General features: G+C 50.8%; 5 protein-coding genes, 1 long non-coding RNA gene, 1 other non-coding gene and 1 pseudogene across 10 annotated transcripts; 5 read left to right on the forward strand and 3 right to left on the reverse strand.

Annotated features, from left to right (window-relative positions):
• Positions 1 to 271: 271 nt before the first annotated feature.
• On the forward strand, positions 272 to 13599 carry Clip3 (CAP-Gly domain containing linker protein 3). Its single transcript, XM_038339386.1, has 13 exons — positions 272 to 437; positions 4665 to 4804; positions 4894 to 4987; positions 5176 to 5337; positions 5691 to 5809; positions 6579 to 6815; positions 8397 to 8532; positions 8680 to 8808; positions 9698 to 9841; positions 9943 to 10066; positions 10244 to 10308; positions 11435 to 11507; positions 12057 to 13599. Exons 1-13 carry the CDS (start codon positions 272 to 274, stop codon positions 12109 to 12111), a joined length of 1644 nt encoding a protein of 547 aa, XP_038195314.1. The 3' UTR covers positions 12112 to 13599.
• A 354-nt stretch (positions 13600 to 13953) lies between these two features.
• On the forward strand, positions 13954 to 19578 carry Alkbh6 (alkB homolog 6). 3 transcript variants are annotated; one of them, XM_038339399.1, is made up of 8 exons: positions 14019 to 14081; positions 14723 to 14801; positions 15249 to 15317; positions 15799 to 15856; positions 17143 to 17203; positions 17500 to 17651; positions 17873 to 17989; positions 19185 to 19578. In XM_038339399.1, exons 3-8 carry the CDS (start codon positions 15268 to 15270, stop codon positions 19446 to 19448), a joined length of 702 nt encoding a protein of 233 aa, XP_038195327.1. In that variant the 5' UTR covers positions 14019 to 14081; positions 14723 to 14801; positions 15249 to 15267; the 3' UTR covers positions 19449 to 19578. The 3 variants fall into 3 exon arrangements, with proteins under 3 accessions (XP_038195325.1, XP_038195327.1, XP_038195326.1); XM_038339397.1 differs by lacking the exon at positions 15799 to 15856 and having other exon boundaries at positions 13954 to 14081; XM_038339398.1 differs by lacking the exons at positions 14019 to 14081; positions 14723 to 14801; positions 15249 to 15317 and having other exon boundaries at positions 15660 to 15856.
• LOC119820788 lies at positions 15656 to 20387 on the reverse strand. The gene is made up of 3 exons (XR_005286534.1): positions 20048 to 20387; positions 19269 to 19484; positions 15656 to 15951 (listed from the first exon to the last, which is right to left on the reverse strand). It is a non-coding gene; the product is annotated as an uncharacterized LOC119820788 (long non-coding RNA).
• Syne4 (spectrin repeat containing nuclear envelope family member 4) lies at positions 19712 to 24179 on the forward strand. Of its 2 annotated transcripts, none has more exons than XM_038339395.1 (9): positions 19712 to 19849; positions 20053 to 20351; positions 20517 to 20655; positions 21492 to 21635; positions 21825 to 22019; positions 22094 to 22342; positions 23143 to 23217; positions 23823 to 23881; positions 23960 to 24179. In XM_038339395.1, exons 2-9 carry the CDS (start codon positions 20230 to 20232, stop codon positions 24135 to 24137), a joined length of 1161 nt encoding a protein of 386 aa, XP_038195323.1. In that variant the 5' UTR covers positions 19712 to 19849; positions 20053 to 20229; the 3' UTR covers positions 24138 to 24179. The 2 variants fall into 2 exon arrangements, with proteins under 2 accessions (XP_038195323.1, XP_038195324.1); XM_038339396.1 differs by having other exon boundaries at positions 21834 to 22019.
• Positions 24180 to 26885: 2706 nt separating this feature from the next.
• Positions 26886 to 27885, reverse strand: Sdhaf1 (succinate dehydrogenase complex assembly factor 1). Its single transcript, XM_038340069.2, has one exon. It carries the CDS (start codon positions 27823 to 27825, stop codon positions 27469 to 27471), a length of 357 nt encoding a protein of 118 aa, XP_038195997.1. The 5' UTR covers positions 27826 to 27885; the 3' UTR covers positions 26886 to 27468.
• Positions 27886 to 33193: 5308 nt separating this feature from the next.
• LOC119821104 (succinate dehydrogenase assembly factor 1, mitochondrial-like) lies at positions 33194 to 34202 on the forward strand. The gene has a single exon (XM_038339961.1). The coding sequence runs from the start codon at positions 33254 to 33256 to the stop codon at positions 33608 to 33610; it is 357 nt and encodes a 118-aa protein (XP_038195889.1). The 5' UTR covers positions 33194 to 33253; the 3' UTR covers positions 33611 to 34202.
• A 19126-nt stretch (positions 34203 to 53328) lies between these two features.
• LOC119821879 lies at positions 53329 to 54025 on the forward strand (annotated as a pseudogene).
• Positions 54026 to 67016: 12991 nt separating this feature from the next.
• On the reverse strand, positions 67017 to 67179 carry LOC119822094. The gene has a single exon (XR_005286698.1). It is a non-coding gene; the product is annotated as a U1 spliceosomal RNA (small nuclear RNA).
• Positions 67180 to 68469: the final 1290 nt, after the last annotated feature.

Here is a 68469-nt window from a genome sequence, read left to right on the forward strand (position 1 = left end):
ACCCAGGGGCCTGGCACCCGAAGAGAAGAATGGGAGGCTGGGCCTGAGGGAGGTGGCAGGCGTTGGGGCGCATATCCCCGGCCTTCTAATGAGTAACGGGGATCTCTGTGGCTGTCAAAACCAGAGCTGCGGACGAGGATGCCACCCGGGGTTCTGTGGGCTTGAACCCCCCGAGCTGTGGGGCGCCATCTCTAGCTGACCTCTATTTTCAGAATTCGCCTCCACGCCACCCCTCCAACTTTGTTCAAGCCCCCCAGAGCTACCGAGGACCATGACTAAGACAGATCCTGCCCCAATGGCCCCTCCACCCCGAGGGGAGGAAGAAGAGGAGGAGGAAGAGGATGAACCTGTCCCAGAAGCCCCCAGCCCCACCCAAGAACGCCGGCAGAAGCCTGTTGTGCACCCCTCAGCACCTGCCCCACTCCCCAAGGACTACGGTAACCACTGTCCCCACCCTGGAATCTTTGGAGCTTTAGGTGTCTTGGCTGAGGCGTATTGATGGTGATGGTGGGGCATGCTAAAGGTGATCCAGGGTAGTCTTAGTTGCAGAGCCTTTTAGACCGCTCCCCTTCCTTAATTACATTTATCTATTGGAGAATGGGGCTGGAAAAATTCTAGTCTCCCATTCATGACATACCAGTTCAATCGTTTAGTCATTCAGCAAACATTGCACGGATGCCGCTGTGAACCTAACTTTATGCTAGACACTGGGGCTACAGCACAGAGCAAGGCTCTCCTAAGGCTTTGCTGAGAGAGCTCCCAGGCCCCATGCACAGCCACACGAATGAGCCTAAATATGAATACATGAGACAATGAGGCTGATTTTATCCAGAACAGTGCTGCGAGAGCCTTTAAAGACAGGGTTCCTATTCGGAGGTCCCATCTGGACCCCCAGTTTGGAGTGGGGGGAGGCGGCTGCGGGAGAATCAAACACAGGAATAAAGGATCTAGGGCACAAGGATGTGAGGTGGGAGCTGAGAGCATCTTGAGAAACAAAGCGTCTTACCGTGCACGGAGGGCTAAGTATCGTGGGCTTCGTGATGAGGATCCAGGCTTGAGCCTTGTTTTCAGAGAGACCCACCATATTACCTCCTGAGTGTGCAGTGGAGTTCCTGCTGTCACAGTATCCAAAGGCAGAGCCTTCCTTCCAGCCTGAGACTCTGGGGAGCTGGGCTGGGTCGCTCTGATGATGCGTGTTGCAGGTTGAGGTCCACAGCGCGAGAAGGAACCAATCGTACTCAATCTGGAGAGATAGCTCCAGCTGGAAAAGAGAGTTTGGAGTGGGAAGACGACAAAGCCACATTTAGGGGGGTGATCAGAGTGGAGGTGAACTATTACCAAGGAACAGATCTGGAAGGGACTTAAAACCACACCAAGGACTGATACTGTATTTTGAGTGTGAACGGAGAGACCAGTATGTGTAATTTAAAAGTGGCAGGTTCAATGGACAGTCTTGTTATTACATTTTAATCGACGTGGTGAGTGTTTGCACGTGTATGCCGCAGCGTGTGTGTGGCGGTCAGGGGACACATTTCGGCAGTCGGTGCTCTCCTTCCGCCGTGTGAGTCTCAGAGACCAAACTCAGGTCATCAGCCTTGGTACCAAGCTTGTGCCTTTACCAGCAGAGTCAACTCACTGGCTCTTGATTGACAGCCTTAAAAGGTCCCTCTGGCTTCTGATTAGAGAGATGGGACTCAGCCGGGGCTGGATCCAGGACTTCTCCAGAGAAAGCATTGACTAGGAATTCCCAGCATCTGTGAGATTCAGACACTAGTACCAGGTTTACAGAGGCGGCAGTGCTGGAATGAGGCCGGAGGGAACGCCTGTGAACATGTCACCTACCAGAGGTAGACCAGAGGGACAAACCTCAGACTAATTAGAAAAACAAAAAGAATATTAGCTGGTGAGTTGGCTCAGTTGATGTAGTCTTTGCCATGCAACCATGAGCAGCTGGGTCCCCAATGTACATAAAAAGCTGGGCACGGCCGCTGGCCTCTGTAATCTCAGTGCTAAGGAGACAGAGGCAGGGGGATACCTCGGGCTGACTGCCCTGTCTAGACGATCGGTGAGCTCCAGGTTCCATAAGAGACCCTGTCTATCCAAAAACTAAGGTGACTAGTTGAGGAAATCACCCAGTAGCAACCTCTGTTTTCCACAGTGCACGCTGTCCATATGTGTGTGCACAGAGCCACGCACACAATATTACCTGGGGGTTTGGGGTGTAGTGGGAGTGCCCACCCCAGGAAACTGGGAAATCTTTAAAAATTCAGCTGGATCTGTCTGGAAGGCCCAGTGCCTAGACTGGGCTGTTGGAGTAACCCTGCTTAGAACAAGGGATCTGTTCTAATGTGGCTTATTCCAGAGAGAAAGCTATCGGGGGCATTTGTCCAGTTCATACGTTACTTCCGAAGAGACCCATTAGGCCTTTCCTGCGTGCTAGGTGCTGTGTGCAGTGGGCAGAAGGATGGCACCCCTAGCTGTGGGGACAGAGGCATAAGGAAGGCAGGACAGAAACCCCGTGTTGACGTCCCAGGGAAGGTGACAAGTTAAAGTGGGAGAGAAAGAGGACAGCAGCGAAGGGCCTGGGGGTGTGGTTTGGTGGCAGAGTGCTTGCTTAGAGCAAAACCTTGGATTCTGTCCTCAGCAGAGAGAGGAAGGGAGAGAAAGGTAGTGGAGGAAACACTGAGGTGGGAGCCTACAAACCTTGTTTGGGGAGTGCGCTGTGCCACAGGGTAGCAGTGTGGACCCCGCGATGTGAGGAGGTCTCTCTGTGGAGGTGACGTCTGCAGAGATGAAGGGCTGAGGGAGGGGCTGCCCACATGGGACAACAGCAAGTGCAGAGAAGCAAGAATTTGCTTGGCATGTTGGAGGGACAGAAGGTCAGTTGGCTGAAGGGGACCTAGGGAGAGGGAAAGTGTGGAAAATGGAGGGGCCAGATTGTGCACAGCCTTGTGCGCCGCGGGGAGGACTGTGGACGTCCTGTAAAAGGGATGGGAGCCAGGAAAAGGTTCTGAGCCAAGAAAGGCTGTGACGTTGGTGAGTAGGGCGGGACTCCTGACTCACTGTCCATGGGTCACGTCTCTGGGCTGTGTGGGATCCAGTCAGCTCATGCTGAGGCCCTGCTGAGGGCCACTGAGAGCAACACTTGCCAGCATCTCACGTGGGAAGATAGACGTGCCATTAGCACTGACTTGACTGGCCTCAGACCAGAGCTCCATTTTGGTCATTCAGGGCTCCATTTTGTATATACTACACAAAGCTTACATTTTAAATATTTATTATTATTATTATTATTATTATTATTATTATTTAGTTTTTTTGAGACAGGGTTTCTCTGTGTAACAACTCTGGCTGTCCTAGAACTCACTTTGTAGACTAGGCTGGCCTCAAACTCACAAAGATCCACCTGCCTCTGCCTCCTGAGTGCTGGAACGAAAGGCATGCACCACCATCGCCCGGCCTTATTACTTTTTAAATTATGCATATGTATGCATGTCTATGTGTGGGTAGACACACATGAGTTCAAGTGCCAGAGAAGCCCAGAGGTGTCAGACCCTGGACCTAGAGTTAGACAGAAGTGAGCCATGTGATGTGGGTGCGAGGAGCTGACCTCAAGTCCTCTGCAAGAGCAGCAGTCATTCTTAACCTCTGAGTCATCTACCTGGCCTCAAAACTGGAAATTTTGAGTTTCAAAAAAAACCCCCAAGACTTCTGGCTTAGTTATTTGAGACAGGGCCCCACTGTGTATCCCTGGCTGGCCCAGAACTTGTGCTTTCACACTAGGCTGGCCTACAACTCCTAAAGCTATATCTGTGGCCTCTCTAGTGCTCCACATAAGTGCTCCATGTCCTGCCTGGGTGTTTTGTTTGTTTCTCTGTGTAGCCCTGGCTGTCCTGGAACTCACTCTGTAGACCAGGCTGGCCTCTAACTCACAGAGATTCATCTGCCTCTGCCTCCCAAGTGCTGGGATTAAAGATGTGCACCACCACCACCCCGCTCTGGCCCGGCTTTTTAAAGAAAAATTACCTCTTCTGGAAATTTTACTAGGCTCTGTGTGTGTGTGTGTGTGTGTGTGTGTGTGTGTGTGTGTGTGTGGTGCTGAGGATTGAATTCAGGACTTTGTGCATGGTAAGCAAGCAGTCAACCGCTGAGCTGTTCTCCAGCAGCTAGATTTTGGAGACAGGCTCTTGCTGTGTAGATCAGGCTGGCCTAGAATTCACCCGCCCGTCTAGTCAGTCCATGTCAGCTTCAGACTCCCACTCTTCCTGACTTTACCTGCTGAGTGCTGAAGTGCCCAGCATGTGCTGCCTCTCCCAGCTCCCTCTGCCCATAGTTTGACTGAGTCACTAGGGTCCAGAGCCTTAGGGACCCTTGAACATGCAGATCTGAAGGTGCAGAACCTGCAACTACTGTTTCAAAGGACAGAATTACCTGATTGCCCAATTTCTCAAGATATCGGGCATTTATATGTTATCCAATTTCATTTAGTGCCCTTTTTATGTTGGAACTTGCTGTTCTTCCAGAAAACACCTGTGGGTTGGCTGTGTAGCCTGTTGCCACCAACGTTGTATTCAAGACTCTAAGGGCAATGATCTGGGGTCTCCTTCCCCAAGATGTCGATGGGAGTCAGCTTGCCTGGGGTGACTCTGCGCTTCTTTCTCCAGCTTTCACCTTCTTCGATCCCAATGACCCTGCGTGCCAGGAGATTCTGTTTGACCCGAAGACCACCATCCCAGAGCTGTTCGCCATTGTTCGCCAGTGGGTGCCCCAAGTGCAGCACAAAATAGACGTCATCGGCAATGAGGTAGGAGCACTGGGAGACTGGGGACGGAGGAGCCGCGGTGCCCCCGGGTTTGGGTAATCCTATGTTGTCTTCTGATGATCCGCTCCTAGATTCTGCGTCGTGGCTGCCACGTGAATGATCGCGATGGACTCACCGACATGACACTGCTCCATTATGCGTGCAAGGCTGGGGCCCATGGAGTCGGTGAGAGCCCAGACCCCAAAACCTAGGCTCCCAATCCAGATACCCTCAAAACCACCAAGGTCTCTGGCCCTAAGACCGCATCTGGACCCCAAATCCAAGCCCCCAAATGCAGACCACCGGACACCCTCCCTACACGTTGGCTCATGTGTTTGAGAAAGGCTTCCAAGCTGACCCTGGCTCTTTTGCAGGAGACCCTGCAGCGGCCGTGCGTCTCTCACAGCAGCTGCTGGCGCTGGGCGCAGATGTGACCCTGCGCAGCCGCTGGACCAACATGAACGCGCTTCACTACGCGGCTTACTTTGATGTGCCAGACCTAGTGCGTGTGCTGCTGAAGGGGGCAAGGCCCAGGGGTGAGGAGGCGGAGCCTAATTGGGAGGAGGAGGGACCTGGAGTGTCCTGAGTTTTGAGAGTGTAGGGGCCAGGATCTGAGTAAGGGGAGAAGACCCAAGATGAAAAGATAAGGACTGAGACCTGATCTTAAAGGGAGAAGGGATTCAAACAGGAAACCGGGGCTGGAGGGGCGCGAGGCGGGGGCTGGAGTTCGGGGCGTGGGGTGGACGACATTGGGATGGAAGGGAAGGGTGGGCCAGCGGGCGAGATGAGCGCCTCCTAGAGCCAGGGAGCCCTGAGCTGGGGGTGGGGCTCCATGCGGACCAAGAAGTCGCTCACCCATCACACTCCTCTCTCACCTGCCCACTCCCAGTGGTGAACTCCACGTGCAGTGACTTCAACCATGGCTCAGCTCTGCACATCGCTGCCTCGAATCTGTGCCTGGGCGCCGCCAAATGTTTACTGGAGCATGGTGCCAACCCAGCGCTGAGGGTACTGCCGCCACCCCTTTATCTCCTCTCTCCTGCCATCCTCTTCCCTTCAGCTAGCCTCTGCAGAGGATCAAGACCCCTCCTAAAATATTAGGAAAGCGAGACAGGATTTCTTTGTGTTGCAGCCCTGGCTGTCCTGGAACTAGCTCTTGAAGACCAGGCTGGCCTTGAAGTCCCAGAGACCTACCTGCCCCTGCCTCCCAAGTGCTGGGATTAAAGGCCTGCACCACCACTGCTGGCTATAAGCCATTTTACAATGGGGAATGGGGGGGTGCGGGGGGGGGCGGATCAAAAGACTTGCCCGGGATGAGCTAAGGGGGAATGGAGGACAATACTCTTTTCTTTCAGTCCTGGTTGACCAGAATCAGTGATGTAACATGTCCCAGAGTCTTGGAGGTTGAGTCTGTATATTTTTGTTGTTGTTTGACTTTGTTTGTTTTTGAGATAGGGTGTGAAACTCTCTGTAGCCCAGGCTGGCCTCAAACCCTCAGAGATCTGCCTGCCTCTGCCTCCCAAGTGCTAGGACTAAAGGTGCAGTCCCCCGCCCCAAGCGTTTCTTCTCTTTTGATGTAGACCTGGCAGGAGTGCACCACTATACCCAGGCCACATCTATGTCTTTACGCCCCGTTTCTTCTTATTCCCAAGTTGGCCTGAGCTGTAACCTAGCATAACTCCTTCTTTACCCAGTCTGGGGGTCTGAGGTGTGGTCCCCAGGAGGGTATGGCTTGTCCCACTCAGTCCCTATTCCTTCTGTTCTCTTTGGCTCACAGAATCGAAAGGGACAGGTACCAGCGGAAGTGGTCCCGGACCCTATGGACATGTCCCTTGACAAGGCAGAGGCGGCACTGGTGGCCAAGGAACTACGGACCCTGCTGGAAGAGGCTGTGCCACTGTCTTGCACCCTTCCCAAAGTCACACTACCCAACTATGACAACGTCCCAGGCAATCTCATGCTCAGTGCCCTGGGCCTGCGCCTAGGAGACCGAGTGCTGTTGGATGGCCAGAAGGTCAGGGGCTAGGTGGGGGTGGGGGTGGGGCTCAGCTCCCTCGTCCCCCAGAGCTGGGTGCATGGGCCGTAGACAGGCTGACCCTTTGCTCACCACCCCAGCAGTCACCACGTACTTCATTTTAGAAGGTGATGCCCACACACTCCCTTTGTGCTCTGCTCTGTGCTGAGCTCTGGCTCTGGCGAGGAAACACACCTGTCCCCTGACAGTGAGAGCCTAATACAGAAGTGCTTAGCATAGCTCTACACACCTGTGGCTTCACCCTCAGGTACAAAGTCAAGGCTTTGGCTGGGATGATGGGCTGGAGAGCACCACAGTGAGGCCCACCTGGAAGACATGTGGCCTAGGAGAAGAGAAGCAGAAAGTGCCCCGAGTTCAAACAAATGGGGGCGGGGGTGAGGAGAGGCCGAGAAAACCTGCCTCCATCCAGGCTCCTCAGCTTTCACCATTCTCCTGGTGTTCCTCATGCTGAGCCCACTTGTTTAGGACAGAGGGTTGGGTCAATCCCAGCTCTGGTCTGGTGGAGTTCTGCCGCTCATGGAATAGGCCGTGAAGCACTGCTACGGTTAAGGTCATGTCCAGTGGCAGCAGGGACTGTGAAAAACATTCGGTGCCGCATTTAGGCAGCTGTCTCTGGCTGGAGGCAACAGGGGTTTTATCACGAGTTGTTCTGAGAAGGCTTCCTGGAGGAGGTGATGTCCAAGCTGAGAGAGTAGCTCGCAGCAGGTATGACCCAGGAGATAGGAGGGAACAGTAAGAAAGCAGAGGAATTGTGGGTAAGAGGGGCTCTAGAGAGGTCAGAAGGATCACATCAGACCTGCAGGGCTCTAGAAGGAATTGGGAGTTTGGTTTTTGCCCAGTGAGAAACTGTGATGTCACATTTTGTTTCTTGACCAAAAGCTCATGGGGCTGTGATATGGCAGTGGTAAAGGTGCTGGTCACACAGGCCCCGCAACCTAAGTGCAAACCCCGGAGTCCATGTAGAGGTAGAAGAACCGACTCCAAAGAGTTATCTGCACAATTGTGTGTATAGATATCTGTGTGCACAGGAGAGCAGTGTCCAAAGAGTCCAGGCGTGGGTGTTGGATCTCCTGGAGCTAGAGTCTTATGTGGTCTGTGCGCCTCCTGATGTGGGTGCTGAGAACCAAACTGCCATCTTAAAGAACAGCAAGTGCTCTTAGCCACTGAGCCATCTCCCCAGCATCCTTATGTGTCTTAAAAAGGCTTCCTTCCTCCCCTGTTCTTGAGCCACGTGTGATGTCACATGCCTGAAATCCCAGCACTGGGGGAGACTAAGGCAGAAAGATCAAGATATCTAGGCCTAGCTCAAGGTGGGGATGATGAGGACACATTAGCTGAGACGGGGTCTCACTCTGTAGCCTTGGCTAGACAGGAACTTGCTGAGTCCTTCTGCCTCGGCGTCGAGTGCTGAAGTTGCAGGCGTGAGTCACCAGACCTGGCGCCAGTTTTTACTTGTACGTCACCTGTGGCTATGGCTTCGCTGCAGTAGGTAGGACAGTTCCATGACAGTGTATTTTGCTTATATACTGTGACCAAGCCATGTCACCCTTGTCTCCCCAGACGGGCACGCTGCGGTTCTGCGGGACCACCGAGTTCGCCAGCGGCCAGTGGGTGGGCGTGGAGCTAGATGAACCAGAGGGCAAGAATGATGGCAGTGTTGGGGGTGTCCGGTACTTTATCTGCCCTCCAAAGCAGGGTCAGTCTCTAACTGGGGCCTGGGATGGTGGGATGGGGGATATGGTCAATTCTTATGATGCTGCTGTTTGGGGAAAGGGAGTGGTGTTGGGGAGAGGGTCTCTTTTTACTTGGACGATGCCCAACGTAGGTTCTGCCTCCTCCCCAGGTCTCTTTGCTTCTGTGTCCAAGATCTCCAAGGCAGTGGACGCACCCCCCTCTTCTGTTACCTCCACACCCCGGACTCCCCGGATGGATTTCTCCCGTGTAACTGGCAAAGGCCGGAGGGAGCACAAAGGTAAGGAGTGGGAAGAGCCAGCCTTGGGGACATCATGTGGGTGGCTCAGCTCCTGGGATTCTGTTGAGACTACACAACTTCCCGCTTCAGTGATGTGGTTTCTCCTTTGGCTCGCCATTGACCCAACCCAGCTTTTGGAAGGACCTCTAGGGTTCCCAGCCTACTAAGACGTAGTTTCCTCTCAGGCCCGAAGACCAATTTTAGGGTAGAATCTGTCTCTAGGGGTTTCTGGAGTAGAACAGTTTGTAAATAAAGGTGCTCTCAGAGCAAAATTCAGCTTCATCTTCCCACTGTCCCCCACTCTGAGGTATGTGCCTATATATGGACAAGTGTTGGCAGGTGCTCTCATACATGTATGCATGCTCATGTGGAAATCCTCCTGCCTCGGCCTCCTCAGTGCTGGTATTAAAGGCATGCGCCACCAGTGCCCAGCTTCCACTTTCTCTCTCACTGAACCGGATCATATATTTGGCTAGGCTAGCCAGCACTCAGGCTCCAGGATCCGCCCTCTTAGTGTCCATCCCTGCACGTGGCTTTTCACATGGGTTCTGGGGATCCAAGCTCACATTCTCACACTTGAGTTGAGCTCTGCCTTTGAGACGAGGTCCTACTGGGTTGCACAGGCCGCTAACCACGTTGACGCAAGTGGTCTTGCCCCAGTCCCCCGAGTCCTGGGACTATAGGCGTACACCACTGCCTTCAACTCCTTTTAATTCTTGGTCATGCTGAGAACGTCATTCGGGACTTGAGGTCCGCTAGTTCTCAAGTGCTGTTCTCCCAAGCCACACCTCCAGCTCCCTTTCCTGCATTTTCAAAGGAAAATGTTGGGGCTCCTGACTTCTGCCTCAGGTTTTCCTTTGGTCTGCATATATTTACCTTCCATTCCCAGGGAAGAAGAAGTCGCCGTCTTCCCCATCTCTGGGCAGCCTACAGCAGCGTGAAGGGGCCAAGGCTGAAGTTGGAGACCAAGTCCTTGTTGCGGGCCAGAAGCAGGGGATTGTGCGCTTCTATGGGAAGACTGACTTTGCTCCAGGTGAGGTGGGAGTACGGGCTGGGGCGTGGCTCTGATGTGTAAGGGCCTGGGTTCCATCCTCAGCACTGAGGTTAAGGCCTCCTCACTACACCCTGCCGCAGGTTACTGGTATGGCATCGAGCTGGACCAACCCACAGGCAAACATGATGGCTCTGTGTTTGGAGTTCGGTACTTTACCTGCGCCCCGCGACATGGGGTCTTTGCACCAGCTTCGCGCATCCAGAGGTGAGTCTTACTCTGCCCCTCACTCGGGAAGCTGCCTAGAGCCCACGTCTCCCCTCAAATGGCCTCCTCTTGGACTGGCAGAGCAGCATGGTTGATGTCATACTATAGCTCTTTCCTTGGGGCTCTCTGGGGGTGCAGCTCCTATCCTTCACAGCTCTGAATTTTCTGTCTCCCCAGGATTGGTGGATCCACCGATCCCCCTGGAGACAGTGTTGGAGCCAAAAAAGTGCATCAAGTGACAAGTGAGTTGGAGGCTGGGATGCAGGGAGTGATGTGGGTCTTGAGAGAAGGGCTGTAGGTTCTCAGGTATGCTAGTAACAGTCTCTGGCATTTCATTTGATACACGTGGCCCAGAAAAATCTAAGATAGAGTCCCAAGGAAGATAGGTACTGTAGATAAGGGAAGGTTAACAAGGCTATGAGGGTTTGGAATATAGTTTAGTTATAGAGCCCCTGCCTAGAATCCCCCAGGGAGGGGCTGGGGTGTAGCTCAGTGGTAGAGCCCCTACCTAGAATCCCCCAGTGAGGGGCTGTGGTGTGGCTCAGTGGTAGAGCCCCTGCCTAGAATCTCCCAGTGAGCGCTGGGCAGTGGTGGCACACGCCTTTTTAATCCCAGCACTAGGGAGGCAGAGACTGGTGGATCTCTGTTAGTTGGAGGCCAGCCTGGTCTACAGAGAGAGTTCCAGGACAGGTTCCAAAGCTACACAAAGAAACCCTGTCTCGAAAAACCAAAAGAAAAACGAACGTCCCAGTGAGGATCTGGGGTGGGGTATGGTTCAGCATGCATAAGGCCCTGGGTTCCATCCTTAGCACTGAGAAAAAAAAAAAACACAGACTATTTGTGGAAATGGAGAGATGGCTCAGTGGTCAAGAGCACCGGTTCTTCCAGAAGACCCGGGCTCACTTCCTAGCACCCACATGGTGGCCCACTACTGCCTGTAAATCCAGTTCTAGAGGATCTGACACAGACATACATGCAGGCAAAACATCAGCGCACATGTGCACACACAGAGAAATCTATAAGATGGACATTCATGGAGCTGAGGGGGATGGATCGTGAATTTAAGACAAACCTCAACTACATAGTGAGAGCATTTAAGAAAGCAACCTAACTAACAAAGCCCAAGGCTCTAAGCAGGATCCAATGGAAGTTTTGGAGGCATGGGTAATTATTGGTGGAGGCGGGGTGTGGGAGGCAGAGCAAGTATTTATGACTGGAGGTCCAGATGCATATGGCAACTGAATGCATGGCAAATGAATCTGGTCAAGGCCTGGAGACATGGATAGATATTATGACAGAGTAGGGCATGTTATGATAACCCGGCTGAGTCTACTGTCACCTCACTTGGAACCTTGCCTTCCTCTCTAGTGACACAGCCCAAACGCACCTTCACAACAGTCCGGACCCCAAAGGACATTGCATCAGAGAACTCTATCTCCAGGTGCGTGGCAAACCAAACCATCTAGCAGAATGGTAGAGATAGCTACAAGGCCATTGGCTATGGGTGTCCACAGCCCTACACGGGCTGGAAAGGGAAGTTAAGTTGTGAGTCCTGGATGTGGTGGTGCATGCCTATGATACCAGCACCCAGAGGATCAAGAATTCCGTGCACCCTGGGCTACATGCTGAGACACAGTCTCATAACTCATGCCAGATGGTGGTGTTGCACACCTCTAATCCTAGCACTCGGGAGGCAGAGGCAGGTGGATCTCTGTGAGTTTGAGAGAGAGAAAGAGAGAGAGAGAGAGCATCTTTAGAATGAAGGGCTTGACTGACTTGTGGAGACTTCAGCTGAAGGAAGTAGAGACCCCAACACACACACATGCACACACACACATGCACACACCACATATATGTACACACACATGCACACACACACTGCACAAGCCTAAGAAGGCACAGCCAGAGGCAGAGTGCCACACAGAGAAGTGGATGAGGGAGCCAGATGTCCCTACATGTCTCCCGTGTGACCTCTTTCTCCCTCTTTCAGATTACTCTTCTGCTGCTGGTTTCCCTGGATGCTGAGGGCGGAGATGCAGTCCTAGAGGCCCTGGATACCTGACAAAGAGACAGCATCCCCTCTAGCATCTCCTGACTCAAGGAGCCCCCCCCAGTCACCCCAAGATAGAGACTCCCAGTGATACCTCCAGAATAGAAACCCCCTGTTAGCCAGCCCTCGATTACTGAGGTCCCATTGTTAACAGATCTCCCATGACAGCTCCCCAAACACAGACCTCATGTTACCCCAAAAGAGATTCCCTGAGTAGCACCTTCAGGCTAGTCCCTGTCCCCTACCCTTCAGAGCAGAGTTCCCCCAATAAACAGATTTCCACATCACCCAGGTGATGCTGGCCCTCTCCACAACAGGACATTCTCGAGTCACTCAGCAGTGGATCAGAGGCGCACCCCATTCTCCTTAAGCATAGGTCATACATCCAGAACAGCCGTCCACATCACCGTCCCCATCGAACATCAGTCTCCTCGAGATGCTGTGACCCCAAGGTCACCTGAAAGTCCCCATACGCTAATCTCCTTATCAGATACTCCCATTCACTAAGATCCTGTTCTCACCCCCAAAGAAGATACCCACTTAACCAGCCCAGTCACTCCCAATTTGCAAACACCAAACCAGTCCTGGAAGCATAAATTACAGGACACCAAGTCTTCCTGCCCTCTGCGCCCTTGAGAAAACCCCAGTGCCTTGTACGAAGCCCACCCCACATGGCCCACAGTCCCTGTGCTGGCCAAGGCTCCCAGAAAATTATCTATTTTTTAAAAGTAATAACTTCCCCCTTGGGAAAAACCCCCAAATTTGGAGACCCCCATTCTAGAATTCCGAGGAGTTCAAATTCCAGAGAATATATATATATATATCCCCAATTCCCGATGCCTCCAAATCCTATAATCCCTAGAAAGCCCCAAATTTCTAATTCCCAAGACTCCACCTACCCAGGTCACAGAATCTTCAAATCCCCAGGGAATCCCAAATTTAAGACCCCAAATTCAAACTCTCAGGAAACCCCCAACCACGAGGTCCTTAGGACCGGGAGGAAGGAACCTGTTGCTAGGAGAACATCCCAGGCTTCCAGGACTTCTCCAACCTGACTCCCAGGCACCAGGAGATCCCACAGGAGGTCTCACCTTTGGAACAAGAATAGAGAGGATTCCAATACCCTCAGTCCATGGATCTTCTGATCTCCCAAACTCCAAATTTCTCGGGCCCCATCCTCAAGGGAACCCCCAAGTCCCAAATCTCTGACTTCTAATTAGTGCAGGGCCCCAGGGCTCTCACAGGACCCCGAGTCTTGGAGTCCCTATTCCAATCTACCTTCCGGTCACAGGTCCAAGACACTGAGTCATCGGCCCCAAAGGACCTCACAGCACCTGGGCCAGACCAACAGCCTGAGGGAGAACCTGAAGGCCCCGTGGGTCCAGAGCACACCTGGGGCCCTGATCACAAGGACAGCTCACAACTGCCCCTTCACTGCATGGTCCCTAAACTCAGCATGACTCCTGTCCTCTTCAATAAAGACGTTTCTATGGCCTTCTGGTGTCAGGTCTCTGGGGATTTACTGCCCTGTGTTCCCGCTGGGTAAGGATGGGGGAGGAAGGCCATTCTTTAAAGTCAATTCCCAGCGTCAATGGCGTAAGAGTGACAGCTTGGCCTGCAGAAGATTATTAGCGTTTCGGGTTCCTTCCCTGGGGTCTCCCTGGCTGCGATGGTCTGCTGGGTCTGGCTGGAGGAGTCGGTCCGGTCTGGCGTTCTAATTGGAAGGAACCGGACGAAGTCCCGCCCCTTAGTGCAGGGCGCAGCCTATCCCTGAGCGAGGATGGCCGCTACCGAGTGAGCGCGTCGATTGGCTGCTCAGTTGTCCAAAACCTCCTGCGTCAGGAAGACGGGCGGAAGTGACTGGGGGGGGCGGGCGAGCATGAGGGTGTTGAGTCTGGAAATTGGAGGAGACACTGTGGACGGTCAGGTTTTTGTGTGTGTGTGGAGGTGTCTTGATCTGTAGAGGTGAGTGTCCCAAAGGACTGAAAATGGGGAACTAAGGGGGTTCAGAGTGTGGAATCCTAACACTCAGAGTCGGGGGGGCTGAGAGGTTCTGCAGGGGTTGAGAAGCTTTGGCAGTCTGGCTCAGGTCCCGGGGTGCTGAAGTGAAGGGGCCACTCGGGAAGGGAAGTCAGAGAGGGTCCCGGGTGGGGAGATCAGAGAAGGCTGGGGGTTGACAAGTCTGAGAAAGCTCAGATTAGGGGAGCTGGGGTGTTTCGATCTGAAGGGGCTGAGGTGAGAGGAGGGTCCTTAGGCTCCGAGGTACCTATGCTTTCAGTTGCAGAGTTCTGGGGCCCGTGTGGAGCTTTCGAGAAAGTCTTCATGTGTGGGCTCAGAGAATGTTCTCTGTAAGGCTTGGGAAGATCATGTATGGTTCGGTGGGCACGGGTGGACAGAGCCTTGGAGGAGTATGCTGACTGCTGATATTGGGGCTGGGATTCGGGGCGCTCACTGGGTGACGTTTGAGAAACAGAGGACTCTAATTTTGAAGGCTGAAGTATATAGGAAGTCTGAGAGTAGGGTCTGGCCTCTGCTGAAGTGGAAGGAAGGCTGGTACAGCTGAAGATAGAAGGCTTGGGGACTTACGGGTGCACCCCTCCCCACAGGACGGCACACAAGGAGTCGGTACCCATGGAGGAGCAGGACGCCAGAGTCCAAGCCCTGGAGCCATTCAGGGTGGAACAGGTTGGCAGGACTAGGGATATAGAGGAGGAATGTGGGGACAGAAGGGTGTGAGGTGGGGTGGAGTGACAGACTACCCCACTTCTCAGAGTCTAGCCCTGCGCCCACCTCCAACCCCCAGCTTCCTTGAACTGGAGTCTGGCCTTTCTCTCTCCAAAAGGAAAGGTTGCTCGGTCATGATAGGTTCCTGTTGGGCAAAGGGCCTCATCCTAGGGCAGTGGTTCTGGACCTTCCGAATACTGAGACCCTTTAGCACAGTTTCTCATGTTGTGGTGACCCCCAAACCATAAGATTATTTCATTGCCACTTCATAACTGTACTTTTGCTATTGTTGTGAATCGTCATGTAAATAATCTGTGTTTTCCTGTCGTCTTTGGTGGTCACTGAGAAAAGGTCATTTGACCCCAAAGGTTAAGAACCGTCATCGTAAGGGCAGTCTCTCCATTATAGGCACCGCCTCTAATCTACTATGTTCCTGACTTCATCTCTAAGGAAGAAGAGGAGTATTTGCTTCGACAGGTGACCCCCATGCCCTTCTCATCCATCTTTCCCGTCTTGCCATATTCCTTTCCAACATTCAGTCCCCGTATGAGCGCTTGCAACGCCAGTGAAAACCCTAGCGAGGAGAGTGTCTCAGCACCCTCATGCTTCCGTCCCTCTTTCAGCCATTGCTTGGTCTGTCCCAAAGAGCTTTCTGAGCCAGCTGTGACACATACTTGTAATCCCAGAAAGAGGGAAGCTGAGGCAGGAGAATCCCAAATTTTAGGACTTTTGTTTTATTAAATTTTTTTTGGGGGGGGGATGAGGTGGGGGTTTTTAAGACAGGGTTTCTCTGTAGCTTCGGAGCCTGTCCTGGAACTAACTCTTGTAGACTAGGCTGGCCTCGAACTCACAGAGATCCACCTAGTTTTCTTAGATTTTTAAAGAATTTTTTTAACATGGATGAGTGTTTTTTTCTGCATGTATGTATGTGTACGGCCTCTGCACGGTGCCCGAGAAGGCTAGAAGATGTATCGGATCCCCTGAAACTGGAGATACAGATGGTTGTGAGCCAGCAGGTGGGTGCTAGGAAGTGAACCTGGGTCCTCTGCAAGAGCAGCCAGTGCTCTTAACTGCTGAGTCAGCTCTCCAGTCCTGTCTAGTGAGCTCTTGTCTGCAACAAAACAGCAAAGATAACAAAATAAATAAGAAAGAACTTTCCTTAGAGGCTTAGGAGAAAAGCAAATATATTCTTTGGAAGGAGGATGCACGCGTGCAAAGGAGCATGTGTGTGTGTTCCTACTGGGGAGGGGGTGTGGGATCTGAGCCTTTGCATGCTAGGCATGCACTCTACCATTGAGGCACACCTCCACCTGGCCAAGGATGCAGTTGTGAAACCCACATTCTCTATTGAGTTAGCCCAGTCTAACCTCTAAAACAGGAGTGTTATTGAGATCACATTCCTGACAGGAATAGCTTAAAGCAACCCTAGAGCCTTGGGAACAAGAAAGTTTCAGAGCTCATTCTCCCTAGTTGTGATATCCCAAGTTGGGTGTGGTGGCACATGCCTATAATGCCAGCACTGGGAAGGTGGGTGTAGGAGAGTCAGGAATTCACAGTCACTCACCCTTCACTGTAGGGATTTCAAGGCCATTCTGGGATACAGAGACCCTATCCAAAGGAAAAAAAAATCTGGGAACATAGCACACCAAGAGAAGAATCCTATTTCCAGCTGTGGGGACAGTCTGGATAGGACATCTGTTACCCCATGATTGCCAAGGTCGAGGCAGCTGATTGGCTTCCCATGTCTTTATGAGTATCCCCACCTTGGAATGAAACTTTTTGTTTTTTTTTTTTGTTTTGTTTTTTTTTTTTGTTTTTTTTGAGACAGGGTTTCTCTGTGTAACAGCTCATTTTGTAGACCAGGCTGGCCTCAAACTCACAGAGATTTGCCTGCCTCTGCCTACCCTACTGCTGGGATTAAAAGTGCGCTACTACGCCCCGCTGAAGCTAAACTCTTGATAGAACTTCTTCAGCCAGGTTATGTTAAAAAGCTGCTGTCCCGGCCGGGCGGTGGTGGCGCACGCCTTTAATCCCAGGACTCGGGAGGCAGAGGCAGGCGGATCTCTGTGAGTTCGAGGCCAGCCTGGTCTACAAGAGCTAGGTCCAGGACAGGCTCTAAAAAAGCTGCAGAGAAACCCTGTCTCGAAAAACCAAAAAAAAAAAAAAAAAAAAAAAAAAAAAGCTGCTGTCCCCAACTGGAACCTCCAGACAAGCTCCAGACAGCCTGTTTCTGCCCCCACTAGAAGGCCCCTGTGCCAGCGTTAGTGGGAAGATCCTGGAAACCTATTCCCCCACCTCCTAGGTTTACAATGCCCCAAAGCCAAAGTGGACCCAGCTGTCTGGAAGAAAGCTGCAGAACTGGGGTAAGTGTTCCTAGCTAAGGATGTGAGGAAGGGCTCAGTTCCAACGGTTTAAAAATGTGGAGCTATCTCCAAGCACTCCAGGGGGCCCAGATCCAGGACGATTCAGGACTTGGTGGTGGCCTTGAGGGACTGGGGTTTACTGAGTGGTTGGGAGTATCTCTAAGGGCCAAGTGCTTTGAAGAAAATTTCAGAAAGGTTAGTAGCGGTCTCCAAAACTCAGTGGGGAGGGATGCTTCCAGCCACTGGAGTATCCCTAATGGGGACACCAGATGCCAAGCCTCCTCTGTACTCTGCAGGTGGGCTCCCCCATCCCCGGGGGATGGTTCCTGAGCGACTTCCTCCATGGCTTCAGCGCTATGTGGACAAAGTGTCTGACCTCAGCCTTTTTGGGGGTCTCCCAGCTAACCATGTCCTTGTGAACCAGTATCTGCCTGGGGAGGGCATCATGGTAACCACATACCCTCATCCCAGTTCCCTTGGTACCTACCTCCCCCAGATCTCCAAATCCTTAAGAGGAAGGGTAACCTTTATGTTTGCCCCCCTCACTGTGCAGCTACACCTCCCACCTAGGCACTTACCTCCTTATCCTAGCTTGGGAACCCCACTTTGATTTAATGGAGTGGGGTAGGCTCCTGCCCTGGCCATCCCTCGCTCCCCTTTCCTCCCCAGCCTCATGAAGATGGACCACTGTATTACCCAACCGTCAGCACCATCAGCCTGGGCTCCCACACTGTCCTTGATTTCTATGAACCTCGGCAGCCAGAGGATGATGTCCCCATAGAACAGGTGGGTCCTAAGATAACATCCCAAGCATTTGGGGCATTCCAACACCAGACATCTTAAATACTCCAGGACAGTCTGATTCTACCTGTCTCCAGACGATTTTTGACACCCAGACATGTTCCCCTGTCCCTGGCTGGGTATCCCTACTTTCTCCCAGAGAGCTAGCCCACCCATACCCAACCAGTTGGCCTGTGTGACGCCACAATGTCCACAGATCCCCACTACTTCTCTGAGGTGCTACATGACTGGTGATATGAATGACTGACACACCCACAAACCGTCTGATCTCAACAGAGTGTTCCAACAAACTCTTTAAAAATTATCCCTATTTATTTTTGAGACAAGGTTTCTGTAGTCCAGGATGGCCTCACAATTGCCATCTTCCTGCCCCTACCCTCCCAAGTGCTGGGGTTACTCCTATGCATGTGCTCCCATGCTTGGCTCCAACATACTGTATAGTACGTGCAGGGCACCTCAACATTGGTGTCTTGCTACTCTGGTCATGTGCTCTGTGACCCCCAGACTCTCCTCAGTTCTCTATCACATGGCTGTGTTGGGCACACCTAACACCCTTATCTCTGACTTGTAGCCCTTAAGTCATGCATTCTTGATACCCCAGTGTTCGTAGAATCCCCGCCTGAACACCTGGGCCTGATATCGCTCAGCCCCCTCCCTGCATTGCCCTTTTCACCCCTCCCACTCAGACAGGCCTCCTGCAATGCCATTGCTGACTGAAGCCTCCCCTAGCTCTAAATGCTCCTCCATGCTCCAGTATACCTCCCCATACCAGGTCTTTAACATCCCAGTCCTGGCGTTTACCACGCCCTTTAACCTCTACCAGAGCCTGGCCCCAGCAGTGCACTCCCAGCTGACCTCTGCATGGATCCCTGGGAGTGCCCATTTCTGTCCCAGTCTCTCCGATGCCAGCTGAAGTTTTCACAGTGTAGTGACCCTTGATGTCTTCTTCAGCAGCATAGGCCCCGCCTCCTCCCCAGGGAATGGACACACATAAACACAGGGCTTCCTTCCCCAATAGCCTTGTCCCCAGAACCTGTAGATTGCCACTCCTCAGCCACCATAGCTTTCACCCACTCTGGGGGTTTGCTGACCCTTGTCCCCTGACCAACTGTTGATTCCTGCTGACTTTTCAAACTCGGGATATCTGGGATATCTACTGACCTTCAACCGGCTCCCGCAGCCCCGGCCGCCTCCACAGCCCATCACCTCGCTGCTGGTGGAACCGCGCAGCCTGCTGGTGCTCCGGGGCACTGCTTACACTCACCTGCTCCACGGCATCGCAGCCACCCTTGTGGATGAGCTGGATGCCGCCTCGCTGCCACCCAATGCAGCTGCGTGCCAGTCGGCGCTGCCCGGAGCCCACTTGGTGCGCGGCACCCGCGTCTCCCTGACCATTCGCCGTGTGCCCCGTGTGCTGCGCGCCAGCCTCCTGCTGAGCAAGTGACTGCTCAAGTTCTGCCCGTTCTGTGACCTTGGAACCCTAGGGTAGAGGTAGCCGTCAGGGTTATTTATTTTCCCAGTAACTGTGGAAACCATGGAGAGGACGCCGTTCCAAATAAACCGAAAATACCTTTTCTTGTTTTGGATTTTTTACTAGGTGGGAACAGATGCTGTGGCTTCCTTCCTCCCCGCCCCCTCTCCAATACGGGGATAGAACCCAAAGCTTTTTGGATGCTAGGCAAATGTTGTTTATATATAGCATATATAGTTTAGTGCTACACAGCTAATCTATAACCCTAGCAACAATTTCCTTTTTTAGTTTTGAGACAGGCTCTCCACAAGTTGCCCAGGCTGGCTTTGAACATGAGATCTAGCCTGAAATGACAGACAGGCATGAGTTACCAGGTGCTTAGACAAGGGATGGGCCGCGGGGGTCAGATACATGGGTTCCTGAAGGTGACAGGATGCTGGGTTTGAGGGGATGGGTGGAGTTTTCTGTGTCAAAGGGATGGCTGCGGCCGGGGTGGGGGTGGTGGGGTGGTGGTGTTATTTGGGAAGGTTAGGTTCTCCTGCTGGGGAGGAAGGAGTTAAGTATCTCTGTACCTCAGCAGGGCATCAGGTTTCTTAGGTCCAGGTTCCTGCTGGAAGGGGTGGAGCCAGGCCGGCCCCTGGGCCTCTCAGTAGCCTCCGGCTTGGAAATATCTTGCTGAGGAAGAAGCATGGGGCCCTGGCCGAGAAGGAGACGCTGACTGACGTCCTCACCTAACTGGCCCCAGTCCACAGTGATGGCCCTGTCCCCAGCTCTTGGCCATGGACTCTCCTCAGAGCCCCTCAATCATCCCCTGGGTGCTCCTAGGGAGCTGGACGTTGCTGGATGTACCATCATGCCTGCAGAAGAGACAAACAGGTGGGGATTGGGGCTTGATATCTGGCTGCCAAGGGAGGGAACAACGGAAAGGACCACATGTGACCATGATTGAGTAAGAACGTGGAGGAAACTGGGAATGGGGTTTGGGTGGAAGATGAGGTACAGTGGCTCATACGGGACCCCATCAGCATTCCTTATCTCTAGGTCAGAGCAGGCCCAGGCCTCCTTGGGCCCTCCTGAACACGTCACAGGTGAACTGAAGGACTCTGAGCCTGCCAGCAGTGCCCCAAGACTACCCCTGGCCTCTTCCCGCGAGCATCAGGATGGGGGCAAGCGCCGTGAGGTGAGCTGGCCACACCCTTTGGGCCAGTCCCACTTCCTCTGGTCCCTAGAATATGCCTCTTGCTCTAGGAACAAATGATTCTGAGGAGGTGTTGGGTGTTAGTGGGGGAAGGGACGCTGTAAGGATATTTATTTGCCAATCAGCACAGAAGTACTGCAAATATTTTTAAATTTTTGTGTATTTATTGTGTGTGTGTAAATGTGGGCAGGAGCACATATGTCGCTCAGTCACTCTCCACCATGTTTCTGAGACAGGGTCTCCCACTGAGCCTGGAGCTCACTGATTTGGTGCCAGGTTGGCTGGCCAGTGAGCCACAGGGACCCGCCGGCCTCCACCTCTCCAGCACTGGCGGTGAACGGTGCCACACTCTCGGTTCTTTGGGTCTGGGGATCCAAACTCGAGTCGCCACAGAAAACACTATCCACTGAGCCAGCTTCCCCCACCTCCCTGTTTGAGACAGGTTTTCACTGTGTAGCTCAGGCTGGCCTTGAACCTTCAGTTCTCTTGCCTGCGGGAGCTGGGATTTTAAGTATGTATCTCCATTTCTAAGCTGGACATGATAATTTCATTAATGGCCTTAGCATGGCCTCATTCTGCTCCATTACCCCTCCCAGTTTAGACCCGTATGAAGAGGTTTCTTATAGGCTCGAGAGCCTGAAGATCTTGACTTAGTTGTCTCCAACCTTGGGGTGAAAGGCTGCGCAGTAGGAGCAGCCCTGGGCTGCTCTGGAGATGGGCGGTGCTCCAGAAAAGCCGCCTACAGAGCAGCAGCCGGAATGGGAGAGGGTAGTGTCACGTGCGCGTTGGCCCACTGACTTGGCCCCTGGAATCCCCAGCATGCTGTCTCTGGCCTGGAAGTCCTAGAAACTGAGCAGGACAGCCTCCATCTTTGTCTCTTGGGATTGAGCTTCCAGCTACAGGACCTGGAACAAGGCCTGGGATCATGGACACTGGCCCACAGCAGGATTGTCCAGCTGCAGGTGGGTAGGGGAAGGCCAGGATATGAGAGAGCAGCAGAGTCCTAGGCACGGGTGCAAGCTTCCTGGGGTGGAATGTGGGGTTGGTACATATTCTGCCTTCTGCATAGGGCATGGAGGAGGAGATAACTCCAGGTTTGGGGGGTCTGGTATCACTGTCAACCTGTGAGAGTGTCTAACCGTCTGTCTTAGGCCCTGCAGGCAGAGCTACGAGGGGCAGCCGAGCGTGTGGATGCATTACTGGCATTTGGTGAGGGGTTGGCAGAGAAGAGTGAGCCCAGGGCCTGGGCATCTCTGCAGCGGGTCCTGAGGGCCCTGGGAGCCCACCGAGATACCATCTTCCAACGACTCTGGCAGCTACAGGCCCAGCTGATCAGCTACAGCCTGGTAGGGTCTGCCCTGGTCGTCCCTAGCTCAGGCCCTAATCCCCCAACTCCCATGACGTCTGTCCTCTGCTCCAGGTGCTTGAGAAGGCCAACCTCCTGGACCAGGACTTGGAAGTTGAGGGAGACTCAGACGGGCCAACACCTGGTGGAATCTGGGGGCCCTGGGCACCTAGTACCTACCCGACTCCTGCAGAGTTGGAATGGGACCCAGCAGGGGATGTTGGGGGTCCTGGGCCCTCAGGGAAAAAGATATCTCGGATGCCAGGAGTTCCCTGTGAGCTGTGTGGCTACAGGGGACCCCAGGGCAGCGGACAGGGCCTTGAGGTGAGATCTGCCCCCTCAAAGGCCCCCCTACTTGGCTGGGCACCTCTGCACTTTTTAGTGTGGCCGTCTCAAGGAGGACTTGGTTCTGTCTCCCCCTCTAAGCCTCTCTGTCTCTCTCTGTTTTTTTTTTAGACAATTCACATTATGCAGCACAGGCTGGCTTTGAACTCACAATCCTCATGTCTTAGTCTGTTAAGTGCTAGGATTATAGGCATGCACTGGCATGCCCACCTATCTGCGTCCACCATAAAGGTCACCATGATTCTCTTGTGCTCTGTTTCTCCTTCCTCTTAACCTTTGTCCTGTCGTTCTGCTCTTCCCTGTGTGCAGACACAATCCTGTCCCTCCGAACACACCAGCCTCACTCCCACCTAAGCCCTGGATGCATGCCCAGCTCACCTCTCCCCTCTCAGTCCAGCCTCCTCTTGTGTCACCTCTCCAGAGAGCTGATGTGACCCAACTTAGCATTTCCAGTCATTATTTCCTGAAATTCCTTACCGCAGCTTGATATGATCCATTCACTTGTTAATTCGGGTAGAATGTTCATCTCCCCAGGGACCAGAATGTCGCCCATTTCCATCCTCACCATGTCTCCTAGAACTGTGCCTGGTTTGTAACAGACACTCATGAAATATTTGTTGAGTGAATGGATAAGTAGTTTCTCTCTTCTTGGTTTCTTGGGCTCCGCCCCTCTGATTTCCCCATGAGAGCTGTGTGTGCATAATTTTGTCTCCTTCCAGACCCTTCTGTAAACCATGCTTCCAGTCTTCCAAGAACCACGAGCCTTTCTTTTCCCACAGGACCTGCTCACGTTGGGGCTCAGCCACCGGAAACATTTAGCAGCTCACCACCGAAGGCGTCTCCGGAAGCCTCAGGTGAGCCAGGAGCAGTGGCGGATGCTGACCGCAAGTAAAAAGAGATCCAAGCCATACTGACTGCCACACATGTCACGAATTCAGGACCTAAAATGTTATCAGAGCTCAATCTCTGTCTCAATCTCTGGCCTCCACTTCAGCCCCAGTCACTACAGTCCCTTCTCTCTGCTTTACTAACCTACCCTTATGACCCCCTGACCTACTAGCAGTGGCCAAAGTCTCAGGCCTGACTTCACCCGTCTAGCTTGGGTCACAGGCTGCACCCTGGAACTAGTCAAAGTGCTCTCATTGGCTAGATCTGAGTCAAATGCCCCATCATGGAAGAGGGGAGAGTGGAAGTCAGTTTAACATGACTCTGAAGGCCTGAGAGTAGAGGCACCCCCACACCCACACACCATCCCAGCAATGTTATCAGGAAAAGGGCAGTGGACACATAATATAGGACAGGTACGGGCAGACACCCACCACCCTATAAATTCATGTGCAGTTCAAGAGTGCCAGGGAAGGAGAAATAAAGCCAGCCCTGTAGGTCTAGAGTAGAGAGAGAATGTCCCCCCGGAAGTGTTACTGCCATTCATTCTGCTGCTGGCTCCCGTCTCCCTCAGGACAAGAAGAGACAAGCGTCTCCCAGTCCACCAGATGTGATGCTGGAGGTGGATCCCGGGTGAGAATGGGCAGGGATGTGGGCGAGAGGGGTCATGGTGGCAGCCCACCCTTCTCAATAATCTGTGTCTCTTCTCAGGGTCCCTGCTTCTGCTTCCAGGCGACCCCTGACGCTCTTCTTTCTCCTTCTCTTCTTCCTTCTGGTGGGTGCCACATTGTTGCTGCCCTTGTCAGGGGTCCCCTGCTGTTCTCATGCCCGACTGGCCAGGACGCCCTACCTGGTGCTCAGCTATGTCAATGGTCTTCCTCCAGTGTGAGTCCATGGCCAGACATGTGTATTAAATGGTTACTTTTCCAAAGATGTCTGAAAACATTGAGTGCTTTGAAAACTTGGAAACAGAGACAAGACAGCCTGGATATGTCTCCTGTGTCTGAGGGTAGAACACAGAACGGAAGGATCCTACCTTAATTGGGGTTTCCCAGACTAATGCAAGATTAAAGGCCAAGTTGTTGGCTCCAGAGCTGACAAAAGGAAGAATGGTAGGAGGAGGAGGAGGATGCGGTCCAGGAAAGGGGAAGCTGGCGGCTGCTATCGGTACCCAGAGTACTGAATGGCTGGGGACCCTGGGAAACTGTGGGGAGCACACTCTATCTTGTTCCAGGCTTCCACACCTCCCCGGAGAGGTCTCTTCCTGGGGAGGCCGACTCCCTATGTCCTGTCTGCCTATCCTTCCGTGAACACCGTCTCTGGGGGCTGGGAGAAAAAGAATAGCGCAGATGGCACCTGCCACCGGATGTTAGAGGCAGGTGTGAGGCTGAGGCAGGTGCTGTGGGTGAGCAGCCAACACCCGTGCGATCTCACATTCATTCTGGGGATGTGCCCATACTCTACAGGGAGGGGTGCAGGCTGAGTTATCACTAGCTCAGAATTGTGAGACACCCTCTTTTCTGGGAGATATTTTTCCCTGGTAGGGTCTTACCACACAGGACAGGGCAGTCTTGAACACTCAGTTTTCCAAAACCTCCAGAGGACTGGGATTATAGATGTGTGCCATCAGGCCTAGTTAATATTCTGTTCTGTGTTGCTGGGAATGAAACCCAGGGCCTGGCAAATGCCGGGCAGGTACTCCACTATTGAGCCACACCTCTAGTACAGGTTCCTGAGGTCTTGAAACCAGGCTAGTCTAGTCTCAAGACTAAGGTACAGGGGAAGAGGTGGGAACGAGGCAGAGTCCTGTGCTGGCCCTAGATGTGCACTGAACACAGCCCCTCCTCCCTGTGCTGGCCCCAATGTACACTGAACACAGCCCCTCCTCCCTGTGCTGGCCCCAGATGTACAATGAGCACAGCCCCCCGTCCCTGTGCTGGCCCCAGATGTACACTGAGCACAGCCCCCCTCCCTGTGCTGGCCTCAGATGTGCACTGAACACAGCCCCCCCTCCCCGTGCTGGCCTCAGATATGCACTGAACACAGCCCCCCTACCTGTGCTGTCCCAGATGTGCACTGAACACAGCCCCTCCTCACAGTTTCTAACCTAGTGGCCAGATTGTCCCATCAATTTAGCAGCCAATAGCATCCCTCTCCCTTTAAACTTCCACACGAAGTCCAAGCAGGGCTCCTCTGGCTTATACCTCATGTTCCACCTTCACCGGGGGCCACAGTCAGTTCTGCTGGGACCATGGAGCCTAAAAAGGAAGTTTGTCTTCAAAGAAAACTGAAATGGTTACTGGAAATACACAAACGGGTACTAAGGGTCTGGGAAGCAGTGGCTTCTAGGAGACTCTACGCTAAGCGTGAGAGTGTAAACCAGTAGCTAAGGAATGCATCAGAGAATCTGTCCTTATGGGCTGTCTTTCTAAATACATTTGTCTATTGATTTCTGTGTATGCACACATGCATGTGGGCATCGAAGGACAAATTGCCATAGTTAGTCCTCATCTACTGTGTGGTCCCTAGGATTTGAACTCAGTTCGTCAGGCTTGGCACCAAACTCCTTTATCCACTGTACTATCTTCCTGGCCCTGTTTTCTTTTCCTTCCTTCCTTTCTTTCTTTTTGGTTTATTGAGACAAGGTTTCTCTGTGTAACAGTCCTGGCTGTCCTGGAACTCACTTTGTAGACCAAATTGGCCTCGAACTCACTAAGACCTGCCTGTCTCTGCCTCCCAAGTGCTGGGATTAAAGGTGTGCACTACTATCACCTAGTTCTCTCTCTCTCTCTCTCTCTCTCTCTCTCTCTCTCTCTCTCCCTCCCTCCCTCCCTCTCTCTCATCTCTATGTAGCTCATGGCACCAAGGGCAGGTGAAGCTCAGTGGTTAGAGCACTTGTATAGCAAGCCTAAGTCCCCAGCTAGGTTCATGCTTAGAACCACAAAGCAAACACACCAGCATAGCATGTGTTGGGGCAGAACATGCCTGAGGTCCTAGCGTTCTGGGAGTACATCATCACTTACATGGCCAGACTGAGGCCAGCCTGTGATACATCAATCTATGTCTCAAAAACAACAAAATCTAAACCAATCAAGATCATCTTGATGAGCAAAACAGAGGCTGAGAGACAACAGGTAACACCCCATGGTGAGGGGTAGCAAACTTGACGTAACAACCACATGTAAATAGAGTAATAGTCTCTTTTTCTGACACACAGAAAGCCTCAGCTGGAGCCCCACATTCCTCCCTTTTGTTCCCACCTGCCTCATAACCCTTGGCATGGCAGTACAGGCTTGTTCTTCCAGTTTAGAGGCTGAGGCAGAAGGAACTCAATGCTGATACCAGCCTAGGCTACGACATAGCAAGACCGTGTCTCAAAAAAAAAAAAAAAAAAATAGCAACAACAACAAAGCCCAAAAAACCCTAAGGATAGATATCCCCCCACCCCCCGTTTTTTTTTTTTTAAGAACAGGGTTTCTCTGTGTAGCTTTGGAGCCTGTCCTGGAACTCGTTCTGTAGACCAGGCTGGCCTCGAACTCACAGAGATCTGCCTGCCTCTGCCTCCCATTAATCCCACTAAAGGCGTGCACCACCACCACCCAGCAGGACAGAAAACTTAAGAAAATTGTCAAGAAAGTAAGCACACCTCACATTTATTTTCTTTCTACAAGAATCCTGAGGAAGACAAACAGGAGTAGGGATTGCCTCCTAGAACGGCCCAGGAGGGATTCTCCAGGAGCCTTTGGCTGATCAGCTCTGATGAGCTACTGTCAACGTTCTCTTACAATCCTGGGTTAGGACAATGCGTGGGACAACGGTTTTCCACACCGGACTGCCAGTTTCTCATGGTTCCTGAGGGTATTTATTAAACTTGCTCAGTTAAAAGTCTGCTTTTCTCCGTGTTTGAAAGAGCAAAGGACATGCCCTCAAGAGTACGGGGTGGGTGTGTTCTCAGAAGTCAAGAGAGGTGTCCAGGCTCCTTCCTATTCGTCCTGGGGAGGAGGAAGTGCGTTTGTGCTCTCTTTAACTTTGGGTTAGTGTATCACAGCATTCATGGTGCAGCCTACCGGTGCCACAGCATGCCTGGAACCTTCTTGGTGAGGGAGTGTCGAATCTTTCACCATGCATCAAGAAGTTCGGCTGTCTCTCAAGACATACTTTCCATCAGATGAGGTCTCGGTCTTCCCTAAAGTGTCCGCAGGGACCGTTCTCTGGGTCTGTCACCGTCCATCGGATCGCGTCTCCTGTGCTCCTGCGCCTTCACAAGGACTCTCTGGGCCATCGCTATCCTTCCGCGGGGTCCCTGGGGTTGCCGTGTCGCCGGGTTCCTCCCTCGGGCCCCGCGGACGCACGAAGGTACCCATGGCCGTGGCGTGGCCGGAACGCAGCAGCTGTAGCTGGCGCCGTCCCCGGCGGTACAGATACTCGATACGCAGCACGTCGGAGCGCGGAAGGCTGGCGTGCTGCCGGAACTCGGCTCGCACCCGCGCCTCGGCGCCCGGTTTCCCCCGCCCGGCGCGCAGCAGCTCTCGGTACAGGCTCAGAACTTGCCTCTGCAGCCGGCTGGGCCGGCTCATGACCGCTGGGTCGCAGGCAGTCGCAGCAAGCCCGCCGGAAGCACCGCCCCGACACTAAAGGGCAGGGCAACCGCGGCGTCCGCCAGAGGTCCCGCCTCCTGTGTTCCGATGTTGCCGCATCCGATTGGTTGGTGCAGCACTATGTCGCGGCGGTTTTAGTTGAGAGTGGGGCGGAGAAGCTGGTGCGCTGGTCTGCTCTAAAGGGAATTGGTGTCCTTGGGCCGACACAGTTCTGGAGAACTGAGGGAAAGGGAAGAGAAAGGATCCGAACTATTTGACTCTGGCTGAGGGTTGGAGGAGACAGTCCTGAGTCCAGAGGGGATGGAGAGCGAAGCGTTCGAATCTGTGGGTTACCAAATGACACAAGGACAAACTTTTGTTTTGTTGTTGTTGTTTTAAAGATTCATTATTATTTTAGGGGCTGGAAAATGTATAAGCTGACGACATGACCGCTCCATGGTATGGCTAAGGGAAAGATTTTTGTCGTATATATGAAAGAGAGGACAGTCAGAGGCATCTAGTCGAGTCCAGAGCAGAGAGAGAGAAAGTAGCCTGGACCTAGCCAGGCTGTCTGGGAGAGATGGGGATAGAGAAAAGAGAAAACACGGGGAGAGAAGCAGGAGCAGAGCTGAGAGAACACTGAGAATAGCCGGGTTATAAGGAGATTGCGTAGCTGAAAGCTGGGGGAGTTTGGAGTAGGGGAGAAGGGGAGAAGGGCTGGGATGCTAGTGTGGGCTTTGAAATGTATAACAGGTGCTTGTGGTGCCCAGGAAGCCTGAAGGCCAGCATGGACTTTGATTTGCTGGGAAGTGCCACAGGTAGCCATAGTCCCTTCTGCCAGATCTAAGGGAAGTGGCTCTTTGGTAGAAGACAACCAGTTTCATAAGTTCCTGAGGAATGTTGGCTTTTGTCTAACTGGCAGAATTTGGGGAGAGGAATTTCTTTACACCTAACAGACTGAAGCCGGCTATGGAGACTACACTGGCCTGGGACTCCAAAGATCTGTGTGCCTCTGCCTTTCCAGTGTGGGATTGTGCACAAGAGCCTTGTAGGGGTGTGTGTGTTCCTCTGGAAATGGGGTTACAGATGGTAGTGAGCCGACATGTAGGTGTTGGGAATGAAACCCAGGCCCTGTGAAAGAGCAGCCCATGCTCTTAACCACTTAGCCATCCTTCCCTCATGTGTACAAGGACAGGCTGGTGTCTTGGAGGCCAAAGGAGAGGGTCAGAGCCCATGCAGCTGGGGCTACAGGCCACTGTGAATCTTGTGGGTGTTGAGTCTAAGAAAAATTAGGCAACGAGGCAGACAGACTTCATTTCAACAGGCTGAGATTTCTTTATTGGGACAGCAAGGGGACCCAACATTTCCATGGGATGAAGGCTGAGTGCATTTAGCTGGCCTGGAGGACGTGTGTATATATACATACACACATACATAGGAAGTTACAGTGGTTTTTTAGAGGGGCTGGGGGACACGTGTATATATACATACACATACATAGGAAGTTACAGTGGTTTTTTAAAGGGGCTGGGGGACACGTGTATATATACATACACACATACAGTGGTTTGGGTGGGAGCAGGGTTGGTTTTAATACCCAGGCATATTGTTTCTGCAGGTGGAGCAGGGGTCAGGCTGGGGCTAAGCCATTCTTTATGGCTAAGGGCTATTGCCCGAACAGCCTGATTCATTTCTTCATGACCTGAGGCTATTACCCAATACTGAGACTTGAACTCAGGTCTTCTGGAAAAGCAGCAAGTCCTTTTACCCGCTAACTCATTTCTCCATTTTTCTCCCTTTGTTGTAAGGCATGGTCTTGCTGTGTAGCAACAATGGGAAAGACCTTACTAGCTGTTGGGCTGACCTGACAGCCTTCAGGCCTCCCAGGCTGTGAGGGGTCAACCTAATTACGCTGGGATGGTGGGAGGATAATGATCCTGTCCCCTTGCATCCCTTAGGAAAGGGAGTAAATGAGGGACCCTAGATGAGCCCAAAGCCCTCTGCCCAGTGCACTGCTGTGTCTCTGCTCATGTAGGTGAGCAAAGTCACTGCGCCCTAGTCCTCATTTCCATTTTATACATGTTCCTAAAAGAAGCTTTGGAGTGTGTGTGCGAGTTGTGTGTGTGTGTGTGTGTGTGTGTGTGCAGTGATATGTCACATCTCTCTTTTATATGTCTTCCTGTTTTGCTGGGTACTGGTAGCACACGCCTTTAATCCCAGCACTTGGGAGACAGAGGCAGGCAGATCTCTATGAGTTCAAGGCCAGCCTGGTATACAAGAGCTAGTTCCAGGACAGCTAGGGCTACACAGGTAAACCCTATCTTGAAAAATAAAATAAAAACCTGTTTTATATTTTTTCATCTATATTATTTACTGAACACTTCATTTATGCCAGCACAACTCTATATACTTAAATAGATTTTTTTTTTGAGACATGGTTTCTCTATGTAACAGCCCTAGCTGTCCTGGAACTTGCTTTGTAGACCAGGCTGACCTGAACTCATAGAGATCCAACTGCCTCTGCCTCCCTAGTGCTGAGATTGCAGGTGTGCACCCCCACACTGGCTATACTTTAATGTCTAATTCCGTGTTTTCTATTATTCATCCTGTAAATGGCCAGAGATGAACCTTGGGTGGTAGAGTTCTTGTCTCGTGTGTATGAAGCCCTGGACTTGATCCTCTAAATTAAATCAAACCAGTTGTAGTGGTTTACAACCGCTATTACAGCATGGATGCATAGCAAGTTTCTACTTAAAACCATCACAAAGCTGCCACAAAGTAGAGGCAGAAGTAAAAGCTGAAGCAGGGGGCATACCAGGAAGTAGAGATGGAAGTAGGAGCAAATTCAGAAGTAGAGGCAAACCAGGAAGTAGGGACGAACCCGGAAGTAGAAACGAACCCGGAAATACAGGCAAAATCAGAAGTAGTAAGCAGAAGTAGTGGACAAACCCAGAAGTAGAGGCAAACCCGGAAGTAGCAAGCAGAAGTAGGGGACAAACATGAAACTAGGGGCAAACCCAGAAGTAGAGACGAACCCGGAAGTACGAGCAAACCCTAGATTTGTACTGGCATAAAGGAAGTGTTCAGTAAATAATATAGATGAAAAAATATAAAACAGGTTTTTATTTTATTTTTCAAGATAGGGTTTACCTGTGTAGCCCTAGCTGTCCTGGAACTAGCTCTTGTATACCAGGCTGGCCTTGAACTCATAGAGATCTGCCTGCCTCTGTCTCCCAAGTGCTGGGATTAAAGGCGTGTGCTACCAGTACCCAGCAAAACAGGAAGACATATAAAAGAGAGATGTGACATATCACTGCACACACACACACACACACACACACACACAACTCGCACACACACTCCAAAGCTTCTTTTAGGAACATGTATAAAATGGAAATGAGGACTAGGGCGCAGTGACTTTGCTCACCTACATGAGCAGAGACACAGCAGTGCACTGGGCAGAGGGCTTTGGGCTCATCTAGGGTCCCTCATTTACTCCCTTTCCTAAGGGATGCAAGGGGACAGGATCATTATCCTCCCACCATCCCAGCGTAATTAGGTTGACCCCTCACAGCCTGGGAGGCCTGAAGGCTGTCAGGTCAGCCCAACAGCTAGTAAGGTCTTTCCCATTGTTGCTACACAGCAAGACCATGCCTTACAACAAAGGGAGAAAAATGGAGAAATGAGTTAGCGGGTAAAAGGACTTGCTGCTTTTCCAGAAGACCTGAGTTCAAGTCTCAGTATTGGGTAATAGCCTCAGGTCATGAAGAAATGAATCAGGCTGTTCGGGCAATAGCCCTTAGCCATAAAGAATGGCTTAGCCCCAGCCTGACCCCTGCTCCACCTGCAGAAACAATATGCCTGGGTATTAAAACCAACCCTGCTCCCACCCAAACCACTGTATGTGTGTATGTATATATACACGTGTCCTCCAGCCCCTCTAAAAAAACCACTGTAACTTCCTATGTATGTGTGTATGTATATATACACACGTCCTCCAGGCCAGCTAAATGCACTCAGCCTTCATCCCATGGAAATGTTGGGTCCCCTTGCTGTCCCAATAAAGAAATCTCAGCCTGTTGAAATGAAGTCTGTCTGCCTCGTTGCCTAATTTTTCTTAGACTCAACACCCACAAGATTCACAGTGGCCTGTAGCCCCAGCTGCATGGGCTCTGACCCTCTCCTTTGGCCTCCAAGACACCAGCCTGTCCTTGTACACATGAGGGAGGGATGGCTAAGTGGTTAAGAGCATGGGCTGCTCTTTCACAGGGCCTGGGTTTCATTCCCAACACCTACATGTCGGCTCACTACCATCTGTAACCCCATTTCCAGAGGAACACACACACACACACACACACACACACACACACACACCCCTACAAGGCTCTTGTGCACAATCCCACACTGGAAAGGCAGAGGCACACAGATCTTTGGAGTCCCAGGCCAGTGTAGTCTCCATAGCCGGCTTCAGTCTGTTAGGTGTAAAGAAATTCCTCTCCCCAAATTCTGCCAGTTAGACAAAAGCCAACATTCCTCAGGAACTTATGAAACTGGTTGTCTTCTACCAAAGAGCCACTTCCCTTAGATCTGGCAGAAGGGACTATGGCTACCTGTGGCACTTCCCAGCAAATCAAAGTCCATGCTGGCCTTCAGGCTTCCTGGGCACCACAAGCACCTGTTATACATTTCAAAGCCCACGCTAGCATCCCAGCCCTTCTCCCCTTCTCCCCTACTCCAAACTCCCCCAGCTTTCAGCTACGCAATTTCCTTATAACCCGGCTATTCTCAGTGTTCTCTCCGCTCTGCTCCTGCTTCTCTCCCCGTGTTTTCTCTTTTCTCTATCCCCATCTCTCCCAGACAGCCTGGCTAGGTCCAGGCTACTTTCTCTCTCTCTGCTCTGGACTCGACTAGATGCCTCTGACTGTCCTCTCTTTCATATATACGACAAAAATCTTCCCCTTAGCCATACCATGGAGCGGTCATGTCGTCAGCTTATACATTTTCCAGCCCCTAAAATAATAATGAATCTTTAAAACAACAACAACAAAACAAAAGTTTGTCCTTGTGTCCTTTGGTAACCCACAGATTCGAACGCTTCGCTCTCCATCCCCTCTGGACTCAGGACTGTCTCCTCCAACCCTCAGCCAGAGTCAAATAGTTCGGATCCTTTCTCTTCCCTTTCCCTCAGTTCTCCAGAACTGTGTCGGCCCAAGGACACCAATTCCCTTTAGAGCAGACCAGCGCACCAGCTTCTCCGCCCCACTCTCAACTAAAACCGCCGCGACATAGTGCTGCACCAACCAATCGGATGCGGCAACATCGGAACACAGGAGGCGGGACCTCTGGCGGACGCCGCGGTTGCCCTGCCCTTTAGTGTCGGGGCGGTGCTTCCGGCGGGCTTGCTGCGACTGCCTGCGACCCAGCGGTCATGAGCCGGCCCAGCCGGCTGCAGAGGCAAGTTCTGAGCCTGTACCGAGAGCTGCTGCGCGCCGGGCGGGGGAAACCGGGCGCCGAGGCGCGGGTGCGAGCCGAGTTCCGGCAGCACGCCAGCCTTCCGCGCTCCGACGTGCTGCGTATCGAGTATCTGTACCGCCGGGGACGGCGCCAGCTACAGCTGCTGCGTTCCGGCCACGCCACGGCCATGGGTACCTTCGTGCGTCCGCGGGGCCCGAGGGAGGAACCCGGCGACACGGCAACCCCAGGGACCCCGCGGAAGGATAGCGATGGCCCAGAGAGTCCTTGTGAAGGCGCAGGAGCACAGGAGACGCGATCCGATGGACGGTGACAGACCCAGAGAACGGTCCCTGCGGACACTTTAGGGAAGACCGAGACCTCATCTGATGGAAAGTATGTCTTGAGAGACAGCCGAACTTCTTGATGCATGGTGAAAGATTCGACACTCCCTCACCAAGAAGGTTCCAGGCATGCTGTGGCACCGGTAGGCTGCACCATGAATGCTGTGATACACTAACCCAAAGTTAAAGAGAGCACAAACGCACTTCCTCCTCCCCAGGACGAATAGGAAGGAGCCTGGACACCTCTCTTGACTTCTGAGAACACACCCACCCCGTACTCTTGAGGGCATGTCCTTTGCTCTTTCAAACACGGAGAAAAGCAGACTTTTAACTGAGCAAGTTTAATAAATACCCTCAGGAACCATGAGAAACTGGCAGTCCGGTGTGGAAAACCGTTGTCCCACGCATTGTCCTAACCCAGGATTGTAAGAGAACGTTGACAGTAGCTCATCAGAGCTGATCAGCCAAAGGCTCCTGGAGAATCCCTCCTGGGCCGTTCTAGGAGGCAATCCCTACTCCTGTTTGTCTTCCTCAGGATTCTTGTAGAAAGAAAATAAATGTGAAGTGTGCTTACTTTCTTGACAATTTTCTTAAGTTTTCTGTCCTGCTGGGTGGTGGTGGTGCACGCCTTTAGTGGGATTAATGGGAGGCAGAGGCAGGCAGATCTCTGTGAGTTCGAGGCCAGCCTGGTCTACAGAACGAGTTCCAGGACAGGCTCCAAAGCTACACAGAGAAACCCTGTTCTTAAAAAAAAAAAACGGGGGGGTGGGGGGATATCTATCCTTAGGGTTTTTTGGGCTTTGTTGTTGTTGCTATTTTTTTTTTTTTTTTGAGACACGGTCTTGCTATGTCGTAGCCTAGGCTGGTATCAGCATTGAGTTCCTTCTGCCTCAGCCTCTAAACTGGAAGAACAAGCCTGTACTGCCATGCCAAGGGTTATGAGGCAGGTGGGAACAAAAGGGAGGAATGTGGGGCTCCAGCTGAGGCTTTCTGTGTGTCAGAAAAAGAGACTATTACTCTATTTACATGTGGTTGTTACGTCAAGTTTGCTACCCCTCACCATGGGGTGTTACCTGTTGTCTCTCAGCCTCTGTTTTGCTCATCAAGATGATCTTGATTGGTTTAGATTTTGTTGTTTTTGAGACATAGATTGATGTATCACAGGCTGGCCTCAGTCTGGCCATGTAAGTGATGATGTACTCCCAGAACGCTAGGACCTCAGGCATGTTCTGCCCCAACACATGCTATGCTGGTGTGTTTGCTTTGTGGTTCTAAGCATGAACCTAGCTGGGGACTTAGGCTTGCTATACAAGTGCTCTAACCACTGAGCTTCACCTGCCCTTGGTGCCATGAGCTACATAGAGATGAGAGGGAGGGAGGGAGGGAGGGAGAGAGAGAACTAGGTGATAGTAGTGCACACCTTTAATCCCAGCACTTGGGAGGCAGAGACAGGCAGGTCTTAGTGAGTTCGAGGCCAATTTGGTCTACAAAGTGAGTTCCAGGACAGCCAGGACTGTTACACAGAGAAACCTTGTCTCAATAAACCAAAAAGAAAGAAAGGAAGGAAGGAAAAGAAAACAGGGCCAGGAAGATAGTACAGTGGATAAAGGAGTTTGGTGCCAAGCCTGACGAACTGAGTTCAAATCCTAGGGACCACACAGTAGATGAGGACTAACTATGGCAATTTGTCCTTCGATGCCCACATGCATGTGTGCATACACAGAAATCAATAGACAAATGTATTTAGAAAGACAGCCCATAAGGACAGATTCTCTGATGCATTCCTTAGCTACTGGTTTACACTCTCACGCTTAGCGTAGAGTCTCCTAGAAGCCACTGCTTCCCAGACCCTTAGTACCCGTTTGTGTATTTCCAGTAACCATTTCAGTTTTCTTTGAAGACAAACTTCCTTTTTAGGCTCCATGGTCCCAGCAGAACTGACTGTGGCCCCCGGTGAAGGTGGAACATGAGGTATAAGCCAGAGGAGCCCTGCTTGGACTTCGTGTGGAAGTTTAAAGGGAGAGGGATGCTATTGGCTGCTAAATTGATGGGACAATCTGGCCACTAGGTTAGAAACTGTGAGGAGGGGCTGTGTTCAGTGCACATCTGGGACAGCACGGGGAGGGGGGGCTGTGTTCAGTGCACATCTGGGGCCAGCACAGGGAGGGGGGCTGTGCTCAGTGTACATCTGGGGCCAGCACAGGGAGGGGGGGCTGTGCTCATTGTACATCTGGGGCCAGCACAGGGAGGAGGGGCTGTGTTCAGTGTACATTGGGGCCAGCACAGGGAGGAGGGGCTGTGTTCAGTGTACATTGGGGCCAGCACAGGGAGGAGGGGCTGTGTTCAGTGCACATCTTGGGCAGCACAGGGAGGAGGGGCTGTGTTCAGTGCACATCTAGGGCCAGCACAGGGAGGAGGGGCTGTGTTCAGTGCACATGTGGGGCCAGCACAGGACTCTGCCTCGTTCCCACCTCCTCCCCTATACCTTAGTCTTGAGACTAGACTAGCCTGGTTTCAAGGCCTCAGGAACCTGTACTAGAGGTGTGGCTCAATAGTGGAGTACCTGCCCAGCATGTGCCAGGTCCTGGGTTTCATTCCTAGCAACACAGAACAGAATATTAACTAGGCCTGATGGCACACATCTATAATCCCAGTCCTCTGGAGGTTTTGGAAAACTGAGTGTTCAAGACTGCCCTGTCCTGTGTGGTAAGACCCTACCAGGGAAAAATACCTCCCAGAAAAGAGGGTGTCTCACAATTCTGAGCTAGTGATAACTCAGCCTGCACCCCTCCCTGTAGAGTATGGGCACATCCCCAGAATGAATGTGAGATCGCACGGGTGTTGGCTGCTCACCCACAGCACCTGCCTCAGCCTCACACCTGCCTCTAACATCCAGTGGCAGGTGCCATCTGCGCTATTCTTTTTCTCCCAGCCCCCAGAGACGGTGTTCACGGAAGGATAGGCAGACAGGACATAGGGAGTCGGCCTCCCCAGGAAGAGACCTCTCCGGGGAGGTGTGGAAGCCTGGAACAAGATGGAGTGTGCTCCCCACAGTTTCCCAGGGTCCCCAGCCATTCAGTACTCTGGGTACCGATAGCAGCCGCCAGCTTCCCCTTTCCTGGACCGCATCCTCTCCTCCTACCACTCTTCCTTTTGTCAGCTCTGGAACCAACAACTTGGCCTTTAATCTTGCATTAGTCTGGGAAACCCCAATTAAGGTAGGATCCTTCCGTTCTGTGTTCTACCCTCAGACACAGGAGACATATCCAGGCTGTCTTGTCTCTGTTTCCAAGTTTTCAAAGCACTCAATGTTTTCAGACATCTTTGGAAAAGTAACCATTTAATACACATGTCTGGCCATGGACTCACACTGGAGGAAGACCATTGACATAGCTGAGCACCAGGTAGGGCGTCCTGGCCAGTCGGGCATGAGAACAGCAGGGGACCCCTGACAAGGGCAGCAACAATGTGGCTCCCACCAGAAGGAAGAAGAGAAGTCGAAAGAAGAGCGTCAGGGGTCGCCTGGAAGCAGAAGCAGGGACCCTGAGAAGAGACACAGATTATTGAGAAGGGTGGGCTGCCACCATGACCCCTCTTGCCCACATCCCTGCCCATTCTCACCCGGGATCCACCTCCAGCATCACATCTGGTGGACTGGGAGACGCTTGTCTCTTCTTGTCCTGAGGGAGATGGGAGCCAGCAGCAGAATGAATGGCAGTAACACTTCCGGGGGGACATTCTCTCTCTACTCTAGACCTACAGGGCTGGCTTTATTTCTCCTTCCCTGACACTCTTGAACTGCACATGAATTTATAGTGTGGTGGGTGTACTCCTGCCTCTGCTTCCAAGTTCGCCCTTACTTCTGCCTCTACTTCTGGGTTCACCTGTATTTCCGGTTTTGTACCTACTTCTGCCTTTACTTCCGGGTTGTTCCCCTACTTCTACTTCTGACTTTACTTCCGCCTCTACTTCTGGGTTTGCCTCTATTTCCTGTTTTGCTCCTACTTCTGCCTCTACTTTTGGGTTCGCCTCTACCTCTGCTTCTACTTCTGGGTTTGTCCCCTACTTCTGGGTTTTCTTCTACTTCTACTTCCGAGTTCAACCCTGCTTCCGCTTTTACTTCCGCCTCTATTTCCGCGTTTCTCTCCTACTTATGGGGCCGCGCCTACTTCCGCCTCTACTTCCGTTTTCAACTGTACTTCCCGGTTCGCCACTACTTCTGCCTCTACTTCACGGTTCGTCCCTACTTCTCCTTCTACTTCTGCCTCTCCTTTGTCAAAAGACAAACACATAAACCCTCCAAAAGGAGAAGCTACATATGAGTTCTGGTCAGCTTGTACCACCAATGGAAGGTTTTGTTTGTGCACATGTGTGTGCCCATGTTCATGCGCACGGATGTGTCGGCCACAGAAGATCACAGGTGTCTTTCTCAGTTTCCGCCTTACTTTTTGAGACAGGGACTCCCTGAACCTGGAGTTGAGCATTAGCTGGACTGTCTGGCCAGCAGCCCCAGGATCTTCCCTGTCTCCCCTGAGGCACTGGGGCTCCAAGTCCCCGCCACCTTCCTGGGCCTCACATGGACGGTGGAGCCGAGCGCAGCTTCTCGAGACTCCACAGCAACCACTGTGCTGACAGAGCCGCTTTCCCAGGCCTATGGTGGATGTGCTGGCTTTCGCTTGGTTTTGTGTTTTGAGGCAGGGGCGCACTGTAGCCCTGGCTGGCCTAGAACTCACTCTGCAGAGCAGGCTGGTCTTGAACTCACAGGGATCTTCTTGCCTCTGCCTCCTGAGTGCTGGGATTAAAGGTGTGCACCACGACCCTGGCTAATTCATGTTATATTTTATGACACGGATGTTTCTCGAATGTACAGTGCTGTACCACAACCATACACTGCTCATGGCGGCCACCATGTGGATACTGAGGGACAAATCCAGGTCCTCTAGAGGAGTAGACAGTGCTTAACTGCTGGACCATCTCTCAGGCCCTGCACTTGAGATTTAACATTATACTGGGTGGTTTTGTGTCTCATGCTAGCTCAGGCTAACCTAGAACTCTGAAACTCACTATGGAACCTAGAATCAAGCGCACAGCAGTCCTGCCTCAGCCTCCCAGTGCGGGATGACAGTGTAATGAATGCCCCACTCGGATAAAAGATCTCATATAGCTGGTAGTGAGCTGCCGCTCACTGTGCCCCCGTGTCTGCGTTTGATGCGCTGGCACCCAGTTCGCGAGATTCGGGAAAGGGGCTGGTGGTTAAAATACACACACACAGACAGAAAGACAACGACACGGGTCATCCTTGAATTCCCCAAGAATGCCCCCTTTATTGTGTTCAGGGGCAGATTATATAGAGATAGCCACGCCCCAGCCAAACCCACCAGAAACCACTCTCCTGCCATCAGGAACTCCTGAAGGTCTCGTGCTCAGAGCAGCTGTAGGCACTCAGATCAGGGAATTCCAAGAAATTCAGGATCTGGGGTCTCACAGCTCCCAACATCTCCCCGCTAAATTTTTTATAAAAAAGACCATCCTGACCTGTACACAGCCTTTTGGTCACTTTGATGGAACCTGTACTCAGGAGAGAGTGACAGCATCTCCTCAGGAGAATACTGGCTTTTAGGGAACACAAGAGAGCAACTTCACTGCCTTCTCCTTGTCCCGCTGCTGCGTTCTCGGGCAGCCCAGTGGGGTCTGTGCTCCAATTTGTCTCAGCTCCAGCACTTGTTGTGCACTGCTGTGGCATCCGCCAGGCTAGGCACTGACTGGGCTGAGGCAATGTGCCTTCCACCACAGCCACCTAGCAAAGCTCTGCTCGAGCTGCCTTCTAGTCCCAGCTGCATTCGTTCTGGGTCCAAACTGGTGCATGGAGTGGAGAGGAACTCAGGGAAGCAGGCTTGCTGCTCTGCAACCACTGAAGGGGCCCCATTTACACCATGTTTTAGGGAATTTGGGCGTTGTCAATCTGTCTGGCTACTTCCTGCTGAGTGGGGACGCTGCATTCTTAGGGGTATTTACTGCAATTCACTGCCATTTTCCAGGCGGCTCAGAGGTGAGTCACAGTCTTGCTGCACTTCTGCGACCTGAGGCCCGCACTGGAACTGGGCCTAGTGTTCTTGCCTAGTCCGTCCTTGAAGCAGGTCCCGGGGTTTGCATGCTTCACAGCCCCTCAGCGCCTGCCTGGAGCCTCTTGGAGCTGCTTGGCCTTGGAGCCTCTGCCACTCACACTCCACTGCAACATTTCAGGAGGTCTTGAGATTCAAACCACATGACCTTAGGCTCTCATCGTCTGTGGAGACAAAAACAGAACCTCCTTTCCAAACCTCACATTCTTAAGCCCATATTTTAAAGTCAAAATACCTTTCTTAGCAGTTTTTAGAATCAAATGTCTTTCTCCAGTCCAGAACACAATAGACAACACAACATATCATACATCTGTACACATTTATCTTCTTTTAAGCTATGTACAATCTTCCTATCTTTTCCCAATACATACGTCACCTCCAGCCGGGGACAAACCTGTTCGTTTACCCCTCTTGGACGTCAGGATTAACACATATACCCCAATCCACCCTCACCTTCTGAGGTCGACCTCTTAGCGTTCCCTAGTTCCCGGTATCTCTGCTGGCACCTCCAATTGCCGATATCTCAGTGGGAGGTGGGAACCTCACCGTGCCCCCATGTCTTCCTTTGGTGGGCTGGAACTCAGTTCACGAGATTCGGGCAAGGGGCAGGAGGTTAAAATACACAGACATAGACATACAGACAGAGAGACAGCGACACAGGTCATCCTTGAATTCCCCAAGAATGCCCCCTTTATTGTGTTCAGGGGCAGATTATATAGAGATAGCCACGCCCCAGCCAAACCCACCAGAAACCACTCTCCTGCCATCAGGAACTCCTGAAGGTCTCGTGCTCAGAGCAGCTGTAGGCACTCAGATCAGGGGATTACAAGAAATTCAGGATCTGGGGTCTCACTGCTCCCAACAGTGGGCCACCATATAGTTGCTGGGAATTGAATTCAGGACTTCTGGAAGATCAACCAGTGCTCTTAACCACTGGGCCATCTCTCCAGACCCTAGGATAGAAGATCTTAAACTCCTACCTCGTCAGGTTCCTCTGAGGAGGGGATGAGTTCAGCACATGGACTACTTAGAGCAGATTCCAGCTCATGCAAAGTGCCCTAAGAAGAGCGCTCACTGTCCCTCACATGGACACCAGAAGCCTCCAAATCCTCGGAGCCTTGAATGTAGCCACTGGAATGTTCCTCATATCTCCTAGGGAAGATTTAGGAGTATTGCTGTGCTTGTAAGGTCTTTACCTTACATATATATCTTTGTATAGAGTCATTTTAAGCACCTATTAATTGAACAAACTATTGGGCTTCATCATGACATTTCATACATGTATGTAATATATTTTGATCATCTTCGATCCCGCTCCCCTCCCACTGCTCCCACTCCTCGACCTCAAGTCCCCCGCACCCCCTTCTTCTTTGATGCATCGTTTCTATTGTTTTCATTGTTAAAATAGTATCATGACATGTACACGCACATAAAAATACATAAGTGCAGGCTGCTGAGTCAGTTTAGCGTTGCTCATACGCGTGTGTGTTTAGGGCTGACCACTTGGCATTGAATAACCACTTAGGCTAGAGCGCACTTAATTAGGCTGTTCTAAATGGGGAGAACCAGAGAGGAAAGGAAGCTAGGCATGGTGTGCACATCTGTAATCCCAGCACTTGGGAGGCAAAGGCAAGATGATCAGGAGTTCAAGGTCAGCCTGATGGCGTAGTAAGTTCCAGGCTAGCATGAGTTACAGGAGACCCTATCTCAAGAGAAGAAACAGTAAACACGAACAAACAAAAGAAGAAAGACAAGGACCGTGGAGCAAATGACCTGGGTGTCACTTGCTACTGTGAGACCTTGGGTAACCTTCCTGGACCTTAGCTTGCTTCTTTCTTTCTCTTCTTATTTTTTATTTTGTGGTTCTAAGAATGGAAACAAATGGACTTGTGCTTGTTAGATGAAAACAGGTTGGGCCTGATCTAGGCTACTCTGCGTTCCCCTAAGTGTGGGCTTGCGGACTCTGGGCCACGTCTAGAATTGACTCCATTTTTAAAGCGATGGTGTTGGTTTGACTTGCGGTGTTGGTTTGAATTGCTCCAATTTGAAGGTAAGTGCCAAGAAAGAGTGACTCTGCATCTTGTTCGCACAAGGAAACACCTATCACCTGCCCACACAGTAGGAGGTGCACAATGATAATTTATCCACATTGATAAACAGTGACTCTTGAAAAGATACCAAATTACTCAAAAAAAAAAAAAAAAGCAGCTGTGTGAGTTATCAACCCAGACCAGACCAGATGGAACACCCTTACCTGGGACTAGAAGCGGTGCACCCTAAGATCAAAACGTACCAGTTTCACTGCTTAGTCACCAGGTCACTTGTCACAGGCCACACTCAGGAAAACTGCCACAGCGAAGGGCAGGTGCCTCTGTCTCCTCTTGACTTACAACCATCACAAAGCTCCTGAGGTGGCCAGTGTGTCAACTTTGAGGGGATTGGCTCTGCCAGTGCAGACAGGTCTGTCTGCTGACGTGCTCCTCTTCCTGGGGCCATCTCTTTATTTTCAGGATCCTCTGGGTTTGAAACTCCTGTGCTTTTATTTTCCTGTCTACTCAAGGCCATAAAACTGGAAACAGACTATTCCCCTTGCCATGGCTCCACCCAGGGCTTTATGATCAAGGCCTCTCAGTGTGTCTTTGGAGAGCTGACCCTGAACTCTGTGCGGTTTCCTCAGTGATACAGGTAATTACAAAGATAGACAAAGACAGATACAAAGAGATACTTTCTCAAGGCTGGAGAGATGCCCCAGTGGTTAAGAGCACCCTCTGCTCTTCCTGAGTTCAATTCCCAGCAACCACATGGTAGCTTACAACCATCTGTAATGATATCTGGTGCCCCCTTCTGGCCTGCAGACATACGTGCAGGCAGAGCATTGTATACATAATAAATTAAAAAACAAATAAAAAAAAGAAAATTTCTCTCTGCTTCCATCTGTGGACAGATACCCCAAAGACCTACCCCATTGCCCAACCAATGTGATTGATTTAGAGATAAGAAAATGGCTTTGGAACAATGAGGATCAGCCCTGAGACTTTTGCTCAAACTGGAGAAAAATTGGTGCTGGCTCCCCACCAGGATAGCCAAGCTCTAGGAACTTGGAGTGGTGCCACCTCTGCCCATAGAGCCAACAGTCGTGTGAGAATTAAGATATAGTTTTCAAATATCCACCATTCATTTCTTCACTCGAATTACGATATTTGGCTGTCTACCTGACTGCTCAGCTAAGGATGGATCTTCTATCTTCTTCATAGCCAGATGATAGAGTTCTACAGTGTTGGCATCTGGGAAATACAAGGAAAGAGTATGTGCCATTTCAGGGTTGTGTGCTTGAAAGAGGCCCAGTTTTGTTGTCTGTCTCCCTGCCCCTTTCACAGTGCACGAATGTGGAAGTGGTGGGGATTCGGTTATGACGCTGCCACTTGGGAGGCAAAGCCAGACACACATTAGGATGTTCTCAGCTGTTTTTCTCCTGACCCCAAGCAGGCATACACGCTCCTGAACCCAAAGTGGGTAGTAGATCAGGCGGCTTAGCCCCACATTGGACGCCAAATGTAGCTAGACGTTTTCTCCATCCTGCTGGTCCCCCGGGACTGGTTTTTCTTTGCCTGTCGGTTCCCAAAGCCTCTTAGAAGTAACCACTCTGGCCGGACGGTGGTGGCGCATGCCTTTAATCCCAGCACTCGTGAGGCAGAGGCAGGCGGATCTCTGTGAGTTCGAGGCCAGCCTGGTCTACAAGAGCTAGTTCCAGGACAGGCTCTTAAAAAAAAAAAAGCTGCAGTGAAACCCTGTCTCGAAAAACCAAAAAAAAAAAAAAAAAAAAAAAAAAGAAAAAAGAACCACTCTGAGGCTTATTATCAGTTATAATTGTTTGACCGATGTCCTAGGCTTGTTATTGGCTACCTCTAACTATTAAATTAACCCGTTTCTATTAATCTGCGTTGCCACAAGGCTATGACTTACCAGTGTGGCATGTTACTCCTTCAGTGGCTGCATGGCGTCTCCTTGATTCCACCTACTATCTGTCTGTTCAGATTTTCTGCCTGGCTTTACTTTCCTAGGCCGTTGCCCAAAACAGCTTTATTCACCAACCAATAAAAGCAACACCTATACAGAAGGATGTGGGATACCACATCAGTAGAGAGCTCATTCAGGTGGTACATGCCTGTAATCCCACCACTTGAGAGGTGAAGACAGGAAGATATAGGGAGTTCAAAGCCAGCCTGGGCTGGACAAGACCCTGTCTTGAGAGAAGAAGGAAGACTGGAGAGATGACTTAGTGGTTATAAGCACTTTGAATAGGAATGACCCCCATAGACACAGAGATTTGAATGCTTGATCATCCAGAATGGCACTATTAGGAGATGTGGCCTTGTTGGATTAGGTGTGGCCTTGTTGGAGAAAGTATGTCACTGGGGATGAGTTTTGAGATTTCTAATGCTTACGCCAGGCCCAGGGGCTTACTCTTGCTTCCTGCTGCCTGCCAATCCAAATGTAGAACTCTCAGCTCCTTCTCCAGCACCATGTCTGCCTGCCTGCTGCCATGCTTCTATCGTGACAATAATGGACTATAAGCCAGCCTCAATTAAATGTTTTCCTTTATAAAAAGAAGCTTGCTGTCGTGATGGTGTCTGTTCACAGCAAGAAAACCTGAACTGAGACAGAAGTTCCTAGTGCCCATGTAGGGTGACTCACTACTGTGGTAACTCAAGATCCAGAGGATATGATACCACCTTCTAACCTCGGTGGGCACTGTCCCATGTCACACTCGTGTGGATGTTTTGCCTGCATGTGTATCTGCACTAAATGTGTGTGCAATGCCAATGGAGGCCAGAAGAGGATATCAGGTACCCTTGGAAGAGTTATGGCTGGTTGTGAACCAGGATGTGGGGCAGGAAACCAAAATCCAGTTCCTCTGCAAGAGCATCAAAAGTGTTCTTAACTACTGAGCCATCGTCCCAGCCCACATAGAGTTAATGAGTGGATTTTTTTCTTTTTACATCTATTTCGCTGGTGATACATGCATACCGTGGTGCCAGTGTGAAGGTTAAGTTAAGGACAACTGGGGGAGTCTTTTCTCTCTACCACATAGGTCCTTTGGATTGAACTCAGGCTGTACTTACCTGTCTAACTTACCTGTCTCCAAATGGGTCTTGAATGACCGATTTCCTTTCACAGTATATGCCAGATGATAATACAAATACCAATTACTCCGGTTTCCCCCTTTTCAGTGCCGGGGATGAAATCTAGGACTTCTTCCTGGTTAGGATCACTGTTGCTGTGATGAAGCATCATGACCAAAAGTAACTTGGGGAGGAAAGGGTTTACTTGGCTTATGTATCCTGAATCACAACCCATGGAGGGAAGTCTAGGCAGTAGCTCAAACAGGGCAGGAACCTGCAGGCAGGAGTTGATGCAGAGGCCATGGAGAGGTGCTGCTTACCTGTTTGCTCTCCATAGCTTGCTAAGCCTGCTCTCTTTTTCTTTCTTCCTTTGTTTGTTTTTTGAGACTGTGTTTCACTATGTAGCCCTGGCTGTCCTGGAACTCATTCTGTAGACCAGGCTGACCTTGCACTCAGAGATCTGCCTGCCTTTGCCTCCTTGAGTGCTGGATTAAAGGCGTGCAGCACCACGCCTGGCTTCAGCCTGCTTTCTTACAGCACCCAGGACCACCAGCCCAGGGGCAGCACCACCCACAATGAGCTGGACGCTCCTCCATCAGCCACTATTGGGAAAATGCCCTACAAAGCTGGAGATAGTGGCACATGCCTTTAATCCCAGCACTGGGGAGACAGGGGCAAGCCGACTGAAGGGAACAGGCAAAAGCACCTTGGCCCAAGTACTACCGTTTTGACTTCAGACTCCATTTTACCTGTAGGGTGAAATGAAGTCCAGGTTCCCAAACCTGGAGGAGCTGAGAACTTTACAATAGCTGACCAACCTCCTCCCTAATCCATAGACACAGTCATTCTGCACCTTTAGTTCTTTAGAAACATCATGGCTTCTCCTAACCACAAAAAGAAGAAATGAATCTGATTGGTTGGACTGATCGTTGACAATGATGGAACATTCAAGGAAGCCCCCAATCTCTAAATCCTGATTGGTGAAAATTGTAACTTAACTTGTCAACAAATGTTTGGGGATTGTTATGCTCATTAACCCCACTTCTGCCCCTGCTCGGGGCCATCAGGAGCAACAAGACCCCCGAGCCCTTGTCCTGCAGTTATCATCATTGAGCTGCTTATGTGGTCAATTATTAAAGTCTTTGGAACCCGTAAGTGTTCCCTACAGGTTTGTCTATAGCCTAATCTTTATTTATTTATTTATTTTTGGTTTTTTGAGGCAGGGCTTCCCGTCCCTAGCTGTTCTAGGACTCGCTCTGTAGACCAGGCTGGTCTTAGATTCACAGAGATCCTCCTGTCCCTGCCTCCTGATTGCTGGGATTAAAGACACATGCCAGCTTGCCTGGCCTACAGCCCAGTCTTGTGGAGGCAGTTTCCCAGTCGAGGTTCCCTCCTCTCAGATGACTCCAGCTTGTGTCAAACTGACGTAAAGTTGACCAGCCTAGCCAGCACATAGCCCTACTGTGGCGCACTCTGAGACTGGGCAACATGAACAGGGAGTTGTGTCCCCCTCTCAGCCCAGTCCCGGCGGCTGTAGCCAGGTTCAGGGTACCAGACTGCACCCAGCAGTACATCCACCCACACAGCAGTAGCCACACTTAGTCGCAGTCACAGACACAGGTGGCACCATTCAGTGCCAAGCCCTTGTCACACACACGTTTGTGACACTCATAGCAGTAACTGCTGCTTGCACTGTGCCCAGCACAGCTTTTGCTGTGCACTCCGATGGTCTTGGGAGAAGAGACTGCAGGTCTTGACTGGCAGAACCAGTGCAGCAGCCATTTCAAGGCGGGGGTGGGCTGCGGTGGCGCTAGTGTCACCGAATCCAGGCTGACTGAGGTGGAGAGAAGCAGGGGACACAGACGGCACGGGGGAGAGAACAGAGTTCCCAAGAAGGGTACTTATGGGTGAATAAGGACGTGGAGACAGGCTGTGGGAGAGAGCAGCCCAGAGTAATAGGGAAAAAACTAGGACACAGGAAACAGGGTCCCTCAAACCTAGTCATGCCACACATGGCATATTGTCTCCCAGGTCAGCAAGAAGCTGAAGTCCCTGTCTGCACAGACCTGGGAGGACCAGAGGTAGCTGCCTAGAGAGAAGGTTGTTCCGTGATTCCAGGGTCATGCCCACCCATGCAGCGGGCATAGAGTGGGGAAAAGATTATCAAGCTGTTGGGGGAGTCACCTGGCAGAATCAGAGAGGCCAATGAAGGAGGCGTTAGAAAACAGGGCTCTGGAATCCGTCCGTCAAAGTCATGCTATGCCATGCTCTCTGGTGCCTTTCATTTCTGTGATCGGTAAAGAACATTCTCACAGGTTTGCGTCAGCCTGGTTGGGAAACTACTTGTAAAGCTGAGGTGGAAAGGTAAAAAATTCTATGCTATCCTGGGCTACACAGCTAGATCAAGACCAGCCTGGTCTACATAATGAATTCTGGGTCAGTGAGTCCCTGTCTCAAAACAGCAACTCCAAAATGGGTGGTGGCATAATTTGGTGGTAGAACGCTTAGCTAGCATGCACATGGCCTGGGTTCAGTCTCCAGCATTATGGCAGAGAGGAAGAGGGAGAGAAGAGAGAGAGAGACTGAAATTAAAGCTGGGTGCAGTGAGGTGTGCAGTAATTGCTCCTGAGCCCAAGGCAGGAGATTGGAGTTTGAGGACAGCCTGGACAACACAGTGAGAACCAATATTAATTGGAAAAAGAAAAAAAAAACAAACCTAGGAGACATTAGAGGTTGGTAAATGGAGACAGTCATTAGGGATCATAAAATGATTCAGTGGGAAGTTGGCCAGAGGCACCGTGGAAGTCATAAAGGATTCCGTTGGGGGATCAGTAGCGGACTAATTGGATGGTCTGACCTACTGAGAGGTCAGTGGAAGTTAAATGAGGAGTAACAACAGAGCAGTGTGTGTGTGGGCGGAGGGTAAGTGGGGGAGCAATGGGAGGTCCAAGAAGATGTCAGGAACTGGTGAACCAGTCCACGGATCACTGAGGACCAAGGTAAGTGAGTGGCTTTGGTTAGGAACTGGATGGTGGGGTCCGAAGGCGAGCAAGTGAACAAATGCAGTGGGCAGGAAAGATGGGGCACAGACAGTTCTAGGCTGACAGTAGCTAGGGCCCACCTGCCGGGGCGTGAGTCTGTCATTGGGGAATTCAAAGCCAAATGCAGTGATGCCTGCCCATACTCTGCAGTGGGAGGTGGAGGCAGGATGATCATGAGTTCAAGATAATCCTCAGCTACACAGCGAGTTCAAGTCCAGCTTCAAATGCAGAAGAATGTTTGAGAAAATGAAAGAAAAACTGTTAAGTGGAGAGCCAGCGGGAGAGGGATCCACAAACAAGCCTACAGGAAGGAGTCAGCAGCCATTGCAGGAGATACCTTTAGTTACTGGAGTCCTAAGACAGAGCCAGGTTTCTGGGAAACCAATAAACTTTATCTATAGTAAGTATGGTGGCTCACACCCAAAAGGAGGTTGAGGCCAGCGTGGGCTACACTGTGAGTCTACACTAGCGTGACTATATGAGTCGCTGTTCTATTGCAGTGAGGAGACACCACAATCAAGGCAACTTTAAGAAGAAAGCATTTAATTGGGTTAGTCCACAGTAATCATGCCGGGGAGCATGGCAGCAGGAAGGCCCCAAATTGGGCAGTAGCTGAGACTCACGTGATCTGCAAGTTGCAGGCAAAGAGAACGAGACTGGGCCTGGTGTGGGATTTTGAAACCTCAAAGCCCATCCCTAGTCCTCCCCGAACTCAGGACTGACTGTCTGTCTCCTCCAGCTCTCAGCCGGAGTCTAATAGCTTAGGCCCTTCCCCTTCCCTCAATCCAAGTTCAGAGGTCTCCAGAACTGTAGTCAGCTTGTAGGAGGCACCTGCTCCAACAAGGCCATACCTCCTAGTCCTTCCTGAACAGTTCCACTAACTGGTGACCAAGTGCTCAAATACGTGAGCCTATGAGGGACCAGTCTCATTCAAACAGCCACACTTGGCTATAGAGCCTGCCCCCAAACAAGAAAAACATCAACAACAAAAGCAGGTCCAGCCACCCATCCCAAAACCCAAGAAAAAAAAAAAAACTCAAAGGGACTTTTCTTTTTTAAAGATTTATTTATTTATACAGTGTTCTGCCTGCATATATGCCTACAGGCCAGAAGATGGCACCAAATCTCATTACAGAAGGCTCTGAGCCACCATGTGGTTGCTGGGAATTGAACTCAGAACCTCTGGAAGAGCAGCTGGTGCTCTAAACCTCCCTCTGAGCCATCTCTGCAGCCCTTCTTTTCTTTTTTTAAGACAAGGTCTCAGGACGTGATCTCGGCTGGCCATGAGTTCACTGTGTAGAACAGGCTACCTTGACTGCCCGGAGCCTAAGAAGGCTGGAAAAGGGCATTGGATCCCATAAAACTGGAGTCACAGACAGTTGTGAGGTGACACGTGGGTGCCGGGCACCGACCCTGGGCCCGCTGGAAGTGTAGGGATAAAATTAGACTAACTCCACTTTGTCAAACACCATCTTACAGAAAGCCAGTGACTGGAGAGTCACCTTTCCCCCAGGTCAGCTCAGTTCCTGGAAAACCCACAAACTGTGCCTGGGTAGAGGCCCTGAGCCGTACCTTGGGCGTGGACCAGTCATCTTGCTTAGGCAACCTAACTGTTCCCGACGAGCTTTTAGATGTCTTATCCTGCCTGTGGTGCTTCCCTTTATAAACCCTGCTCCCTGGACACCCGGGCCACTCTCTGACTCCCACTGCGTCTGTAGCCCAGGTTTTCCTCAACCTTGCTCTGTATCTGAGTCTGATGCTGGTCTTGAACTCCTCAATCCTCTTAGCACCTGACCTTCCAAGGGGAGGGATTGCAGATGCGCACTATCACGTCTGCCTTTGGCTTACGTGGTCTCTGTGTAGATCAGGCTGGCCTCAAATTGTGGCAGTTTTCCTGCTCTGCCTCTTGAGGCAGCCGCCACAACAGTCCACGGTCTTTGCTACACTTTGAGGTTCAGCAGGAAAGTGAACAAGGGCTATCAGAGGAACAGAGGTCTGTGGGGACCTGTCGGCGACTCTGTGCTATAGGGATGTTTTGTTGTTATTTTTGGAATAAAAGTGAGGCAGAGAAGCAGACAGACTTGATCTCAACAGACTGGGACTGCATTATTGGAACAGCGCGGGGCCCCAACCCTCCGTGGGTGAAGTTGGGTGCATTTAGAGAGATGGGGGACTGGCATATATGCCTAGGTAGCTACAGAAAGTCACAGGATATATATATATATATATATATATATATATATATATATATATATATATATATATATATATATAGTGTGTGTGTGTGTGTGTGTGTGTGGTTTGACTGGGAGCATAGTGGGCTGTTTTCAATAACTGGACAGTTTCTGCACAGAGAGCAGAAGGTCGCTAGGGCCAAGCAATTCCTTACAGCTCGGGGCTATTGCCCAGTACAGACCAGAGGCCAATACCCACCCGTTTTCCTGTGTAGTACCCCCCCCTTTCATTTTCCAGTCGTCTGATAAAACTCTGAGCCTCAAACCCAAGGCCCAGCCCTTCATAAGATATCTTTGCGCCACACCTGATTATGTCATTTTATTAAAAACATTGATATCCTGCGCACTAAACACAGGACCTTCTGCATGCTAGGCAATAGCCCTTTAATTCTTTTTTCGACATGATCTTGCTATAGAGCCCAAACTGGCCTGGAGTTTCTGATCCTCCCGTCTCGGTTTCCGGAGTCATCGATGGGATAACGGTGCACCATCACGCTTCAGGGTTCTATTTTCATTCAGCTTGTGGACCAAGGAAGGTAACGCCAGACAACCAGATCCTAGGCAGGGATGCCCAAAGGCTCCACGGTTGGCCAATCAGATTAGGCCTTCCCGGGGCCAACACAATTGGCCAGCAAAGCGTTTGGGAGGAGCCAATGGGAAGAGGATTATCGGGCTTTGAAGCTGGGAGGATTGTCTAAGAAGTTGTTGAAGCCTTCGCTCCTGCCACTAGGGGGAGACGCTCCTCCGAGGTGAAGCTAGCAGGCAGGAAAGGAAGGAGACAGAGAGGTGTCTGAGACACCAAGGGAGGTGAGTTTCTCCTAGAAGTAGTGGAGAGTTCTAGATCTACAGAAGCCGGAAGAAAAGAATACGTCCCGGACTCCAGTCTTTGGAGTTATATCTGCTTCTAGAGCCTTTTGACTTCGTAGTTTCTGTTGGAACCATGATGCTGCCATTAATAGCTTGCTCTGAGGGCTGAGGTGCTGACCTGGCCTGGCCGTGCATGGGGTGGAGGCTGCCTCACATCTTGGGCATGTCGTGCACGTGCACACACACACATGCACATACACACACTCATGCCAATTGCACGACTCCACCTCCAACAAAGCTGGTTGACTGGGGCAGGGTTGGACAGAAAGTGTGTGTGGAGGTCATCACTCTGTACACAAGGACAAATCAGGATCTGTTGAGACTCATTTCAACCTAGCCACAGAACAGGCCTGGAGAGGGAGCAGAAAATGCTGCCCACCCCACTAATAAAGGTAAGTGGGGATGGCTAGATGGTTCGGCTGGTTGTCCTTTGACCCTCATGTTCATTTACTTTGTGGTGTTTATGCCTGTACTCATACACATGAATGCACTCACATGCAAACACACACACACACACACACACACACACACACCTGGGATGTAAGCCTGAAGTTTCTGATTCAGGATTCCTAAGGCAGGGCAAAAGCTTGCTTCTGCCTCCCTCCGCCATGTATGGTCTCATGCTCTGCCATGGAGCTGCAAACTTACCGTAAAGACTGGTTTGGTTTTGAGACACCATCTTGGGTTTATTACGTAATCTAGGTTGGCTTCACAATCCCCCTGCCTCTACTTAAGTGTTATCAGGCATGTATTACCAAGTCCTGCAATTGGCGCAAGCATGTGTGCGTGCGCGCACGCATTCATTTGAACGTGCTTGCGTGCTTGCTGGGGAAAGAGAACCTACAGCTTTGTGAGCATCGTGCAACACACTCCGCTGCTAAACTGTAGTATCGCTCTTTGAGTCTCCTTTTTTTTTTTTTTTTTTTTTTTTTTAACAAGTCCCAGGTGTTGCTGATGCTCCTGGGGCATTTTGAAAACGGCTGCCTTAAAATAGCATAAGAAGCCGAGTGCGGGCTTTGTAAGCGTTCGCTAGAAACAAAATCCAGTTCCTTCCCCAGGAAGCTGTGCAGGGGACTCCATCTTGGTCTATGCTCTCTCCCGTGTGGGCCCAGCACTGAGGAGCTCCTTGCCCAGCACCTAGGATAACTAGAGGTCTCCTGCCCCAGGCCCCACTGACTCTGGACAGTCAGGGGAAGCCTCACGGCACAGATGGGTGTCTGCTAAGGAGCTGCACTGGCTCCCCACTGTTTGGCTGCCAGCCACAGGCTTCCTGGCAGATGCGGAGCACTTTGCAGTCTAGAAAGAGAGGCCCACTTTGGCCAGGCAGTTCCGGATGGAGTTTCAGCACTGAGTGTATCTGAAGCGGTGCCAGTGCCCCTCCCTTTGGTGCTCTCAAGAGTCTAAAGATGCTGTGCTAGGCTGTGTTGGCACCTGTGCTCTGGGTGGCCGCAGGCAAGGTCTAACCTTGGGTAAGGCTACCAGGTAGCTCAGGACTTAGGCCTCTGTGGCTGGGAGTCATGGGCCCTATGGCTCCTGATGGTACTGCAGAGGTCACGCAGGGGGTTGCAGCAGGTCACAGGCAGTGTAGTGCTTGGTGGCTGTCCCTAGTGAAAGGCAACCACAGGCCTCCAATGAGCAGAGATGCGCTGCTTCTGGTCAGCTGGAAAGCACATCATGACATACGAATTCTGCCTGCATTAAGGGTGAGGGGGAGCTAGGAGTTAGGGAGAGTGTACAGGTCTGGGAGGTTGAGGGTGTCCTGGCTAGTTTTATGTCAGCTTGACACAACTGAAGTCATCAGAGAGGTGGGAGCCTCTGCTGAGAAAATGCCTCCTTAAGATCAGGCTGTGGGGAAGCCTGTGCGGCATTTTCTTAATTAGCAATTGATATGAGTGAGCTCAGCCCACTGTGGGTGTCACCATCCCTGGGCAGAAGGTCCTGGGTTCTATAAGAGAGCAGGCTGAGCAAGCCATGAGGAGTGAGCCAGTATGCAACATCCCTCCGTGGCCTCTGCATCAGCTCCTGCCTCCAGCTCCCTGCCCTACTTGGGTTCCTGTCCTGGCTTCCTTCAGTGATGAACAGCAATGCTGAAGTGTGAGCCAAATAAATCCTTCCTTCCACAACCTGCTTGTGGTCATGGTGTATCATCGCAGCAATAAAACCCTTAACTAGGAGAGGGCAAGGATTCCTGATGCGTGTGCAAAGGGGACCCGGTGTGTTTGAGATGAGTTAGAATGGAGATGTGAGGAATGAGGTGTGTGTCGGAGGGTTTGCAGGACTGGGCAAGGAGAAAGCCAAGGCCAGGAGGTGCAGGGTGAGGGATGGAGAGCTCCGCGTGGGCAGAACCAACGCCGGAAGCCTCGAGTAGGTGGCTCGAGTACACCGTGCCAGCTGCCCTTTCGTCCACATACTCCTGTCTCGGTGCCAGCACTCTGGGGGTGGCCTCACAAAACTGCTACCCAGATGCCACCATCGTTGCTGCCAGTTCGCAAGGGAGCTGAGCCCAGCAGGGGCAACCAGCTGGGGCCCTGTGGGCAAGAGTCTACAGCAGGACCTGATGACCCCCGTGATGTCTGGCGACAAAGGACTTCCCGCCTTTCCTGAATCAGACAACGTGTTCTAGCGGGAAGGGACCATCCATGGAGCAGCTGGCACGGTGTACGGAAACCTGAGGTGTAAACTCTCCCTTACAGCACCCCCACAGTGAAGTTCCTCTCACCCTGCTACCACCCCAGCGTGGACACCAGGGCGACATCTGCCTGGACGTCCTCAAGGGTGAGTGGTCCCCACTATGTGATGTCAGGATCATCTTGCTCTATACCCAGAGCCTGCTGGGAGAATCCACCATCGATAGCCCTTGGCACACATAGGCTGCTGAGCCCTGTCAATCCCCTGGCACTTCAGAAGTGCCTACAAGGAACCTCTTCAAAGCGGGACTCCAGTCAGGAGCCGGGAAACACGCTGTCCAGCCTCTTTCTCATGTCATCCTTTTTCCTAGATGATCTGTCTTTCCCTTGATTTCTAAACAGTGGTGCTATTTTTGTTCTCTCTTTTAAATTAAATATACTTGAGCCCTCCAATGTGTCCCAAATAAATACACATTGATTGCTTTTGTATATATAAAAAAAAGAACAGGTGTCTGATCATGCACCGGCTCACATAGGTCTCTGGGACGGCTAAGGGCTGGAGGCTGAGTCTCTAGAGTGGCAAAGGGGTGGGAACTGAGAGAGCAAGTGCTGGAAGATTTGTATTTAATCATTTGGTTTTGGTTTGAAACAAGGTCTTGCTGTGCAGTCCAGGCTGGGTGAACTCACAGCCCTTCTGTCTTTGGTACGGTGATAGATCTGAGCTGGGGGCTGGATTTCAGAACAGAGCTAGCACTTCAGGTTGGGTCAGTGTTGAGGGTCTAGACCGTAATACAGTCAGCGGATCTGAGGCTGGCGCCAGGGGGAAGCATAAGGTCTTGGGGACTAATTTGTGCATGGCACACAGATGAACTATGAGCTGAGCCCAGACAGGTGTGGAGCCAGCTTCTCCAGATGAGCAACCAAGTGGTTGGATGGAGGCCCTAGGCACTTACGCCGAAGGCTTCTACCACTCAGTTACTGGCCAGTTTCACAATAGATATTGAGCCTAGAGAGGGCACATATCAGCCACGAAACCTTGGAAACAGGTGCTCGGTGCCAGCAACTCATTGGATAGATGCAAGGACCTCAAGAGGCCGAAAGGATGTCTTAGATGCAGGCAAAGCAGGCCAGGATGCTGGCGATTGGCAGGGTGGCACACAATGATGGTAGCAATGGACTCTTTCTCTCCTCCCGTTTCCATGCAGGAGTGTGGTATGCATGTGTGTACCTGCATGTTGGCCATGTGGGAGAGTGTACCTGTACCTGTGTGCGTATGCACATGAGAGCCTGAGGTTGATGTTGGGAATATCCTCTTCCACCTAGCCAGGCTCTCAGTCAAAGCCAGAGCTTGTCACTAAGACTAGTCTCACTGACTAGCCTTCTCTGGAGAGCCCCTGTCTTGTTCTTCTGGGTCCGGAATTCCAGGTAGGCCGACAGACCCATCTGGTGTTTTCCAGTGGATCTAAACCCTGGTTCTCACATTGGGAAGCAAACATTTTAACCACTGAACGATCTCTCTCTGGTTCCCAGGGGTGGCATCTGGTCAGCAGTCTCTGGAAACTCTGAAGGAGAACCGACCAAACAGCCATTGTCAACACCCAGTACTGTGTCTGCACCTAGTCAAGTGTGTAGTCTCTGGGCAGCCGGAGGGGGCATCTATGGAATCCCCCATTGAGTTAGCACACAGTCCCACCAGGGGCATCAGTGTGCTGCTAGAAAAGCTGGCACCCTGAAGGGACCAGGGGCTGTGGGTGGTCGGTCTCCCCACAGCGTCCCAGCTCTGTGGATTCTCCTGGTCACAACACGTTGTTGGGAAGATGGGTGAGGGATGGGGATGGGGGTGGGAATGCAGGGGGATGTGAGAAGACAGGTAGGGGGAGAATGTGGGGAGGTGGGGAGGGGAGGTTTGTCAAGTTTGAGCTCTGGGGAATCAGTGTTATCAAATTTACTTGGACCCCCAGGTTAGTTCAGTGGCTGAGGGAGGCCCTGCTGAGCCCCCAGAGTCTGCCTACAATGCCTGTAAGTACTTGGGGCAGCCATTTGTGGTCTTTGGAAGCTCTCAGAGAGTAAGAATGTTATATCCTGAGAAATCAAGATTCCTGGGTTTGGGAGATGGCTCAGACTCTGTGCAAGTGTGAGGACCGGAGTTCAAACCCCGGAACCCACAGGAAAGGCATGTGTGGTAGCGCTCATCTATAACCCACATCTGTCACCCCAGTATTCTCACAACAGGATGGGACGCAGAGACAGGAGGAGCCCCTGAAGTCACGGCCAGCTAACCTGTGTATGCAATGGCAAACATCTAAAGGAGAGACTGTGTCTCAGGAAAGGTGGGAGGTGAGGCTCAACACACCTCCATATACGTATTATGTATGCTCTGTGACATGTATATTCTGGATCCACACATGTACACATCATGCAAAAAAAATAAAGATGTAATAAATAATAATTGATCAATTAAATAAAACAGGGCTCTCCTCTGGGAATAAAAACATAACAGTCTGGCAGCAAGGATTCATGTGTGTGTGCTATTTTTTTTTTAACTAAAATTATTTGAGTCAAGGTCTCACTGTGTAGCCCTGGCTGGCCTAGAGTTCACTTTGTAGACCAGGCTGACTTCAGACCTACTTGGCATCTGTATTCTGAGTGCTGGGACTCACAGTGTATGGCACCATAACCAGCATCTGGGGTGACGGCGTGTATGTGGGGTGGTGGCGGCCTGTATGTGTCACAGCACAGTGTGGAGGTCAGAGGGCAACTTTTGGCAGTCAATTCTCTCCTTCCGCCATATGGGATCGAAACTCAAGTCATTAGGCTTTGGTGCCATCTCACTGGTCCTGGATTCGGAAATTTTGTCCCAGATTTCTCACTTGCTAGAACGGACAGTCCACCAAGCCAGAAACCCACAGCTTTTTCTCTTTCTTTTTTTTATTGATTTTTATCAAGCTCTATATTTTTCTCTGCTCCCCTCCCTGCCTCTCCCCTTCCTCTTTCCACCTTCCCCCAAGGTCCACACCCACACCTTTTTCAAGGAGCTGTTTTGATTCCCAGCCCTTAGAAGTCACATCCCAGGATCAGGAGACCCCATTATGCCCCCGGAACCTAGACCCTAAGTGTTCTAGAGTCCAGAGAGCAAGAACTCAGAGCTTCTGGTCCCAGAACCAACAAGTCTTTAGCCATAAGACCTGGGCATCCTCACCCTAGTTTCTAGGAACTGAACCCAGGCCCTAGCTGCCTCCTGTACAACTTGAATGTGAAATGGCCCCGGAGGCTGACACATGTTTGAACGTGCTGTCTCCAGCTGGTACTGTTCTACAACTATGACCTAACTAGCAGAAGGGAGTGACTGGGGGTAAATGTGTTTTTAAAAACTTTTATTAGACATATTCATTTTATTTTATGTGAGTGTTTTGCTTACATGTATTATTGCATCCCATGTGTGTAGGGTGCCTGCAGAAGTCAGAGGGGGCAACAGATCTGGAACTGGAGTTAGGGATGGTTGTGGACCACCATGTGAGTGCTGGGAGCCGAACCCCATCCTCTGTAAGAGTAGCCAGTGCTCTTAACTACTGACTCATCTCTCCAGCCCTGGCTGGGGGTGAACCTTGAAGGTGATCCCCACTTCTGTTTCCTGCCAGAGTTCTCTGCTTCCTGATTCATGAAGATGTGAATAAGCCGCTTCACTTATCCCCGATGCCACAGGCCAAGATGCACCAGCTTCCATGCCTTTCCCGGCTTAAGGGCCTAGGTTCCCATGCTGTGAGTTCACAGGCTTTCCATCTAAATCCCAACCTTTCCATCTAAAGTTATTTCTGTCCGGACTTTTGGTATGGTAACAAGAAAAGTACATACACCCTAAACGGCCCTTCTCAATGACTCAGCCATCCTGCCCCATACAGACAATACAAGCTGTTCTACCCCAGGTAGGGTGATAGGAAATAGGCCTTTGGAGTTAAGGAATGTGGCTCATAGGTCCTCAGAAACTTCTAGCCCTTCCCTGACACTGAGGTTCTGGAACACAGAGGTACAGATGTGTAGGTTTCTGTAAAATGCAGCGTAGCAAATTCAGGACTGTGTCTGTACCAAACGTGTAGGCTATGGAACTCAGGGACTTCAGCTGAGGGGCCAGGACAGTCTCAGGTGTGGTACACATTCTTGTAATCCCAGCCTTTGGGGGATTGAGGCAGGAGGACCTCACATTTGAGGCCAGCCTTGGGGCATAGAATGAGTTCAAGTTTAAAGTGGGGCTTGGTGAGGAGGCCAGTCTAAGGGAATGACTCTGGTCATTAGAGCCGGACAGGGCTGCACGGGGGAGGGACACTGGTCAGGACAGCTCACATCACCAGTCTCTGTTTGAACTTGTGACACAAGCTGTCATGGGTGAGGGTGGCCTTCAGCCATTGCAGTGGCAGTGTGTCAGTGCCTGCTGCCAGGGTGGGCAGTTACAACTGCATCCTCCGGTCACCCAGCTGCAGCTGATAGCGTGTTCAAGGAGGGGTAGGGAATGGGTGTTGTGGGGGCTGGGATACTGAGGCAGTTAGGTCTTTGGAGAGCTGGCCAACTCTCCGTGTTAGCTGTTTAAACCTAACTACAGCCCTAGAATTATGTCTTCTTATCTTTTTCTTCCCTCAAGACAGGATTTTTCTGTGTAGCCCAGGTTACCCTGGAACTCTCTCTGTAGACCAGGCTGGCTTCGAGCTCAGAGATCCACCTGTCTCTGCCTCCCGAGTGCTGGGATTAAAGGCGTGCGTCACCACCGCCCGGCTTCTTATCATGTTGATTCCACCATAAAGACACCGAGGTCTTTATGGCTCAGTAGGTACAGTGTTTGCCTAGTGTCACGAGTGTGTTCTATTAGAAACATAGATGATGGCTGGCCAGATGGCTCAGCAGGTGAGGTGCTTGCTGCCAAGTTTGCAAACCTGCATTTGATGCCCAGACCCTGCATGGTGGAGAGAGAGAATCTTCTCCTTGAATTTGCCTTCTAACCTCCACATGCTCGTCATGGGATGTGCCTCCTCCTCTCTCATCTTACACACACACACACACACACACACACACACACACACACACACACAAGATGCCCACACACAGAGAGACATACATACACATAGGATGCACATGCATACAGACACACACACACACACCCAAGATGCCCACACACAGAGAGACATACATACACAAAAGATGCACATGCATACAGAGACACACAGAACACACAAGATGCATATGCAGAGAGACACACAGACAACACAAGATGCACACAGACACACAAGATGCACACACAAGATGCACACACACAAGATACACACAAACACAGTGATTCACACACAAAATGCGCACACATAGAGACACAAACACACAAGATACACATGCACACAGACACACACACACAAGATGTACACACAGAGGCACATACATGCAAGTTGCACATGCATACAGAGACACACAGACACACACAAGATTCATATGCAGCGAAACACACAGACACACATAAGATGCATACATGGAGAGACACACATACACACACAAGATGCACACAGACACAGAGACACACAAGATGTACACACAAAGACACATACACACAGATACACATGCACACAGAGACACACACACAAGATGTACACACAGAGACATACATACACACAAGATGCACATGCATACAGAGACACACAGACACACACAAGATGCACACATGGAGAGACACACACACAAGATGATGCACACACACAGAGAGACACACCAGATCCTCACACACAGACACACATATATGAAAGCGTAAAAGCTTAAGAAAGAAAGAAACATAGATGGACAGGTTTGCATCTTCCCACAATGACAGGATTTATTGACTAAACAATAAATTCACACGCCCCATTGATTTGTTTGGGCTGCAATTTGTCCAATAGTCCTGATTCCATTGATATCTGGACATTTACTTTTCGTCCCTTGCTAGCTAGGCACAAATGGCCTTGAACTTGTGATCCTCCCGCCTTTACCTCCTAGTGCTGGGATTACAGGTGTGCACCCCCACATCCAGTTCACACAGTAACGGGGACTGAACCCAGCCAGGGCTCCACACATGCTAGGCAAGCATTCTGCCAGCTGAGCTATACCCCACAGCCCCCAACACAGGCTTTTATTCCAGTCTTAATGACTAATATTAACTCTCAGACCACATATCAATACTTCATCTCATAACTGTCAAATATGCAGGTTGCTGAATGACTAAGAGAGAGTTGAAGAGACTGTGGAGTCCGGAGAGGATGCCCAGAGGTGGCCAACCGAGAGCTGACACAGTGCAGGGGAAGTCTCTGAAGGAAGCAGAGGTCGTCAGAGCCACACGTGCAGGCTTCGAGGTGTCAAACGTCGGTCTGGTGACAGGCTGGTCAGGGCTAGTTTGAAGTGGCTGAGTGTCATGTCAAGAGGAGACAGAGGCACCTGCCCTTCGCTGTGGCAGTTTTCCTGAGTGTGGCCTGTGACAAGTGACCTGGTGACTAAGCAGTGAAACTGGTACGTTTTGATCTTAGGGTGCACCGCTTCTAGTCCCAGGTAAGGGTGTTCCATCTGGTCTGGTCTGGGTTGATAAACTCACACAGCTGCTTTTTTTTTTTTTTTGTAATTTGGTATCTTTTCAAGAGTCACTGTTTATCAGTGTAGATAAATTATCATTGTGCACCTCCTACTGTGTGGGCAGGTGATAGGTGTTTACTGCGAACAAGATGCAGAGTCACTCTTTCTTGGCACTTACCTTCAAATTGGAGCAATTCAAACCAACACCATCGCTTTAAAAATGGAGTCAATTCTAGGCGTGGCCCAGAGTCCGCAAGCCCACACTTAGGGGAACGCAGAGTAGCCTAGATCAGGCCCAACCTGTTTTCATCTAACAAGCACAAGTCCATTTGTTTCCATTCTTAGAACCACAAAATAAAAAATAAGAAGAGAAAGAAAGAAGCAAGCTAAGGTCCAGGAAGGTTACCCAAGGTCTCACAGTAGCGAGTGACACCCAGGTCATTTGCTCCACGGTCCTTGTCTTTCTTCTTTTGTTTGTTCGTGTTTACTGTTTCTTCTCTTGAGATAGGGTCTCCTGTAACTCATGCTAGCCTGGAACTTACTACGCCATCAGGCTGACCTTGAACTCCTGATCATCTTGCCTTTGCCTCCCAAGTGCTGGGATTACAGATGTGCACACCATGCCTAGCTTCCTTTCCTCTCTGGTTCTCCCCATTTAGAACAGCCTAATTAAGTGCGCTCTAGCCTAAGTGGTTATTCAATGCCAAGTGGTCAGTCCTAAACACACACGCGTATGAGCAACGCTAAACTGACTCAGCAGCCTACACTTATGTATTTTTATGTGCGTGTACATGTCATGATACTATTTTAACAATGAAAACAATAGAAACGATGCATCAAAGAAGAAGGGGGTGCAGGGGACTTGAGGTCGAGGAGCGGGAGCAGTGGGAGGGGAGCGGGATCGAAGATGATCAAAATATATTACATACATGTATGAAATGTCATGATGAAGCCCAATAGTTTGTTCAATTAATAGGTGCTTAAAATGACTCTATACAAAGATATATATGTAAGGTAAAGACCTTACAAGCACAGCAATACTCCTAAATCTTCCCTAGGAGATATGAGGAACATTCCAGTGGCTACATTCAAGGCTCTGAGGATTTGGAGGCTTCTGGTGTCCATGTGAGGGACAGTGAGCGCTCTTCTTAGGGCACTTTGCATGAGCTGGAATCTGCTCTAAGTAGTCCATGTGCTGAACTCATCCTCTCCTCAGAGGAACCTGACGAGGTAGGTAGGAGTTTAAGATCTTCTATCCTAGGGTCTGGAGAGATGGCTCAGTGGTTAAGAGCACTGGTTGATCTTCCAGAAGTCCTGAATTCAATTCCCAGCAACTACATGGTGGCCCACTGTTGGGAGCAGTGAGACCCCAGATCCTGAATTTCTTATAATCCGCTGATCTGAGTGCCTACAGCTGCTCTGAGCATGAGACCTTCAGGAGTTCCTGATGGCAGGAGAGTGGTTTCTGGTGGGTTTGGCTGGGGCGTGGCTATCTCTATATAATCTGCCCCTGAACACAATAAAGGGGGCATTCTTGGGGAATTCAAGGATGACCTGTGTCGCTGTCTCTCTGTCTGTATGTCTATGTCTGTGTATTTTAACCTCCAGCCCCTTTCCCGAAGCTCGTGAACTGGGTTCCAGCGCACCGAACGCAGACATGGGGGCGTTGGTGTGCAGCAATTGGAGGTTCCCATCTCCCACCGAGATATCGGCAATTGGAGGTGCCAGCAGAGATATTGGGAACCAGGGAATGCTGAGAGGTTGCCCTTAGAAGGTGAGGGTGGATTGGGATATTTGTGTTAATCCTGATATCCTTCACTTGGTTTGACAGCAAGTGGAAGTCAACCGAGAAAGAGGGGTAAACGAACAGGGTTGTCCCCGGCCTGAGGTGACGTATGTATTGGGAAAAGATAGGAAGAATAGTACATAGCTTAAAAAAAAGATAAATGTGTACAGGTGTATGATATGTTGTGTCGTCTATTGTGTTCTGGACTGGAGAAAGACATTTGATTCTAGGAACTGCTAAGAAAGGTATTTTGACTTTAAAATATGGGCTTAAGAATTTGAGGTTTGGGCCGGGCGGTGGTGGCGCACGCCTTTAATCCCAGCGCTCGGGAGGCAGAGGCAGGCGGATCTCTGTGAGTTCGAGGCCAGCCTGGTCTACAAGAGCTAGTTCCAGGACAGGCTCCAAAGCCACAGAGAAACCCTGTCTCGAAAAACCAAAAAAAAAAAAAAAAAAGAATTTGAGGTTTGGAAAGGAGGTTCTGTTTTTGTCTCCACAGACGATGAGAGCCTAAGGTCATGTGGTTTGAATCTCAAGACTTCCTGAAATGTTGCAGTGGAGTGTGAGTGGCAGAGGCTCCAAGGCCAAGCAGCTCCAAGAGGCTCCAGGCTGAGTGGCTGCGAAGCTGCAAACCCCGGGACCTGCCTCGAGGACCGACTAGGCAAGAACACTAGGCCCAGTTCCAGCGTGGGCCTCAGGGCACAGAAGCGCAACTGGAAAATGGCTGTGAATTGCAGTAAATACCCCCAAGAATGCAGCGTCCCTGCTCAGCAGGAAGTAGCCAGACAGATTGACAACCGGAAGTAGAGGTGAACCCGGAAGTCGAGGCGAAAGTAGGGGTGAACTTGGAAATAAAAGTGGATGTAGGGGCAAAACTGGAAGTAAAGATGAACCCGGAAGTAGAGGCGGAAGTAGGAGCAAAACCGGAAGTAAAGATGAACTGGAAGTAGAGGTAGAATTTGTGACGAACCCGGAAGTAGAGGCGAACCCGGAAGCAGAGGCGGAAGTAGGGGCAAACCCATAAGTAGTGAGCGGAAGTAAGGGACAAACCCGGAAGTAGAGGCGGAAGTAGGGGACAAACCTGGAAGTAGAGGCGGAAGTAGTGGCGAACCCAGAAGTAGTAAGCGGAAGTAAGGGACAAACCCGGAAGTAGAGGCGGAAGTAGGGAACAAACCAGAAGTAGATGCGAACCCAGAATTTGAGGCGGAAGTAGTGGCAAAACCGGAAGTAAAGACAAGCCTGGAAGCAGAGGCAAACACGGAAGTGGGAGCAAATCCGGAAGTAGAGGCGGAAGTAGGAGCAAAACTGGAAGTAGAGATGAACCCGGAAGTAGTGAGCGGAAGTAGGGGACGAACCTGGAAGTAGTGGAGGAAGTAGGGACAAAACCTGAAGTAAAGATGAACCTGGAAGTAGAGGTAGAAGTAGGAGCAAAACTGAATTAGAGGCGGAAGTATGGGCGATCCCGGAAATAGTGGTGAGCTCAGAAGTAGAGACGAACCCGGAAGTAGTGGCGGAATGAGGGGGAAACCGGAAGTAGGGGACAAGCCCGGAAGTAGTAAGCGGCAGTAGGGGCGAACCCGGAAGTAGAGGTGGAAGTATCTGATGAACCCGGAAGTAGAGGCAGTGTAGGAGCAAAACCGGAAATATAGATGTACCCGGAAGCAGAGACGAACTGGGAAGTAGTAACCAGAAATAGGGGACAAACCCAGAAGTAGGTGCGTGCCCAGAAGTAGAGGCGAACCCGGAAGTAGATGCTAACCCGGATGTAGAGATGAACCTGGAAGTAGAGGTGAACCCAGAAGTAGGGGCAAACCCGGAAATAGAGGCAGAAGTAGGAGCAAAACCGGAAGTAGAGACGAACCCGGAAGTAGAGGCAGAAGTATAGGCGAACCCAGAAGTAGAAGTGGAAGTAGGGGACAAAACCAGAAGTAGAGTCAGAAGTAAAAGCAGAAGCAGGGGCCAACCCGGATGTAGAAGCAGAGGTAGTAGGAGCAAAACCAGAAGTAGAGGCGACCCCGGAAGTAGAGGCGGAAGTAGGTGCGAACCCAGAAGTAGGGGCGAAATGGAAGTAGAGACAGATTTAAAGTCAGAAGCAGAAGTAGAAGCAAACGCAGAAGTAGAGGTGGAATTAAGGGCAGAAGCAGAGGTAGGGGCAAACCCGTAAGTGAGGCGAAACTGGAAGTAGAGGCGGAAGTAAAGGCAGAAGCGGAAGTAGGGGGCAAGCCCGGAAGTTGAGGCAGAAGTAAAGTCAGAAGTTTCTCTGTGTTGCCCTGGCTGTTCTGGAACTCACTCTGTAGAGCAGGCTGGCGTCACACTCAGATCTGCCTGCCTCTGCCTCCTGACATAGGAGACTTCTTGTAGACTGACTTTCTCCCTCTCAATGGGACCATCTCGGCTATTTGGCTTGGTTTGGGACGTGGTTGTTGATACCAAATCAGTCAGCGTTCCCTCATAGTCACTTACACAAACTATGGATGAGTCACGGCCATGATTTCAGGTGCAGATCCAGCTGTGGCCACAGCTGCAAGCCCTGGCTCAGCTTCGGGTATCTTTCACCATGGTCTCGGACTGTGTTTGGAGTCCTTCAGATATGTCATCTTGAAATCCGGGTGGATTTTACAGGATGCAAGCCTGTAATCCCAGTTCTTTGAATGATGAGGCAGGAGGATTTTAAGTTCAAGACCAGACTGAGCTACATCATGAGCTCAAAGCCTCAACATACATGGACACACACACACACACACACACACACACACCATTTAACACTGGTCGTGTGCCCAGATGGTTTGGGTTATGGGCACACACTCAGGCTTGTGCTTTATAAAGTGATGGGCGGTCCCATCCACGCATGAACAGGCCTTGCAGAGGATAGGAATTGGGGTGACATCAGTAGGAAAGGATGGGATTTCAGGGAAGAGCTCAGTTTCCCCTCAGCCAGAACCCATGCAGCTTGGATGGAGAGAACACAGCAGAACTGGATCCTGGGATCCGGCCCTATCTCTGACCTGCCTCTGTATCTGGGCTCCCAGGCTTCCTGGCACTGGATCCTCAGCATTCAGAAGCCAGCAGGGCTGTCTGCTATGAATGAAGCACCTCTGTGTGCATCAGCAGAAAGAGAAAGGCAGGGCTGAGGAACAATACAGCTGCGGTCAGCACAGCCTGGCTAGGGAAAAGGGCAACAGTCAGCTGGAGAGCACCAGCTTCAGGTGGAGACAGCTGGGTTCAATTATTTAAAAACCGGGGGAGGGGCAACAAGATGGCTCACTGGGGTAAAGGCATGTGCTGCCAAGCCTGACCCCTGAGCCCTGGGGACCTGCAATGACTCCTGTGAGTTGTACTTTGACTCCCATGTGAGCACAGCTGCACATGTACCTACCTGCCTGAGTCCCAGGGCCAAGCAGCTTAAAAAACATCATATTCTCCGAGGACGTAGTTCATCACATCACGTATCTTTGACAGTGCAGGTGTGTGTGTGCATGTGTGTGTGCACATGTGCATGTGAGTGTGTGTGTGTGTGTGAGTGTGCCTATGAGGGTGTGAGTGCTTTCCAGCAAAAGGCATTCATTTTTCATAGTTTTTGGTAGCTGAAGTCAATATGAGTGGATAATCATGTTTGTCCTATAACCTGGTATTCCTCCCTTTCTCTATCTTCCTCTTTATGATGGCAGTGCCCAGGGCCTCACACATGCCAGACAAATAACTTACCACTGAGCTGCAGCTCCAGCCCCTCCTCATGAATGACTTCTAGGTCGCTTCTTTATTGCTGAACCATATCCTAGTTCTAGCTCTTTTGATATGGGGTCTTCCTGGGATCTCAGGCATGTGGCACCAGGCCTGGATAGCTCAGTGCATTTTGTATCCTGTTGGAACACAGCATTTTGACCTGAATCAGCATTTGAGCATTTCCAATACTTAGGATGGATCTAACGAGTCAAATGCAAAAACAAACAAACAAACAAAAACACCAAACAATTCAATGTAGACCTGGGCATGGTGGTGCACACCTTTAATCCTAGCAACCAGGAGGCAAAAGCAGGCAGATTTCTATGAGTTCAAGGCTAGCCTGGTCTACATAGAACGTCCCAGGCCAGACAGGGTTACATGGTGGGACCTTGTCTTAAAAAAATTCTGAGGTATAAATCTTACTTTATAAAAGCTATTTATCTCTACAAAGAAATCACAGTTTTAGTATAACCTACACATAACTTTATGGTGCTTAGCATCAACACTGACATTTCATTTTTCCAGAATTGATATTATTCATTATGATGTATCACTTTATAAGGCAAGAAGGCTTTGTGTGTGTTGGGGGTAAGAATCAGAATCAGGGCTTGTATTCCAAAACCTTTGGGATGCAGGATGTTGTTGTTGTTGTTGTTTGCTTGCTTCAGACAAGGTCTGCAGCTCAGGTTGGTTTGGAATTCACAATGGCCCGGACTTGTTTCACACCCAGCCATCCTGCTGCCTCAGCCTTCCAAGTGCTGTAAAGGTTCGTGAGCTTTTCGGTCAGACTCCCAAGGTACAAATTCTAGCTCTAATCATTTGTTTGGTTGCCCCCTCCCTCCTTGGGTGTTTTGAGACAGGATTTCTCTGTGTAGCCCTGGCTGTCCTAGAATTCACTCTGTAGCTCAGACCGGCCTCGAACTCACAGAGCTCTGCCTGCCTCTGCTTTCTGAGTGCTGGGATAAAGGCGTGCACCACCACTGCCCAGCTAATTGTTATTTTTTTCAGGTTATTATTCATTACACATACGTGACATGAATGCAGCGAGCCGCAACTGTGAGCCACTATATATGTGCTGGGACTCAAACTCAAGGCCTCTGGAAGGCAGCACATGCTCCTAACTGCTGAGCTATCTCTCCAGCTCTGAGAGTGTCCAGCTGTGACTTAAGACCTGTTAACCTTTCATGCCTTAGTTTCTCTCCATATAAAATGGTGACTGGGGACGATTTGAGAGGAGGGGAGGTATCAGAAACTACGATCAGAATGGAATTTTCTTTATTTTTGGTTTTGTTTTTGTATCTTTTTAAAGGGGAGAGCAAGAACACAGTTTCCATTACCACACATTATGCAGTCAAGTTTCCTGAATTTGGGGAAATTGCAGTGGTCAGCACGCCCTGAGTAAAGTGGATGAACCTTGTCCTGGGAAAACCACCTCTGTGACCATGGTTTCTCCCCTGACAGGTAAGTACACAATAGGAATTCTCTTTCTGTTTTTCCTTCTTTCTTTTATTTTCTTTCTTTTTTTTTTCTGAGACAGGGTTTCTCTGTGTAGCCTTGGCCATCCTGGAACTTGCTCCGTAGACCAGGCTGGCCTCGAACTCAAATATTTGCCTGCCTCTGCCTCTCAAATGCAGGGACTAAAAGCATGCACCATCACCGCCAGAGAATATGAATTTTCAATTTAAAAGCTGTATGAATTTTCACTTAAAAGTAGTGATAATCCAGACATGGTGGTGCATGTCTTCAGTCCCAACACTGAAGAGCCAGAGGCAGGCAGACCTCTGTGGGTTCAAGACCCATGTAGTCTGCACAGCAAATTCCAGAGCTACATAGTGAGATGCTGTATCAAAAAATAATAGTAATAAGATCAAATATTTACTACATGTGAGGCATTGTTACTGTGTCCTGGAACTCTGTATGTAGCCCTGGCTGGTATAAACTTATAACAATCTTCCTGCCTCGGCCTCTAGTACTAGGATTACAATCAGGAGACACCACACTGAGTTCTCTTTACAAAATGCCATAAATGTGTGGTGTGTTGGTGATGTTCTCTACTTTTACAGAGGAGAAAGTGGGATGTCAGGGAAGCAAAGTGACTTATGGAGATCACACAGGTTGTGTCAGGGCTCCCAGCTGCAGAGTACAGCTCAAAGCTGCTGCTCCTGGTGCTGCTGATGGTGATGATGATGATGATGATGATGGTGGTGATGATGATGATGGTGATGATGATAATGGTGATGGTGATGATGATGGTGGTGATGATGATGATGGTGATGATGATGATGGTGGTGATGGTGATGATGATGGTGATGATGGTGATGATGATGATGATGATGATGATGGTGATGATGGTGGTGGTGATGGTGATGATGATGATGATGGTGATGATGATGATGATGATGATGGTGGTGATGATGATGGTGATGATGATGATGGTGGTGATGGTGATGATGGTGGTGGTGGTGGTGGTGATGATGATGATGGTGGTGGTGGTGGTGGTGATGATGATGATACTTTTATCCCAGAATTTGGGAGAAAGAGGCAGGAGGCTCTCTGTGAGTTTAAGTCCACATATCAAGTTCCAAGTCAGATGGTGTTAAATACAAAATTATAATGATAATGATGAAAAACACCAGACTCTCTCCAAATGCACGTCTACTTTTCTCATTCTGAGATTCCTGGAGACAGGATCGCCATTTTTGGGCTGAGGTAAGAGCCAGTGGATGGTTGCTTTACTATTCTGGTCTCCAGGCTGGGCT

Source organism: Arvicola amphibius, chromosome 8 (assembly GCF_903992535.2).
Source record: "Arvicola amphibius chromosome 8, mArvAmp1.2, whole genome shotgun sequence".
Taxonomy (NCBI): domain Eukaryota; kingdom Metazoa; phylum Chordata; class Mammalia; order Rodentia; family Cricetidae; genus Arvicola; species Arvicola amphibius.

Excerpts from the sequence above, each read along its gene's own strand:
- Clip3 (XM_038339386.1), top strand. The coding sequence starts at position 272 with ATGACTAAGACAGATCCTGCCCCAATGGCCCCTCCACCCCGAGGGGAG. Across the intron at positions 4,805-4,893 it reads TAGACGTCATCGGCAATGAG|ATTCTGCGTCGTGGCTGCCA; the intron begins GTAGGAGCACTG and ends ATCCGCTCCTAG. Across the intron at positions 11,508-12,056 it reads TCAGAGAACTCTATCTCCAG|ATTACTCTTCTGCTGCTGGT; the intron begins GTGCGTGGCAAA and ends TCCCTCTTTCAG.
- Alkbh6 (XM_038339397.1), top strand. The coding sequence starts at position 14,748 with ATGGAGGAGCAGGACGCCAGAGTCCAAGCCCTGGAGCCATTCAGGGTG. Across the intron at positions 15,318-17,142 it reads AGGAGTATTTGCTTCGACAG|GTTTACAATGCCCCAAAGCC; the intron begins GTGACCCCCATG and ends CCCACCTCCTAG. Across the intron at positions 17,990-19,184 it reads ATGATGTCCCCATAGAACAG|CCCCGGCCGCCTCCACAGCC; the intron begins GTGGGTCCTAAG and ends CGGCTCCCGCAG.
- Syne4 (XM_038339395.1), top strand. The coding sequence starts at position 20,230 with ATGGCCCTGTCCCCAGCTCTTGGCCATGGACTCTCCTCAGAGCCCCTC. Across the intron at positions 20,352-20,516 it reads CCTGCAGAAGAGACAAACAG|GTCAGAGCAGGCCCAGGCCT; the intron begins GTGGGGATTGGG and ends CCTTATCTCTAG. Across the intron at positions 23,218-23,822 it reads GGCGTCTCCGGAAGCCTCAG|GACAAGAAGAGACAAGCGTC; the intron begins GTGAGCCAGGAG and ends CGTCTCCCTCAG.
- Sdhaf1 (XM_038340069.2), bottom strand. The coding sequence starts at position 27,825 with ATGAGCCGGCCCAGCCGGCTGCAGAGGCAAGTTCTGAGCCTGTACCGA.
- LOC119821104 (XM_038339961.1), top strand. The coding sequence starts at position 33,254 with ATGAGCCGGCCCAGCCGGCTGCAGAGGCAAGTTCTGAGCCTGTACCGA.